The sequence below is a fragment of the Diadema antillarum genome, unplaced genomic scaffold (genome assembly GCF_040938485.1).
Source record: "Diadema antillarum isolate AM-2024a unplaced genomic scaffold, OU_Dant_1.0 seq00000961_RagTag, whole genome shotgun sequence".
Taxonomy (NCBI): domain Eukaryota; kingdom Metazoa; phylum Echinodermata; class Echinoidea; order Diadematoida; family Diadematidae; genus Diadema; species Diadema antillarum.
This window is the reverse complement of record NW_027271808.1, coordinates 349,253-421,341: the sequence shown is the minus strand read 5'-3', so window position 1 is coordinate 421,341 and position 72,089 is coordinate 349,253. Positions and strand designations below refer to the sequence as shown.

The 72,089-nt window shown below is 39.1% G+C and overlaps 3 protein-coding genes across 4 annotated transcripts in view; 1 reads left to right on the top strand and 2 right to left on the bottom strand.

The window, feature by feature from the left end:
• The window catches only part of LOC139741893 (cullin-1-like), a 22,233-nt gene extending 11,284 nt beyond the window's left edge, over positions 1-10,949 (top strand). The window contains exons 8-20 of the mRNA XM_071652467.1: positions 1-51; positions 1,880-2,010; positions 2,369-2,476; positions 3,319-3,474; positions 4,024-4,155; positions 4,545-4,739; positions 5,402-5,533; positions 6,516-6,608; positions 7,124-7,177; positions 7,724-7,791; positions 8,324-8,429; positions 10,233-10,346; positions 10,797-10,949. The exon at positions 1-51 is cut by the window's left edge and continues 112 nt beyond it. Of these exons, the coding sequence (XP_071508568.1) occupies positions 1-51; positions 1,880-2,010; positions 2,369-2,476; positions 3,319-3,474; positions 4,024-4,155; positions 4,545-4,739; positions 5,402-5,533; positions 6,516-6,608; positions 7,124-7,177; positions 7,724-7,791; positions 8,324-8,429; positions 10,233-10,346; positions 10,797-10,877 (1,421 nt within the window). The 3' untranslated portion in view covers positions 10,878-10,949. The remainder of the gene's footprint in view (positions 52-1,879; positions 2,011-2,368; positions 2,477-3,318; positions 3,475-4,023; positions 4,156-4,544; positions 4,740-5,401; positions 5,534-6,515; positions 6,609-7,123; positions 7,178-7,723; positions 7,792-8,323; positions 8,430-10,232; positions 10,347-10,796) is intronic.
• A 7,062-nt stretch (positions 10,950-18,011) lies between these two features.
• LOC139741886 (crossover junction endonuclease MUS81-like) lies at positions 18,012-42,935 on the bottom strand. Its single transcript, XM_071652461.1, has 18 exons — positions 42,766-42,935; positions 39,113-39,242; positions 37,927-38,084; positions 36,352-36,450; positions 35,826-35,906; positions 33,049-33,137; positions 32,732-32,866; positions 29,937-30,028; positions 28,631-28,795; positions 27,979-28,144; positions 25,555-25,713; positions 24,573-24,813; positions 24,128-24,244; positions 23,408-23,503; positions 22,618-22,743; positions 21,632-21,735; positions 19,874-19,957; positions 18,012-18,078 (listed from the first exon to the last, which is right to left on the bottom strand). Exons 1-18 carry the CDS (start codon positions 42,901-42,903, stop codon positions 18,012-18,014), a joined length of 2,247 nt encoding a protein of 748 aa, XP_071508562.1. The 5' UTR covers positions 42,904-42,935.
• A 14,087-nt stretch (positions 42,936-57,022) lies between these two features.
• On the bottom strand, positions 57,023-68,362 carry LOC139741879 (heterogeneous nuclear ribonucleoprotein A/B-like). Of its 2 annotated transcripts, XM_071652453.1 has the most exons (11): positions 68,237-68,362; positions 65,242-65,366; positions 64,703-64,847; positions 63,913-64,114; positions 63,140-63,271; positions 62,476-62,529; positions 62,147-62,194; positions 61,173-61,268; positions 60,615-60,731; positions 59,595-59,711; positions 57,023-58,413 (listed from the first exon to the last, which is right to left on the bottom strand). In XM_071652453.1, exons 1-10 carry the CDS (start codon positions 68,255-68,257, stop codon positions 59,599-59,601), a joined length of 1,053 nt encoding a protein of 350 aa, XP_071508554.1. In that variant the 5' UTR covers positions 68,258-68,362; the 3' UTR covers positions 57,023-58,413; positions 59,595-59,598. The 2 variants fall into 2 exon arrangements, with proteins under 2 accessions (XP_071508554.1, XP_071508555.1); XM_071652454.1 differs by lacking the exon at positions 62,476-62,529.
• Between the last annotated feature and the right edge of the window lie 3,727 nt (positions 68,363-72,089).

Here is a 72,089-nt window from a genome sequence, read left to right as displayed (position 1 = left end):
ACATCTTCTACTCGGAATTTCAGAATCTCCTTGATGCCGACAAGAATGATGGTATGGACGGATCTTCAAGCAGAGCAAGCGGTGTTTTAGTGTCTTTCTTTATTTCCTGTGGCTCTAGTGCCATTGTACTGGCACTATGAATGTGTTTTTCATCATTTATTTACAATCTATCTGTATTCCTTTTTTAACTATCCATCAAGCTACTTCTCTTTTTTGTTCTATGAAAACTCAGAATCCATCCCATGATACTCAGTTCCATGATACTCAATTTTGAATATAACAGGCACGTTAACTGATTAGATGTTGGGAATTTTTTATACCCACGCCAAACGAAGTTTGAAGGGGGTATATAGGAATCAGCGGACGGTCGGGCGGGCGGTTGGTCGGGCGGTCGGGCAGTCGGTCCGTTGCAAATCTTGCGTCGCGAACTACTTCCTCAGTTTTCAACCGATTCCCATAAAACTTGGCACAGATGTGTGCCTTGGGTTGTAGATGTGCAAGACATATTTTTTGACAGTACCCCAAAGTACGTTGCCATGGTAACGGCATATTATGGGCAAAAATGGGTACAAATCTTGCGTCGCGAACTCCTCCCACAGTTTTTGATCAATTTTTATGAAATTAGGTACAGATGTTCATCTGATTATGTTAATGTGCAAGACACATATTTCCGCAGTGGCAAAAAGTGCGTTGCCATGGTAACGGCATGTTATTGGTAAAATATAGGGCAAAATGCTTCATGGCAAAACTGCTTCATCAGTGTTCTTCCAATTCTCATGGAATTCATATTGAATGTTTGTCTTAGGATATAGGTCAGCATGACACATTTCTTGACAGTGACAAAAAGTATGTTGCCATGGTAACAGCTCACATATTATGAGCCAAAATGATGGAAAATTTTGTGTTGCAAACTACTTTCTCAGTTTTTGCCCAATTTCCATGAAACTTGGTACAGATGTGTGCCTTTGGTTGTAGATGTGCAAGACGCATTTTTTGACAGTACCCGAAAGTACGTTGCCATGGTAACGGCATATTAATAGCAGAAGATCAAGGAAAGATCTTGCGGATTTAACTACTTCCTCAGTTTTTTGACCAAAGCTTATGAAATGTGGCACACACCTTGATCTTGGTGGGAAGATGTGGAAGACATATTTTTCGGACGTGTCGGAAGCTGCGTTGCCATGGTAACGGCATATTAATGGCGGAAGATCAAGGAAAGATCTTGTGGATTGAACTACTTCCTCAGTTTTTGACAAAAGCTTATGAAATGTGGCACACACAATAGTCTTGGTGGGAAGATGTGCAAGACATATTTTTCGGACGTGTTGGAAGCTGCGTTGCCATGGTAACGGCATTTAAATGGCAGAAGATCAAGGAAAGATCATTCCTTGGGTAAGACTGTCGTCACGGGGCGGAGGTATTAATCACCTTCAGTGATATTTCTAGTTTTGTCTGTTCTGTTCAGCATAAGAAATTCCCAAACTTTGCTCTTGGCGCAGTAGCTCAAATAGTGCCAGATGGATCTTGGAAATGTGAAGGAGAACATATAATGATAGACCCAAGAAGTGCTGAAAAAACTTATGGCAAAGTCTCTTTGTGGTCAAGAGTCATAGGTTGTGGTTGTGTTCTTTAAATTTCCTGATCTCTTTTCTTTGTAATTAGGAAGTATATTCATATCTTTGAAACCCTGAGCAACAAGATTTCCCCTGCCTTGCTGTGATGTTTTCACATTATGTAAGTTGACGAAAGTTCAGCGATATGCCTGTGTAGCAGTGCTCTTGAAGTTCAGCGATACGCCTGCTTAGCAGTGCTGTTGAGTGCATGACACTGGCACGCCCTTTGCTCACATACCGCTGCTGATGTGTGCTTCCTTCCACAGACCTGGCCAGGATGTACAAACTTGTGTCCCGGATACCTGATGGCCTGGGTCAGCTGATGACCCTACTGGAGACCCACATCTGTAGCCAAGGCCATGCTGCCATCGAGAAGTGTGGAGAAGCCGCTGTCAATGTGAGATGATCAGTCATTCCTAGAAGAGAAACATTGTACAGTAGAATCCTTGTCATCACAGTTTGAAGCTACTGTTTGATGTTATAATTACTCAGTTCCAGAAATTGATCAACTTTGTTGATTGAGGTGTATAAGTGATGTTCGAATGCATGAAAATGTAATCCAGCATGCAAAAATTGTGAGAATTATACTTTCACTGTCGAAAAGATCTATGACAAAGTATCACCATGCTAATTAACAAATTATTTTGTAAGGGTTTATTCTAGCACTTCTGTCTGTATGAAATATCGAGTGTTGTAAATCTGGTCACTCACTGAATTTTAACCGTGATTTTAAATGTGTGTATTTGCCTTTGCAGGACCCCAAGTTGTATGTGCAGACCATCTTACATGTTCACAAGAAGTACAATGCCTTGGTTCTCTTGGCTTTCAACAATGACTCGGGCTTCGTTGCATCATTAGACAAGGCAAGTGTCCCTGTTTGTGTTGTTTGGTGGTTTGACTTACCAAGGGCAGTTCACATTTTAGACGTGGTTCCCACATTTGTTACAGAGATGACATAGCTAGACCTCTTGACAGGCTTTAAACCTGACTGGGCAAGTCCAACCTGCTTGAACAAATTCACTGATCTCAGAAATGTTCATGCACAGCCATTGTATGTTAAGGTCTGACTGTGGATGTGGACAGCCGTGACTTGGTGTAAACTCCTAGATATTGACCAGTTTGTGGCACCTAATGAGGTCCCGCTGTGTATAATGTAGAAACTGCTTATATGCTTTGAGAACCTGTGATTTGAGTGGATACATTTTTTTTTTTTTTTTTTTTTTGGGGGGGGGGGGGGGGAGGTGTCATCTGTACAGTTATTGTTAGCAGCGATGTCTCTATATGATACTGTTTACCCTCCATAAGTCTCTGAAGGATATGTTCGCATTATTGTACTAGGACTAAGAAACTGTCATTGATAGGGTTGATTATCTCAGTAATGGGATCTTTTCTATGCATCACATATAGCAAATTGCAACAAATTATGGCAATATTCTTGTGTTTCATATGAGATAATTGAATTGGGCACTTAGCATATCATGACACAGTAACCCCCCCCCCCCTTTTTTTAATTTTTCAAAGAAGCTAAACTTCCCCTTGGATAACTTTTTCAGTTAGAACAAGAAAGGCTCATTGCTGATCTGTGGTTTATTCACTTCTGAATTTGCATCAATATGCCTCGTGGTCCATCCCCAACCTAACTTAGTTCTCTTGTTTGACAATCACAATGGCAGAATAATGAGTGCTCGTTGTCCTTTCTTCACAGGCCTGTGGGCGATTCATCAATAGCAATGCCGTGACCAAGACTGCCAACTCTTCCAGCAAGTCGCCGGAGCTGCTAGCCAAGTACTGCGACTCCCTGCTGAAGAAGAGCTCCAAGAACCCCGAGGAAGCAGAGCTGGAGGACACGCTCAACCAAGTGGTAAATGGGTCCTCGCCTTCCACGCGCCAGTACATCCCTGAGGCAGATATACATACGGATCCCCTCATGTCGTTTTCCCCCAATCCACAATCCAATCTTGTGCCCGACATTCACCATTCTGTGTTTGATTTCGACCGTGCATGCAGCTATACGTTTGTTTCCAGAAATTTAGTATCAATTCAACATGACAGATAATCACATGCCAATCTGTTGACTGTGTATTCATACTCACAAGCTGCAGATGATCCCTTCATTTTGTGGGCTCTGCCTCACACTGAATAAAAAGTTTGATTGCAAAATGAGATAACTCCATTTGTGTTGATTTGAAATATTTGCAGTTAAAGCTGCAAAAAAAAAAAAATTATAATAATAAAATGTAGAATTTTATAATCATAACTTAAAGAGTATTCCATGTTATGTAACAAGTAAGGTATCACTGGAAAGGTTTTATTTTGTCCTATTTGATGATGGACCTACTTCAGAATTTATGAAAATGGCACTTACCCTGTCTTGTGCTCAAACTCTTCAAATGTATTGCCCTCGTTTCAGATGGTTGTTTTCAAGTATATCGATGACAAGGACGTTTTTCAAAAGTTCTACTCCAAGATGCTGGCTAAGAGGTTGGTGCACCACAACTCTGCCAGTGACGACGCCGAAGCCAGCATGATATCGAAGCTGAAGGTGAGAGAGTTCATCTCTCATTCCAAACACTTCATTGTGGTATTTATTTCACTGTTTATAACAGATGCTTCTGTAGATGCTAAACAGAACTAAAGAACACATCTTGTGCCCAGGAGGTTATCATATTTACAGTTCACTTCATTGCTAAATGAGGGCATTTTGTTGAGGAAGTCCACATATTGACACAAGACACAGCGTTTTGCCAATGGGGAAACTTCCGTTTGTTTGTGGCAGTTAGTCAGTCAGTCAGTGGTATAACTGTTTTGAACATTTTTCTTGGTGCTATGTGATCATCATCAATGTGTATGCTAGTTTTTGCTCTGCAATCTTAATGTCAAAACTTCCGTAACTTCTCCTCCCCCCCCCCCCCCCCACCTCCAATATTGCAGCAAGCATGTGGGTTCGAGTACACATCTAAACTGCAGCGGATGTTCCAGGATATTGGGCTGAGCAAGGACCTGAATGAGCAGTTCAAGAACCACCTGGCCAGCAGCGAGTCGCTCGACATTGACTTCAGCATCCAGGTCCTGTGCTCGGGCTCTTGGCCGTTCCAGCAGGGATGCACCTTCAACCTCCCCAGCGAGGTATGCTGCTTTCCTTGAGAACAACAACGATGATATGTCCACAACTTGTGTCATTGTATCACCATTGTAATTCATTCATAATATGGTGCTATAGTAGGCGACAAGTGGTATTTTGAGTTGGCATAGCAAGCAGGTACAATTAGCTGTCTACACAAAGACATTGAAATGGTTCCATACCATTCATAAAGTAATATTTTACTGTGGATAATCGTGATGTCTGTAAGCAGGTTTTCCACCCTGGTGTTGCAAGTGACAAACATTTGATTTTAAAGACTTTAACTTCTGCTGAATTTTCTTCTTTTTGCAGAGAGCTACATAAGTTATGAATCATTAATACTGATGCAATACAATGTGTTGTCAGTATATAATGCTGGGCATATACTTTAGTAGCAAATTGAAAACTTCCAAAACTTTTCACAATCTTTTCTTCAATTTGGCAAATATCTTTGCATGAGATAAAAACGATATTAAAGATTGATTTGACCAGCATGTTAAGGAAACTTATCAAACATGAACTAACATGAATGCATAAATCAGGTCACATTTTTAGCTATTGAAGAGAAGACACTGAACTATATTTCAAAAGAAAAGAAAATGTGTATGCTAGTTGCAGTCTCCGAAATGCACACCACTGATAATGCCATTGGGGATTTTGATTGCAGTTGGAGCGCAGCTTCCAGCGCTTCACCACTTTCTACGGCAGCCAGCACAGTGGCCGTAAGCTGATGTGGATCTTTCAGATGTCCAAGGGGGAGCTAGTCACAAGCTGCTTCAAGAATAGATACACATTACAGGTGAGAGAGAACTTAGAGCGGCATACTATGACAAGTTTGTTGTCCTCTCTCTCAACATTCTAACCCTGTCCTCTAACTTCTTTTACTTTTTACTTCTTTTACTTTTTGTCCTTTTACTTTTACTGTAAAACCAGAAACATTCGTGGCATAAAATTTTTGTTAATTGGAGCTGATGGCCGTTTTCACGGCATGAAACTTTTGGGAAATGCTGTCTGCGAGAGAATTACAGATGTACTACATGTATTAGTAATGCAGGATTTGTTGACCTTATGCATGCATTTTACTTCCACAAATCTTGGCTCCTCGAGAAATTCACAAAAGTTTCATGCACATGGAAATTTATGGTATGCAGTAACTAGAATATTGCGAGTGATAATCTTGCAAGTGATAATGTGAATACATATAATGCCAAGTTGTATGGGTCTAGAACCAGATCTTTAAAAGTAAGAACAGCCAAAAACCTGTTCCAGATATAACGGGCATGTTTTGCACTCATCTGAAACAAAACCAGGACATGGATTGGAACTGGTTCTATTCAGATTTCAATGCAACAGCTATATCTCAATCCATTGAGTAGTGATCATGCTTTGTGAGAATGGCTGATGATTACTGTAATACCAGAAATTTTCGCTTGCATTTTAATTTTTGCGAGAGCCAAGATTTGCGAAGTTAAAATGCACGCGAAAGTTCTTGTTTATACTGTATGCATTGAATGCCAGTTGCAATTTGCGAAAATTTCATGCTGCGGAAAAGGCCGTCTACAGCTCTAATTTGCAAAAATTTCATGCTATGAAAATATCTTGCTTTACAGATTTTAAACCATGGGAAATTTGACACATAAAATAAAAGAAGTGGGTATGTTTATATATGTGCTCTGCTGTTTTGTTCTCTAATATGGCAAGTTCTTTAGATTTTTGTATTTTTGTATTTACTATGAAGTGTTTGTGCTCGAGTATTTCATTATTTTTTATTTTGTCTCCAGGCATCAACATTTCAAATGGCGGTGCTTCTGCAGTTCAATGTGTCGGACTCGTACACGATACAGCAACTTCAAGAGAACACCCAAATCAAGATGGTAAATTCCCCCATCTCCAGCTATGCCATTCTTACCGTTCAATTTTAAACTTTCCTCATAGCATCTTTTCCTTTCTCTTGAGCAAAAAAGTCTGCATGCAGACACTACTGCGAAACCTTATATGGAAGATGTTTATGAGTGAAAGATATTTGTGCAAAAAAGGTGTGTAACCTTGCACATAAGGCTGTTGAGTATTTATCTCCAAAATTGTGTGAGTCATACAGTAAGTTATATGTTGTTTGTGGGAATATTGATGTTATCTGGGGCTTTACCTTTCCAGAGTAGTTTTATCCAGTCAGCAGTGCATCTCTCATTTTGATAGATTTTCAGTATGTGCACAGGCTTTGAACGTTTTGTACATGGTGTATCTATTACATGACGGTTTGAGCATCGTCCTCGGTTTATGGCATTTTATCATGCGATCAGAAATATATATTTTTCATGAGAGAAGGCTGTGAAGATGTATTGCATCCATGAATTTTTTGTCAATTATTTTTTTTATTTCTTTTCGACAGGACATCCTGACACAAGTCATTCAAATTCTTCTGAAGTGCAGGCTGTTAGTTGGGGTAAGTTGATTCGGATAAGAGAACATACATTGGTACTGATTGGTATTTTGAACATGCCTTTGTTATATTGGGCATATTGTTTGTATTTTGTTTGTCTGTTTGCATATATGGTGTGAATGAGTGTTGGATTATGAAGGTAAGCTTTCTCCTCATTTCAAACTTTAACTGCAAGTACTCATATGAGATGTGTTGATGCATTTTATGGGAAGTCCTACCCACAAGTTAAGAGAGAAAACAGTTATGTGTAAGGCTTCTGGGTTAATGAATGCTTGCAACTGTGGAGGGTATTGTCCTTAGAATAACATTGTGGTACAGGGGAACCTCATAACAAGCTGTCTGGGACCACTGAATTTTCTTGATGTATCAGATATCTTGATATATTGGGTATCTTGTTATAGTTGGATAAAAACCAAAAAGGGATGAGACCTAACAAAATAACCATGTTATATCAGTTATTTTACTGTAGTAGACCTTGTTATAATAAGGTTCCACTGTATTACCAGCTGTAGTCCTAATGTGTCATTTCTGATTGCCCTCTTTTGCCAGGAGGGGGATGATGCCGATGATGAGCTCAAACCCACGACAGAAGTCAAACTGTTCCTCGGATACAAGAAGTAAGTCTGACATGGTAGCGATGTTTCCCCAGCTCCCACAGACCTCACTCAAATGCAATCATGAGTAATTTCACGCCAAAAATAATCTAAATGACCATTCTCACCCACCCCTCTTTTTGACTGCATTGTGGAGTATCAACATTTTCTTTTGCTAATGATTGTATTGTGCCAACAGTTGCCATCCCTTGACAGTCATGATGTGAATGTTTGTACCTTGAATGTTTGAAGAGCAAATATAAAGGAAGTAGGCAGCCAGATCTCAGAGTTTCTTAGCAGAGCACCATTAGATATTCAGTATTTCAGAAGAATTTGACCATGTCTTGGTTCGTGCATTAATGCTCTAAACAGAGCCAAATTTAATTGACCCATTTAGAAATCATTGCTAGCAAAGTTCTTCTCCCACCAAAACAGTTGTTTAGTCATACTATGTGGACAAAGGTCAGGTCGGTCTGTGAGTCGGGAATGGTAATTCTTTGAGGTCCCATTTGAGTGATGTCTCTGCCTTCCTGTGTATCTCTCCCTGCCTCTGTAGCAAAAAGCTGCGGGTCAACATCAACGTCCCGATGAAGACAGAGCAGAAGCAGGAACAGGAGACGACTCACAAACACATTGAGGAGGACAGGAAGCTCCTCATACAGGTGAAAACCCTTCCTCACCAAGCTCCCCGTAAATCTTCCTTAACCTCCACCAGTACCAGTGTCTCTTTGAGCTGTCTTTTGGGTGAACTCGTACTCTCTCGTAAACTGATATATAATCTTGGAGTGGCGTTTTGTGGTGTTTCCTCCATAGTAATCATTATCATTGTGAATGAAACGAACACAGATATAACGTCAGGATTTTTGTCCCCGCCGAACGAGTTCGAGCAGGGGACTATGAAACGGGCTCCGTACGTGTGTGTGTCCGTCCGTCCGTCCGTGCGTGTGTCCGTCCGTGTGTCCGTACGTGTGTCCGTGTGTGCATCCGTGTGTGATCAAAATCTTCAATTTGCTACTTCTCTGTCATTTATGAGCCAATTTTGATTCTGTTTGCTTTATATGATAGCACTACATGGGAGCTTTGAAATTTCTACACAGAATTTCAGTCGTGACCTTTGACCTTGACCTTTGACCTATATTGTACATTTTGCTACAAAATGCTACTCCTTCACCATTTCTAACCCGATTTCGATTCCGTTTGCTTTATATGATGGCACTAGGTGAGGGCTTCAAAACTTCTACACAGACTTTTGACCTTTGACTTCTTTGACCTTTGACCTTGATTTTTGACCTATATTGTACATTTTGCTACAAAATGCTACTCCTTCGCCATTTCTAACCCGATTTCGATTCCGTTTGCTTTATGTGATGGCACTAGGTGAGGGCTTCGAAACTTGTAAACAGAATTTTGACCTTTGCCCTCTTTGACCTTTGACCTTGATTTTTGACCTATATTGTACATTTTGCTACAAAATGCTACTCCTTCGCCATTTCTAACCCGATTTCGATTCCGTTTGCTTTATGTGATGGCACTAGGTGAGGGCTTCAAAACTTCTACACAGAATTTTGACGTTTGCCTTCTTTGACCTTTGACCTTGATTTTTGACCTATATTGTACATTTTGCTACAAAATGCTACTCCTTCGCCATTTCTAACCCGATTTCGATTCCGTTTGCTTTATGTGATGGCACTAGGTGAGGGCTTCAAAACTTCTAAACAGAATGTTGACCTTTGCCTTCTTTGACCTTTGACCTTGATTTTTGACCTGTATTGTACATTGGCTACAAAATGCTACTCCTTCGCCATTTCTAACCCGATTTCGATTCCGTTTGCTTTATGTGATGGCACTAGGTGAGGGCTTCAAAACTTTACACAGAATTTTGACCTTTGCCCTCTTTGACCTTTGACCTTGATTTTTGACCTGTATTGTACATTGGCTATAAAATGCTACTCCTTCGCCATTTCTAACCCGATTTCGATTCCGTTTGCTTTATGTGATGGCACTAGGTGAGGGCTTCAAAACTTTTACACAGAATTTTGACCTTTGACTTCTTTGACCTTTGACCTTGATTTTTTACCTATATTGCACATTTTGCTACAAAATGCTACTTCCGGCGGGGACATATATTACGCACCGCGTAATTTCTACTTTTCCTTGTTTTAATTGATATCATGTGGATGTTAACTGTTTTGTTACCACATGAAGAAAACAACCTCTTGCCCTGTTCTAGATATTTGATACTTTGATTGTAGCTTAAATTTTTGTTATGTAGATGATGTAGTGAGAGGCAGTTTTAAAGTTTGTTGATGGAATTGTCGAAAGAGAGAACTTTTTAATGTTTATTACCAACTGGGGGAACAGGTGAGCATGGTTTACCCTATGTGTTTGAAAAGGCAGTATTGAGCTTCATATATCCCTGCTTTATTGTTTAATAATTAAGTGTGCTTCTGTTTTTTTGTTGGCAGGCTGCAATTGTCCGTATCATGAAGATGCGCAAGGCGTTGAGGCACCAGCAGCTTCTGAGCGAGGTGCTGACGCAGCTGTCCAGCCGCTTCAAGCCCAGGGTGCCGGTTATCAAGGTGAGTGCACTAGTGAAAGTGAAATGAAAAAACCGGCTGACCTCTGAAATGTGACAGGCTGTGTCTTTGTGCTGTGTTGCTCATGAACAATGAGGGAGGGGGGGGGGGGCATTAAAATTGGAAAAAGGAAAGTCGGGGGAAAAAACCAGACTAACACTCACTTATGGAGTGCACTTGAACAACTCAGTGATTTTAGTATAACCAGCATTGTGTGGCTATCAATCGCAAAGCAAGAATTTATTCATTCTGCTATTTCTTTCAATTTTTTTTTTCTCTGTGAAGACAGCATGCTCTGATTTCATTCACACAATGTGGTTTCTGTGTTCCTTCATTTGTTTGTTTGTTTGTTTTCTTAGAGGAGGGCCGGGGTTAATAGAAAATCAAATATCTTTTTTGGATGGATATGCGTATGGTTGACCAACCTTGTCTTCTTCTATTCTTCTCTCTCAGAAATGCATTGACATCCTGATTGAGAAGGAGTACCTCGAGCGCGTTGACGGAGAGAAGGATATGTACAGCTACCTGGCGTAGTCGTGGTTTCCTCACCGCGGACTCCACCCCTGGACTAGAGAGAGAGATGGAGGGAGGGAGAGAGATAGAGATAGAGAGACTACGGCATGCCGCCCGTCGTAGACCGATGTGATTGGACTTCATCATATCAAAACGCTCTGCTCCTATGCAGTGGGGCGGTATAATAAGCTGCCTTGAATAGTGCGAATCTGAATGCAGTTTGTGCTGCCAGACTGCATTACATTTTTTTTTTCCAGTTGAAGTTCTTCGAACTGAATTCCTTCTGACATTCTTCAGATGCTAAGTGAACATTTTCATTATTCTGTTCACAACTTTTGGCACTGGGAGAAAAGGATTGGGAATTTGTTTATCTCTTTATTTATTATTTATTTATTTTTATTTATTTATTTTTATGCCTCCGCAACGAAGTGGCCGGAGGCATTATGTTTTCGGGTCGTCCGTCCGTCCGTACGTCCGTACGTCCGTACGTCCGTCCGTACGTCCGTCCGTACGTCCGTCCGTCCCGTTTTGTTTTTGTCGATATCTCAAGAACCGTGTGGTGGTTTTACATCAAACTTGGTATGAGGGTATATCCTTGGCGGATAATACTTTGTGTGGATTTTAGGGTCACAGGGTCAAAGGTCAAAGGTCACAGGTTATTTTGTGAAAAAAAAATTGAAATTTCATGTTTTTCTCCATATCTCGCAAATGGTTCAAGGTATCTTCATGGAACTTAGTATATATGCTTGTACCGATGGGCAGTGATTATCTAGGGAAGTTTGGGGTCATGGGTCAAAGGTCAGAGGGTCAAAGGTCAAGGTCAACTCCTCAAAATATCACTACTTTCCTTAAAATGCAATATGCCTGAAGGGTTTTTTTTTCTTTAAACTTGATGTATGGCATGTATTACCCAATATATATTTTTGGGGAAGTTTCTTGCCAAAAGGTCAAAGGTCAAAAGGTAAAAGGTCAAGTGAAAGTGCTAAATTGCACTTTTTCCTCCATATCTCGAAAGTAACTCAAGGTATCATCATGAAACTTACATATTTATGCATGTTCAACCTAACAGTGACTCTCTTTGGAACTGTGAGTTCAAAGGTCAAAGGCCAGATTTAGATAATGCTATTTTCCCATTTGATACTGGAATTATACTTTTTCTCAATACCTTGAAAATTACTCTATGCATAAACTTATAAAAGGGTCAAAAGTCAAGTAAAAATGATCAGTTCCCCCAAATACCTGCACTCTGACATTTTAATCATTCATCCAATTGAACCTAGTTCTAGGAAAGTGAACATTCAGCACATTTGTGTCAAACCTGTCATTTTAATATTTTGCCAATTGTGTGAAACTGTCATCACACATTGTCAAGACATTGTACTATAGACCTATAAGGAGAACCATGCATTATGGCGGAGGCATATCAGTAGCCGTAGCGATATATCTAGTTTATTTTATTTATTTATTTATTTTATTTTTTTTTTTTGGGGGGGGGGGCGTCAAATTTGTGATGAGAAATTGATGTGGGTATAGCGTTGAGGGCTCTTCATTGAGTTTTGAGTATATTTCAGTAAGGGTGTTGGTGGCGCAACCAGCCTTGGAAATGTGTGAAAAATCTACAATTTAGAAGTGTTTTGTTCTCAGTGTGACACTATAAGTAGCAAGATGTCACGGTGCGGAAACCTTTGCACAAGGCACAGTACAGACTTTCACATTCATGCTTGATAATGAGTGCGTTCATCTTGTGGCATCAAACTTGAAAGGATGTTCCAGAGCAAGTAAATGCAAGCGAAGTTTGTAAGGACACATAGTTTCTGTCTTCATCTGACCAAAGAATTCATACAATTTCACTATGTAAAGAGAGGAATACATCGTACAAAAATAGAAAAGTGCACTCTTTTTTCTTTCTTTTTTTGTCTCCAAGGGTGCCAGAGGCATGAAGTTTTCAAGCTGTCCATCTGTCTGTCCATCTGTTTGTGTCTGATCTTGTTATCACGGTGTAAGACTGAAAATGTGGTGGATTTACCTGGTACATAGCCCAGGCATGCTACACGAGTTGTGGAAGGGACGATCAGAGTTTTTGTCAAAAAAACCCTCAAGTTAAAGGTCAGAGGTGACTGAACTTTGGCAAAAATAACATTTTCATCTGTACATCCATCTAGGAATGGCCAATTGTTGTATAATTGATAGAAGTGATAGAAATTAATAGACAAGTGTGTGAACATAAAAGTAGTTTGAGGTCAAAGGTCAAGGTCAAAAGCCACTGCATTTCCGTTAAAGCTGTGATAACTTTTGTCAGGGATGTCCTGTGGTAATATTATCAGGAAAAGCTAGATGTAACATAAACAATTACCATAGTTTAACAAAGTCACCCAAATTTTGCTAAAATCATTTTCTGGCAATATTTTACTAGGTAACTCAAATAATTGTGTAATTTATCCTAATGGACATGACTACATTGAGAATTTTCTATGTGTGGAGAGGGTTCAAGGTCAGTCATGGAGCAGTGGTGAAGATCAATGTTATGTATGGCTGATACAATGACATGGGAGAATGCTGGAAATCTGATGGTAAAAAGAAGGTGAGAGATACTAGTAGTAAACAAGCAAATGTTATGTTTGTTAGAAAAAGAAAAATCAGTGGTGTATTGTGCTTGTTCCTTCATAGAGCAAGGCCAGCGTATATTGCCGTGAATGACTGAATTTGGATGTGTAAAAGTGTAAGGTGTTTCTGATGATTTAGCCTTGAAAACTTGTCATTGTGCATTCCCTGGTGGCCACCAGTTCCACAGTGAAAATGCAAGGTCACCCTGCGGTGTTGCCTTGTGTACTTTCCGTACCATCTCGAAAAGCCGTGCCATAAAAGTTGTGGGGGGTTTGTTTTTACCATTTCCATCTTTGTCAAGCCTGCAGTCACTCAAGACTATCTGTGCTCTGTGTGGTCGAGGAAAATAAATGCTAAAATGTTACACTTTCGCACAGATGAGGAAAATCACTGCTGTACTTGTGTACCCTTTGCATTAATCTCTATCCGTTGGGAGAAGGCAAAGATCTTTACCTGATATGCACTGGAGCGGGGGGGGGGGGGGGGGGGGGGGGGGGGGGGGGGGGGGGAGATGGGGACTTAAGGGGGAATGGTTCAGAGCGGCACAGCATAACTCGTCTGTTATGAATATTTCTTCAGTGGAGACTTGAAACAAGAAAAGTGCACCTATGCAAGTATACATTCTTTTTTTTTTTTCCTGGCAACACAGATTTTCTGTGCTTCCGTTGCCCCGTTTCCATCATTTTGCTTCGCACGAGAGTACAAGCTGGGTTCAGTATGTAGTTGGTATGTGCGTCACTTCACAAATACAGACTCGCCGATCTTCAAGTCCTTTGTTCGTTTCTCTGCTTTTGGTGAATTTCTCCAAATCAAGTGGCAAAAAGGTGCATTTGTTGTGCAGCCCCAGACACCCGTGCATGTAGTGTTGGTGTTATTGTATCTCGCAGGTGCAGATGTTTTCTAGGCATTTCAAAACATTAAATAGCTGTGAAATACTCGGCGTAGGTAGTCCAGTTGAGCCTAGCATTTAACAAAAAAAACAAGTTAAGCAAAAGTGAGGTGTGGGGGTTGTACAGGTTATCGCAGAACATACCACGCTGCAAGAGACTCTACACAGGTATGATGGAAAATCTGTCATGTTGGAATTGGTGTTCTAACCCGTGCAAAGAAAATTGTGTTTAATCGCTGTGGTGTAACTGGCAAATAAGTATTAGGGTCCTTGGCAGTCTGGCTTTTTGTTTTCAGAGATATCGAACACGGCAAATTTGGGGATGATGATTTTGAGATCAACCTCAACATGTCAATTATGTTTAACTTTTTTTTTTTAATTTTTTAATCCTTTGAGATGTGTTGTATTTATTGAAATTGATTCATGAGAGGCAGAAGCATAGTTAGCGGACATGAAAGAAACTGAATTTCAGAGTGTCTGCAATCTATACTTGTCCCATGTGACATAGCATATCACAGTGCATACAATTATTCAGTGATGGTACAAGAGACAGAAGAACTTATTGTATTTTCTTCTCTTGCTGAGAGAAGGACAGAAAATATGGTGTAATACTGTGTGTTGATTGAACAAGAAACTGGAGTAAATATATATATACCTATATCACTTCGATGGTCACCAGTGTTTCTCATTAGCTTCTTGAAAAAGATGAATAAAAAATGACGCATGGTACATTGATGTTGTGAAGAAACGACCGACATGCTCGTATTTCAGAACATGTGAAACAATCACTGATAAGGTCTTGATATGTTTATATGATGACAATTTATATTGACTAGTAGAGTATAAGCAGTAATATGTTGTCCGTAATCATATGCATTTCACAGCTACACAAAGCATTGTCAAATTTTAAGTTATTTTCTCCTTCACAGTATACATAATAAGCTGGTTAAGCCCGGATTTTTGTCCATGTTGTGCGTGACAAGCTTTCTTTCTGTTTATTCATATAATTTTAACACAGCAGAGAGAATAAAATATTTAAATATCTCTTTCTACTCCTACTCGTCAAAGAGAATAACAGGAAAAAAAGGTATGAAACACACAAGAGAAAGTACTTGTATGTTCGTATTACTTTTTTCCTTTTTTTTTTCTGCTCATGCAGCCCTCCCTGTAACTTTGTATGGATATGCTTGCTTTGTAAGATGTAGAAATGTAATGTACTCTGGACAACACACACACACACACATTGTAATATTTTGAAAATTGTTATGAAGATGTATTACGAAAAAATGGAAACAATTTCTGTGTGTATTTGTGTGTTTTCTTTGCTGTCTGGTGTGTCTTCAGTCTTGAGTTGTTGATGTAGTATAGTGGAAATCAGAAGCAGAACATTCAATTATTTGTTTACAATTTTTTGTTTGATTTTTTCCTTGAAAAGTTAAGAGGCAGAGGGAGGTACACGTGTTCTATTCAAGTTTCTTTTTTTTTTAAGCAGTACATTAGATGAAAAGTACAAGACAATTTAGGATTACTTCACACTATAAAAGCAATTTGTTTTGTTTTGTTTTGTTTTCAATAATGGGAAACAAGTGAAATGGTTTTGATCACTCTCCAGTTGCAGACCTCCCAACCATCATGAATTTGGAGGAAAGAATCTGAATTTTGACCATTCCCAGCTCTTGTTTCAGTAGGAATTTCCTATCTTTCTTGATAATTCTACCACACACTCCTATGGGAACTGCTCTTTCTTTCCTACTTTTGAGCCACACCATCCCTATTTTTCAGTCAGAAAGGTTGGGAAGTCTGCAGCTGATTCAGGTCACTGAAAAGAGAGAGAGAAAAATGAGAAGTACACCATGTGTTTTAAATAACCATATTGATACTTTAATGCTTTGTATCTTCCTACACATATGATGCAACAACAAAAAACAATGATTTTTACTCTATGTTTGAATTCTACTACTGCTGATGTACATCAGACAATGAACCCTGTCACAACAATTTTTCTAACTGCAGGGACCATGTAATTTGGCAGTAACTGATAAGGTATTGGTGCTTATAGTGGAAATGTAAGGCCAAGATGATGGAGTTTAGCGGCATGCAAATACTGCATTACTTAGAGAAATGGTATAGTATTGGTGAAATGAGGATTGGGCTTTTAACTTTTTGCAAGATACATTGTACCAAGAAACAACTTATGAAATAGTACAGAGCAAGCCATTGTAAGAGGAATTCAAAGTTTATATGATGAAAATCGGTTTTGGAATGGCTGAGACATTAAAAAAAAAAAAAAAAAAAAAAAAAAAAAAGCACCAAATCAAAACAAAGCGATCCTAACAAAAGGTGGGTTCCAACTTTTATTAGAATGGCTCTGTTTTGGATATCTGTCATTTCAAAACCAATTTTCATCATCACATTTCATAAGAGGTTTCTCATTATCTCACCAAAAAAAAAAAAAAAATGCTTGAAACCTGAAGTTAGGTCTCAACCAGAACTATACCATCCATTTAAAGACACTTGGATTCGTGACCTTAATTCTGCTTCCTGTTTCTGTCCCACTCCTGACACATACAGGTACACGAACAAATAAGCCAGTTTGGGCACAGTGGTACGAATGACCTTTCTTTTTTCTCAGTCGGTTAGGAGTCGGTTAGGGGCACTTCACTCATTTTCAGACAGACATAAGCTTTATGCAACAATTTATGGGATTCATCAGTCCTGTTCAAACAAAGAATGAACTCGCGCAGACCAGATGACCAAGAATGATCCGTCAATTAACACTTGGGAAAGCATCCATTTCGCTACTTTGCAATGAATGTATTAATGATCTCTTTCTATTAGTACTGCCAAATACCACTTCTGCTATCAGGTGGAGGTGCTGGTCATTAGCATTTATAAGATTACATGAATAATCATTTCATCAAAGACGCTTAGCCCAGTCGATTTAAAAAACCAACAAGCTCGCGTTGGTTCAAATGACCTTTTTTCTGCTCATGCGCAAAGTGGAACTCCGAACTGGCTTAGTCGCACTTGCAATTCCATCTCAAGCCCAACGTAGGCACAACCCCCAGTGCTTTTCAGTCCCCTCCCCCCCCCCCCCCCCCCCCATATAAAGGTAGTGACACACTTCTGCTTAGAAGTAGAATGACACCACTGAATCTGGGCTGAGGTAGAAGCAATGTACAACTAGTATGACTTCCACATCGCCTAGGTAAGCCCCGTTTACTGATAGATATGCAAGCACAACAAGTGACATACACGTTCATAAGGCAAGATAATGACATTACTGATGGCCAACACTATCTGTTTGGCATCATGGCTGATGGTCTAGAAAAGTGTTTGAAATTCTCTTCGTCTTCATCTTGAGCTCTTCGGTAGTAGACGATGGACGAATGTAATGATGACTTCCATTTCGGCAAATCACAAGAAGAGAATTTGTCCGCAACATTTACCCGTGGTTTCCTTCTTGGTTCGAGGATTCAAGACATAAACGTAAGGAGAACCATCTCCACAACTTGTTATGTTGTAGGTGCAATCTCTTACGGTCATATCACAATGGAACAGCTGCTGCCAATCAGCATCCCGCTCAATTCTTTAGCACAGGGAGTCCAGTGCGGTTACCACAGATGTGCCCAATGATGCGTATATGGATGATGTGCATGGCGCTAGGTCAGAGCAGTGGGTGTGCAGTAGTGCTGGTAGATCACTCTGCTCAACATGGGACCAATATTCCTGAGGTATGGGAGAAAGTCATGTGAGAAAGAATTGGGTTTAGTATCCATGTCATCAAACATGAATGAAAACATGTAAAACCCAGCGATAAAGCACCTGTAATGGTGTGTATACAACAAGCACGGTACCGGCAACAGGCCAGTTTTTGCTATGGTATGCCAAAAGGAACCTTTTCTGGTTCTGTTAAAAAAAGAATCAGTAATTTGGTACAAAATCACCCAAAATGTTATTACAGTTCGACCTTGATTATCCGGCCTCCTTTTATCTGGAAATCTCTATTATCTGGACGCGTTCACGCATTGAAGGACTTTTTTTTTTCATCCAAAAATTGAGAAAAAACAGTGACTTTTATGGATCTATTTCACTACTTTCATAAGATGTGCATGGTAGGTTTCTCAATATCTAATGAGGTAAACATGTATGATTTTCAGATAAAGATATACTTTATTTTTGTGAAGAAGGGACTACAATTTTGCGCAGGCTAGCATAGATTACACCACCATTGCGGGGTAAGCTACCTGCCTAGCTGCCAGTGCACTGGGACGGCAGCTTGGACGGCAGCTATACACTAGTACATTGACATTGTGTCTCCCATATCCGGCCAATTCGCTCATCCGGATGAGCGCCGGTCCCGACATGGCCGGATAATCGAGGTCGAACTGTATATCAAAATCAAGAGCAACAAAATCAACAATAGCAGATTAATTTTCAAACAAAATTATTAGCGGGGAAGTAATACTGTAACAGAATCAGACATGGTTCCTTTTGGCGCACCATAGCAATAACCCTGTTCCGTGACCAGTGCCGGATTTGGTGTAAACGTAGCTTCAGATTTATTCTTGTCATGCGCACTAATGCCATGAACTGTTTTCTTAAAGGAAATCATTGGTTCTTGCTTACTCTATGCTAGTCTCAACATTCACTGCCCATGTGAACTAGGTGGGTTTTGTGTAAATTCTATAGGGATTTCAGAATGTCATTTGAAACAGCATGAAACTTGAGCTGTGGTAGCATTACGAAAGGTGTAATTTCACTCCGAAAGAGATATGTGACCCCCTACGACAAAAGGATCCTGAAGTCGGGGAGGACAATTTTCTGAAAATTGCATGACATTATTCCCTTACTCTTATACTTTAATTTCATATACAGCACAACTCCTAAAAGCACTCGGTTGCGGAGATATCGATGATTTTATTAGCGCATGTCAAGTGGTTGAGGAAATCAGAGTTTCGAGAAAAATGCCTTCAGAGTTATCATAATCAAGGGGAGGAGAGACAGTTTTAACCGCTTGACAATAGAAGGTATGCTCCTAGCAACCTCCGCGATGTTCATTCAAGCTTAGCACCAGTGGTCTACCCACAACCAATCAGTAATCAGGATGCTACGCACTGATCAATAAGATCACTCCCTCCTTGCTAGGGGCGGAGACTATATAGCTGCGACGCTAAATCCAAATCTTCGGACACATTTCTATTACGTTGAAAGTTGGAAAATCATGGCCCACAAGATTTCTTGCCTTTTCTTTGATAATTTAGCTGCGAAATTTCGGCAGATGATAGAAAAAATATTAGAGTACAGAACTATGCCAAAAACAGAAATTCGATTGTTTTGACCAATTTTGATGATGTGACTTCAAACTCAATTTTCTCGGCTCACCCATCAGCGACTTTAGGACCCTTCTGTTGTAGCGGTCACATATATTCATCAAGAGTGAACAGGGCATATTACACAGTTTGTACATAGTGACATAAAAGGTTAAAGATTCAACCATGGTGGCTTGAGCCAGGGAACTCACCTCTGTGATGCCCCATACTTGACTTTAGCCAGCATCTTCTCCTGGTCAGAGGGCAGGTGGCATGTCCTGTAGGCCTCCAGGAGGCTGGGGTGGGGGGGGGGGGGGGAGGGGAGAGATTGAGCAGATGGTGTGAGTACATGGAATCAAACTAGAAATAGTATATTGGAGCTTAAAGGAAATGATCATTCCTATTTGTAAAGCATCACGAGGTTTCCCAAAAAATACAATAAAATGGTTCCCTTTAACTCACTGAGGATGGGCTGATTTTGCTACAACACGCATTTCCCACAGACACTTGAACGAGTATACTCAGGACTCTCCCTAAACTGCTTAAATTTGACTATCCTGACCATGTAGTTAGGACAGCAAAATAGCATCTTAGATTTTAAAGGCTAAGAATGGCATGTCACTTTCCAGCTCTTGCCAAGCTCCTGAGCATAACATGGAACACACACTCACGGCTGTAATAACTAAAGCCCGCCGCACACTACACGATTTTGCCCCGATTCACCGGTCTTAAGACCTTAAGACTAGAAGTGTGACGTCACAGTCTTGCCATTTTCTAGTCGTACGACTGGGTCTTAGCGCCAGTCGTAGAGATTTGACATGTTGAATTTCTACCGACTGGTCGTGGGCTTTCAGCCATTCACAATGCACTAAAATGCAAGCGCACGCATGTGCGCACTGCGCGCGCTTTACAGTCGGGTCGTATAGTGTGCGGTGTCCGGTCGTACGACTAGTCTTAAGACACAGCTTGGCTTAAGACTTGAAGACCAGTCTGATCGTGTAGTGTGCGGTGGCCTTAACATTCGCCTAATTCTGAACTTACTCTTGATTGTAATGAAAGCAAGCCCTTCACGTATTATTGCAAGTGTCTTGAGTATCCACACTTTTTTTTTCTCAATACACCAGCGAGATATTGGGGGTGTAGTCGTTACACGGGTGTGGTTAATACACCGATAAGCATGGTGATAATCTCTTCTTCCTTGTCTCTCACTGACCGTGACTGAGAAGATTGGGGAGAGTTAGGTAGATCTGGAGAAGGCAGGGCTCTGGCACTGTTATATGTACTAGTACAGATGTATTTTGCTAAAGCACAGTGCTGTAGGAGGAATGTCCCAAAAGACTATCAACAAAATCTACAATATATATTGTACAGTTTTCAAACCTAATGCTACTATGACTGAAAATTTTGGGCACTCAGGCCTCAAATGAAAAAGTCAAGCTGGATGGAAAAAACATCAACAAACCAAATGATTTTTCAAAAATAACAAAAAGGTGTAACATCAGAAAGCTGAAACCAAGCAAATAAGCTATACCTTGAATTGCGCAGAATACTTTACACACAGTATATTTTGCTGTGCTTTTACTTTCACAGATTTAAGGAGTTGATCAATATTGGCAAAATGAACAACTTGCCCCCAAAATTGCTTCCTAAAAGTGTGTTGTATATCACCCTAAGGTGGGAAATCTTCAACTTTTTCCCTAAAAAAGGAAAAATACTTCTTTCTCATTTCATCAATGTGGTTCACGATCAAGAACTCAGCCACTTGCGAAACTGTCTTCGGAGTCCTAATTTGCAAAATATCATGCTCACAAAATATATGGACCACAAAGTAGATGTAACAGCTAATGCAAGCTTTAAATGTCGACCGAGTTAATCCAGCAGTCATGGATGTTGGTGTAATATGACCAATGCGGATTAAACTGTCTTTCTCAGCAACACTTCTGGTCAGTCTTACGTGCGAGTTGACTTACTCAGCAGGTGTCTGGTACATCTCGGTCAGCGCCAATGCCTTCTCCGCCGTCAGACCACTCAGCTGAAGGAGTTGCTTGGCAAACGTCTCTGTCACCGTCATTTCCTGGGATGGTCAATATGATTGACAAGGATTACATAACCGGGGTAAGTAAGTCTTGACAACATATGGGCCATTGTTGTGGGTCCCCTGGTTGATAATAATTGTGTTTCACATTGGTTCCTATGACCTTGGCATGACATGTTGACCTCACCCCATTAACTGGTAAACACAGCAGGCAATGTATGTCGTACACTTCATTAATTATTTTACTCTCCATTTAATTTCCTTAGGACTGACAACAGACACCAACTTTAGAAATCAGATATTCGATATATTCAATATGTCTCTGACTAAAAGAATCACAACATATGCAGGGTTCCCAGCATTTCAAAAAAACAAAATTCCCTGATTTTTCCCTGATTTTTCCCAGATGAAGTCTCAAAATTCAATGACAATTATTTCAACTCATTTCCAGTTTCATATTTTCTACATTGTTGCAGTGAACTATTTGCAGTATAAAACACTGTAATATAAAACTAATTAGTACTTTTACACAGGCAAGAAATGGCCTCCCTTCTCCTCTCACAGGCATCGATCCTTTCCTCCAAATATACAGAAGTCTGACTGACTACTTTCAATTTTTGGGCCAATCAAAATGCCCTGACTTTTCCCTGATTTGAGCCATTTTTATCAAATTCCCTGACTTTTCCCTGCTTTCCCTGATGGGCTGGGAACCCTGCTATGGAGCTTGAAGTGAGACAGGACTGCAAGTATGAAGTAAAAACTTAACTGCAACATGGAGGACCATTGCACATTTTGGGCAGAAATTTAAGAATTCAATAATAGACTGTAGATCAGAAAAGAAAAAGAAGAAGAAGAAAAAAAAAGCCATATTATGTGATCTGCAATCATAATCAGTGAAGATGATGACATGACTTGCCCTACCCTGTTCTTTATGGAAGAATCGCTGAACTCCTCAAAAGTGATGAAGTGCTGTTCCGGAAGAGACAGGTCATGGCTGTCCTTAAACCAGTCGATGTCATCCTTGCGGTAAGCCTTCAAAGTCTTGCCCTAAAGGAGTTACAAGAACAATTATGATAACACTGCGCATACTGTATTTTCGCGTACAGGTATTTTTCGTGAATGACAAGCTCACAGACATTTTCGCGAGATGTTATTTTCGCGAATTGACACCAATGCTATCATACTTGTAGCGCATTGCGATGGCACTGAGAGTGAACCTGCTGTCTTCCATTTACATCTAGTTAAACTTACAAAAAATATAAAATTGATGATGTGAGTATATCTTTGATCTTCTTGACAGAGTGCTGGAAAGTTTTGTTTCATTTACTTCTGTGCAGTTACACAAATTCTGAAAGAACTTTGTAATAGATAAATCTTAAAATACCAGTATGTTATTCTCTAAAAAGATTACTGCAACTCGCAACTTTCCATTTACTTCTATGCAGTTACACTTATTCTGAATGTAATACGTGTAGATGAATCTCAAAATACTAGCATGTTTCTCTCCAAAAATGTACTGCTACTCAAACTTTTCTGCTTTTGTGTCTGCGTATGCACAGCACAATCTGCATCTTGCTAGGGAGTTCACCAGAATTTTCATAATGACCTGTAATGGGGTGGAGAATTGCTAGCATGAGTAATATCCAAAAGTTATAAACATATATTGTCAATATATGCCATCTTGGGTGCCTGTGGAGCTTAGAAGACTTACTGAGTACAGACTTTGCAGGTATCTCGACATGATGGTCAGATAAGCTGCCGACTCCTTACTGTCATGCGTGTACTTCACAAAGAAGCCATCTATGATCTGCAAATCAAATAACAGCAAACAGACAAAGTGTACAACAAACATAAAAAAGATGAAATACCAGTAGTCAAGGTTGGATGTAGTGTATAGCAATCACTGCTGTTTGTAAATGAAAGAAATAGTGCACATTGTTCAGAAGTTGTTTCTCTTTTTCTTTTTTGACTGAATCTGGACATAAGCATGGTTTGACAAAGAAAACCTATCGAGCATATATATAATTTTTAATTATGCATAATGATTGAGACTCATGAGGTGCCTCTGACTTTTCAAAGGAGCAAACTTTTTTTTTCTGTTTGCGACACTGGTGTTTGATTTTCCATGCTGTTCGAAATTTTAAAATCATATAAGCATTTATAGGAGTCTAAGCTGCTCTCTCTCCTCCATGAGTCCCCTGGATCACTCTTGGTATATTAGTTATCTATTCCAAGACAGTTCCCAGCATCCTGAACTCAGATCACCTCAATTGCCCTCCCTCACAGTCTCCCACTCACACTGATCAATATCTAGTCAATGTTCCTATTTGTTGCTATCTCTTCCAAGACAGTTCAGAATACCACAGATGCCCTCACTTCGGTCTACCACTGGTCAATATCTAGTCAATGTTGCCCCTTCCCCCTTCCCTACCTGCGTGTTGACCACAGACTGGAAGAGGGTAGATGCTGGAAGAGACAGGTGGTCAGCTGAGCCAAACTCCTCCACCAGGTAGACGGGATGACGAAGACCACACTGCTTCAGGCGAAACTGGGAGAGGTCAGTGAGAAATTTGATGATGTAATTCTCCAACTTCACAAAAATTCCATGGCACTATCATTTCCTCTTTCTCTTTTTTTTTTGTGTGTGTTCCTTTGGAGAATAAGTTGAAAAACAACAGCAACCAGCAAATTCAACAACACTTTCCATAGGGTGGTGCTGGGTGCAATTACTGGCAAAAATCTTCTCCTGCCTGTTGGGGGTTTCAGAATCAATTTTGAATGCTTATCCTGCCATGTAACCATGACTTCTTTGAAACAGGAACAGGTGAAATAATAATCAGCATACACACACTCTCTCTCTCTCTCTTCAAGATTACCTTCTGTTCTTTGAAGCGGCCATCTTGAATGCTGCTGCACAGGTCGTCCATCCTCTTCCGCTCCACCACGTGGTCGAGGACAATCTCCTTTCTGTGAGGCATCTGAAGGACACCTGGCATGGCCACGCCCTTCTCCCTGGCCACCCAGAGAAAGTCGCCCACCTGCAGCTTGCGCACGTCCAGATTGACTCCGTTCTTCTGCAACTCCTTGAGGAGGACGTTCTTCCTGCCTTTGTCATTCCTAGGGCGGACCAGAAGAATGGATCAGAAAGGATTAGGATCACGGGGTAAGAGGATTAGGATTAGACAGAAGATGGAGCTAGTGGGTCAAGGCTTTGATGCGGTTAAAATCTTTGATGTGAATGCCTCTTGATGGAAAGATGGTTAGTAGCGTGAAAGTGAGATGAACTGAGTGGATATGCACTGGAGGAAAAATAAATTTGAAAAATCATGCAATTAGCAGTGGGAAAATCACATGATTAAGCAATGAAGTCATTGTGAGATTTGCAGTGTACATGTAGGCCTACCTACCGTATCAGGTTACATAGTTAAGAACAAAAGTTGACATTTCAGCCAAAGATGTGGCATGCAGAGGCCTTCAATTGAATATCTATGAATTTATGCACAGTCCTGGCACTTTAATTTCGAGGAGAATTCTTTTTTCTTCAATTACATGCAAGAATCATTATTGGCCAAAATGGGGAGGGGGGGGGGGGGTCAAAAGAACATAGCCCACCCACAGTAACTGAATGACTGGAGAACTTACTACAATACTTAAAATACATACACTAGTGTTAACTTGAAAATTCACAATGTATGAAAATAGAACACATATTTTTGTATTTACGGTAGTGTACAACTTTTATGCAAAATAAGTGAAACTGAAATGCAACTAAAATTGTATTGTTCAATTCTTAATGATAACTGAAGTAATGACGGGTATCTTCCCCTACAGCAGTAAACTAGCCTGCCTTGTGCATACCTCCCTCCGATGCCCGTTGTCTCACAGTTGTCCACACAGAGAATGATGTCGAACTGGCCTGGCAAGAGGCTGAACAGAGGTTTAGGTCTTTCTCGTTTCTGTTCGATTCCATCCTGTCTACCATTTTTGTAGGCTGTCGTAGACAGTCCGGTACTTTTTCTTTCAGATGTAGAATGAGAGTCTCTGAATTAAGAAAGTATGAAATACTGGGTATGCGACTACTGTGCAACAATTATCTCTATCTTTCTGAGTAATCAAGAAGATATGTATCTATTGAGATAACATTCTTAAATGAATTTGCAGAAATGGGAAATTATCTATATGTATGCAAAAACTGCCAATATTTCATGGAAAAGCCACTAGGGAAGAGCAAAGCACATGGTGAATATGTCTACAAACCTGACACAGGATCTCATCCAGGTCTGAAGGTAAATGTGCTACTATAGTAATAGGGGTCATACAGGCAATGCCTCAATGTTCAAAATGTCTGACACACACTGGATCTTCGGAAACTTGTATGCTTTGAGAATAATCACCAAGTGCTCCATTCTGTCGCATGGTCAGAATCTTTCATAATTTTTGATGAACATCGGATATTTCATCAGCACAGCAAACTGAACAAGAGACCCGCGGGTCTAGCGCTCACCTGAGTATCGCAAGTTCACCTTTCACGCAGTCACTAATCTAAATTATTCACAGCTCTACCAAAATTTGACCAGGCACTCTCAAGTAGAAGATGAAAATGTACAATACGGTCCCATTTTTTTAAAGATTCCTTAATTTGGGGGGATTGGGGCCCCCTGGGGCCCTCTGGGTGGGGCATGGTGCTCATTTTGATAAATTGTGATCCTGATCCCCTAGGGATGCTACTTGCCAAGTTTGACGAAAATCCATCATGAGGTTTTCAGGAAGAAGATGAAAATGTACAATTTAGGCCCCCATTTGGACCTTCCCAACCACCCCCCCCCCCCTCCCCGAGGGGCACCCCTGGATCTCCTATGAACAAACTTGAAACTACAGTCATTAATGTACTCACTCATAGTATTATCTTAGCTCTATAACTTCTGATACTAGAGAAGATTTTAAAAGATTCCTTCATTTTGGGGGTGTGGGCCCCCCGGGGGCCCCCTGGGTGGGGCATGGTGCCCATTTTAACAAATTGAGATCCTAACCCCTTAGGGATGCTACCTGCCAAGTTTGGTGAAAATGGGTCATGGGGTTCTCAAGAAGATAAAAATGTACAATTTAGGCCCCATTAGGATCCCTCCTCACCCCCCCTCCCCTGGGTCCCAAGGGGGGCACCCCTGATTCTGCCATGAACAAACTTGAAACTACAGTCATTAATGTACAAACTCATAGTATTAACTTAGCTCTATCACTTATGGTTCTAGAGAAGAAGATTTTTACAGATTCCTTAATTTTGGGGGGTTTGGGCCCCCTGGGGCCCCCTGGGTGGGGCATGGTGCCCATTTTAACAAATTGGGTTCCTAACCCCCTAGGGATGCTAGCTGCCAAGTTTGGTGAAAATGGGTCATGGGATTCTTAAGAAGAAGATGAAAATGTACAATTTAGGCCCCATTAGAACCCCTCCCCACCCCCCTCCCCTGGGTCCCAAGGGGGGCACCCCTGATTCTGCCATGAACAAACTTGAAACTACAGTCATCAATGTACTAACTCATAGTATTAACTTAGCTCTATCACTTCTGGTTCTAGAGAAGAAGATTTTTACAGATTCCTTAATTTTGGGGGGTTTGGGCCCCCCTGGGGGCCCCCTGGGTGGGGCATGGTGCCCATTTTAACAAATTGAGTTCCTAACCCCCTAGGGATGCTACCTGCCAAGTTTGATGAAAATCGGTCTTGGGGTTTTCAAGAAGAAGATGAAAATGTAAAAAGTTTACGCACGACGCACGACGGACGACGCACGACGGACGACGGACGACGCACGACGCACGACGCACGACGCACGACGCACGACGCACGACGGACGCCGGACGAAGGGCGATCGCAATAGCTCACTTGAGCCTTTGGCTCAGGTGAGCTAACAAGAGGTAGAAAATCTTGCTTCATACCATCCAATATTTCTATACATTGAAACAAACAAACAAAATCCTCCTGCACAAAATTTCCATTCTTGAGCCAGAAGATGCTAGATAGTCTTCGCATTTAGTCATCTCCAAAAGCAAATTAACAGACTAAACAGAGTCAGTCACCTATTTTGGTTACTTCAGGTATGGAAACCATAAGGGATGAATCCCAACAATTCATGTGGCTAATAAACCTACTTACTCTGGTAGGGGGACTTCAACCATGATACTTGAGAATGTTCTTAGATACTAATTTTACTTTGGTAAGTGACAGTGTGGACCTACGGTGACTACACTGTCCAGCAGTAATACAATTTTACAAAGAGCTCATTGGACTCACTGCTGTAAATGCGATGGTGGCTGGACGCGACGGGTCCCAGGCTCTAAAGACGATGTGGTGGCAAACGACGATGAGGAGAGATGAGAGGTGGTAGTGGTTGCTAGGTGTGGCTCCATTCTGTGACTGTTCACACTGGAGTGAGTTTGTCTCAGGGTAGAATTTCCTCCTATATGCAATGCAAGATGAAGGGAACACACAGCTTCAGAACAGATCCCCAATCCTGGAAAGCGCGAGTGTTTATCAATCTTGACTTTACAGTGAACAAATGTCACATATGTATACACTGTCAATGCTATGTTACGGTGGGGGTTCCATGAGCATTAAAGAGAACTGATGAGTATGAAACAGTCACTTTAGTTACTCACTGATGATGCATGCCACAGTGTATCCAAGAGCATTTCTGCTGTGAAGGATTGTGTAACATCACTTTGACAGAAAATCTAATTTTCAAAGAATTTCTTGACCATTATGTCTAAGAGAACATCCACTTCCTGATGAGCTAGTGTACACTGTATTTGCATGCTGTTTTCTGTAGTTGAGAAGATGTGAATGTGAGGGAATTCATTTGTAACATACAAATCTGCCTCTACGTCACATATGGCCACAATGTAAGACATTCATGGAATGGATGCACACAAAGCAGATGGCATACTTGGCCCTGCAGCGGCTGGACATATCTCCATGGCGTCGTCGTTATGGAGATAAGCAAACGAGAGTCCCTGTGTGTCTGGCCAATCGGGGGCAGGTTTGTATCGCAGGGAGGAGTAACGTAGATCGGCCTTGGGACATCTGATCAGAAACCCAACTTCTCCATCGTCTGGAATACAGAGGAGAAAACCACTTTGGATTGTGAATATTTTCCATCTTGGCAAGACCACCAGAGACACTTTTGTTGCAATCATATGTGTATCTTGTAAACAACAGCCACTGTCTTGGGAAGCAAGAGCACAACTTGATTATAAAATTGGCTAAGATCTACCTGTTCACACAATCTTTAATTTAAGTGATGGCTGGTACAACAAACTTCTTTGGACTATTGTTAACAATAACAATGACGATAATATTAATATAGTGCACTCCCGTTTTAGTGAACACGGTTATAACGAAATTCCGGTTACAACGAAGTAAAAATTCAGCCTGCAACATTACCTGCTCTTTGGTTTTTTTTATTGTTACTAGTACTTTGTTCGGTTATAACAAATTTCGACATAACGAAAGAAAACTGCCAGTCCCGAGGACTTTGTTATAATGGGAGTCCACTGTAATAGCATCAATGATCATGATGGTCGTCATCATCTTCATAACAACATCAATTATCACCATCATCATTATCATCCTGATAATAGCATGGTCTTATTTACAGGAGGTAGACTTTTCAGTGTCTGCAATGCTCTCCCAGCGGGCTATGCCATTATCATTACCTCAGCATTGCTATCCCCATTTTTACAACTGGGTCGAGAAGGATATGACTGGTAAAAATGTCTTGTCAAAGAATGTACTGTAAATGCCAATATTTTAGCATAATTAATTTTTCGTGCTGAGTGGCTCAAAAACATATTCGCGTGTTCCTGAATTCGCGCTAAGCAATTGTCAACCCACTCAAAATGTGCAGAGAAAATTGCGAAGATATTTTCGGGGGTTTTAGAATTCTTGCTGACCAGAAGTATCACGAAATACACAAAAATTAATGTACTGTAAAAATTTCGGCATTTACAGTAAGCACTTTGCAGGATTTGAACTCAGAAACTCTGTTTGAAAATCTAGTGGTCCTATCCACTTTAACACTATGCATCCAAATTATGAAATTGGTTGCACAATGGTTGCAAAAAATAATACATGAATAACAACCATTAACAACAACAATAAAAAAGGCTTCATTGAACTTCAGAAAATTTGAATAAACTGTAATGGGCAAATGACGATCTGTGAGTCTTCTAAGTCAAGATAGGGAGCCATACCATCAATGCTGACGGCAGCTTTGTCCTTGGCATCCACTCTCCTTCCTTCTGTATCAATGTACCAGTATTGTGGCACCTCAGGTTCTGATGATCTAGACACAAGCCAAACAGAAAAGAAAGAAAATGACAACCCAAGTTATTACATGACAAAAACAACAACTAAAACTGTATATAAATCATCAAAATGACAATGCAAAATTTAAGACTACTAAAAGTGTACAAAGAAGTCTAATTATTGAATAATTTGTCCAATCAAGGTCAAGTAAGGTGCAAATACCTTTTGTGCCGATTTTATTAAGAGCTTGGTATACAAGATGTTTGGGCATCCACAGTTTCACTTTAGGATTTGTAAAATATTCATCAATTTCCCTGTATTCTCTTCTCAGCTCACATAAGAATAAGCAAATCTGTTGTGAAACTACACAGGTAAGTCCCTATGAAAGAGAAATTACGTTACCACATATTCACAAATCCATGCTAACCTGATATTCCCTTTTTTATTTATTTTTTTGGTTTTCCTTCAAGAGACTACTACTGCATTTTGCTGCTGCTGCTGCTGCTGCAGGTGCTACTACTACTTCTACTACTACTACTACTACTACTACTACTACTACTACTACTACTACTACTACTACTACTACTACTACTAAACTACTACTAAATTGCTGTAGTTGTGTGTGTGGGTGTGTGTTTGAGTAGGGGAGGGGTGGTAGGGAGAGTACTGGTTATTGATAATATTATATGACCTATATAGATACCAATGTGTGATTGCTCAAAATATTGTCACGTGACCATGGTCATGACGTAAATTATGTACAACCATGGAATATAATAGCGACTACATTAAACAAATGGCGTTATGTCTGGAGGGGTGACGTAATAAAAAAACAATTGTAGTGATGCACGCAACATACACATGCAGAGATGCTTTGCACACACGAATGCAATCGTGACCATTTCCCACAGTAGTAGCGTAGCAGTACAGCGCACAAGCGGTATGAGCGTCACATGCACAGCACTACATGTGCTACATACAAGCGAGAATTGCGAAATTGCAACAGATTTGTTTTTGTCAAACTGTTGCAACTGGTATGGCAGCTTTGATGAGCAGCTGCACTTGGCTTGAGAGAGAAAGAAATGGAGACTGTGCTGGAAGTTATAGTTTATAGAGCCTACTACTCCAGTTAATGTTAGACAGTCGTGACAGGGCCGGAAGCCAAAGGATTTCCCATTACATTACCAGCGCCTACATTGAGTACATGTAAGTTTCTTAGATAATAATAGTTCTATGATACTAGCGCAGGACCTGGACCAGGGCCAGGTCCGTAGTCTACAGCTCTTGTACCAGTGACCGCAGACTGAAGAGATTAGGCCCTACATTGTCAGAAAGTTCACATTCTCATACATCACCACAAACAAATGTTATCTCAACAAGCTTGCTTCAGACCAAAAGCGGAAGTTGTAGACCCCCTAACATTAGTCATCTACAAATTTTAAAACTGTCATTACAAAATCTAGCTCCATCGCTACAAAACTAGGCCCTATACAGACGATTGAATAGCGACTGTTCTAGGAATGATGACGTGGTAGCTGTCGTGCTCCTGCACGGCCACAGAAGAACGAATTACTGGACAGTACGCGAAAGCCATCGTAGTTAGATCTATGTATGGCTGGATTGAATACTACTAGCATGCTGTTGTCATGCGCGTTCATGAATTCGACTGTGGGTTTGAAAAAGAAGTCGTGTTGCTTTATACAGCAGTTTATTTCTTGTACTGTAGGTCATATAATATAACAGATATTGACTTTTTTCCTTCGGTAGGAATATAACATTTCATTTCCCTTGGGAAGTTATATTTTTGTCTTGGAATACTATATTTTTCCTCAGCGCTATGTGCTTCGGAAAAATATGCTAATCCTCGACAAAAATGTAACTTCCCGCGAGGATCTCAAATGCTATATTCCACCTCTGATAAGTCAATATCTGTATTATATTAAACGCGTTGCTGAATATAACATAAATCATATGACTATGCGAAGCAGGAATACCAGTCTTAACCAGTCAATTGGCACATGCATTACTTGTGGCGTAATCTATCACACTATAAAAAAAGAAATGGAAATGTTCATTGTATCAATTAATTATGCTAATATATGCATAAAATCAATTATTTTGCTCTAAATCAGAAAGCAAAGCTCCTAGAATCCTAATTTTTGGTGGTAACATTCTTTGTAGCATTCCTAACAATGAACTTGAAAAAAAAATCTGGTATCAAACTTAATTTTGTATGTATTTTATTGTTTTATGAATTTCTTATGTATTTCTTTATTTTTCGACTTTTTGTTTTATCATTTATTTTCGCAAAATTTATGACAGAACCTTCTTAAAGCGTAATTATGCTAAAAGTAATGGATTTCAGCCTATGAAAGTGAAATTAATCATATCTTTATGAATAAGGTGAGAAAACTCCATTTGCACAGACTTTATACACAAAATCACATTTTTGAGCCATTCTTCGTCTCACGGGCATGTATAAAAGATCGTGCAGCGTCGTAACGGTATGCGCGATTTTCGTAAAAATGGTGTCAAAAGATGTGTGAGACTTGAAAGTAAAAAGTCAGCGAATGGCACGGTCAAAACATTTCGTGCGGCGGAATGGTCGCGAAAAATGTCGAGGGGGGTTGATTCAACCCCCCGCGGCCTTTCTAGAGTTAATGGACAGAGCATGAACTGTACAGAAGAGAAAGAGAAGAAGAGAAAGAAAGAGAGAGAGAGAAAAAAAAAACAAACATACTTCATTCGCTTTGGCTGAAATGCTTCAGGTGACATGCTTGCATTAGGATCTGCTGATGGGGGCGGGGCCCTCTCCTGCTGCCCAACCTCTTCCAGTCTCTGAGCCAACCTGCATCCAGCTTCGGTGATAACATACCTACATTCATACAAGATAATGAGGTAAAAAGAGAAACAAATACTGTCAATGAAAAACAAACAGACAAACAAATACAGTAATCCAATCTGGTATATTTCAAGCCATTGGCTAAGCCATCTTCAAGAAGAGTATTTGAAATGATAACGACGCCTAGTGCAGTGGTGTTACTGGTGAGAGATTACCTTGCGGGGTTCCCTTCCTTGTACACAAATCCCTTCTTGGTGAGTGTGCTCATGGATGACCAACCAGTGTAGTGACTCCCTGGGTCTGGCTGAAATCACAAATTCAACAACAAAATATTGTTGGCGCTCAACATTGTTGTGTAACACAGTGAATCACAGTAACGCGTAATTAAATGGGTTCGACTGGACTTTTTGTGGAAAGTCCAGTCAAACAGATTTAATTACCCATTATAAGCCAGTTCAGGGTTAGCTCATGGGCACATGGTTCAAATGACCTTTCTTCTTTCTTAGTTGATAAGGCACTCCACTAGTTTCGAGCGGCAGAAGACATACGCTTGCACAAAGTAACAATTTATGGAATTCATCAGGGTCATGTTCAAACAAAGGATGAACTCGCGTAGACCAGGTGACCAGAATGATCCTTCCATTGGCATTTTGGAAAGCAACCCATTTCATTATTTTGCATTGAATGTATTAACAATCTCTTTCTATTGATATAGGGTGTGTTTATCAACTCCTTTTCTCGGCAGAAACAGGTTATCCAAACAGCTTTCAAGGAATTTTTATGAGTTGATAAACGCAAAGCTGTTTTGAAAGCTCTTTAGGAAAGCCTATACGAAAGGGTGCGTTTATCAACTCTCCTTTCTCGGCAGAAACAGGTTATCCAAACAGCTCTCAAGGAATTTTTATGAGCTGATAAACGCAAAGCTGTTTTTAAGGCCCTTTAGGAAAGCCTTTTCGAAAGCTCCAAATCTGTGGCTATCCAAACAGGTTTTCAGAAACCTGTTTGTAAAAGCCTTTTGGAAGTTGATAAACGCAAAGCTGTTTTGAAACAGCTTTGTAGTATTGTACTTCAGTTACGAACAATGCACGCCTTATATGACCTCTTCTCCTCGGGTCGAATTGCGCAATGCAGCTGTGCAGTGACAGGCCAGTTAAAAAATTGTGTTCGCGAAGAGAGTTGATAAACGCAACTATTTTGAAAGCCGTTTCTAAAGGGCTTTGGAAGGGCTATCGAAAGTCATTTAAACAGGGGAAAGTTGATAAATGCAGCCAAAGTCTCATGCCACCACTCAGAAATATTTGAAGTATGTGCTAAACTGGAGCTGCCTCACAGATAAGAAGACAATTGATTCATGTGGCATTGCACCATGACTCGTCACTCTCAAAGGAAGATATGTCTTTATGATGGTAATTGCTTTTCGCCGTCCCTTCTTAGAAAACAAGCGGCACATTAATAGTACAGGAAGTCAGGGCATTGGAAAGGGCTCTCGAAAGGGCTATGGAAAAGGCTTTCGAAAGGGCTATCGAAAGGGCTATCAAAAGCCGTTTAAACAGGGGAAAGTTGATAAACGCAGCCATAGTCAGATACCGCTTTTGCTGTCAGGTGGATGTGCTGGCAACAAAGAGATTTTCCCCAGTGACTGCTAGAGTGCGGAGTCTTCATACGCCCTGTACTATTGTTTTGTGAGCGCAAGGGGAGCACTGGATGACGAGGCGGTAGACTCACCCCTCGTGCTAACACGTTAGCAAACAAGCAACCGAGGAGCAGCCAAAATCAAGTGCGTACTCGCGTAAAAGTTCAGAAGTTCGCGTAATACACGCTGTAGAAATGTATTCTTGTGGTCGGCTACACGTCACTTCCGGTTGACTGGAGTGAAAACAAACAGCTTGCAAGCGCAGGTGTGCTAGCCTGCATAATGCGCATACTGCTGTGCATGTGCGACGCGTATAATTTATGTGCAACTCTACGCAGACGACATGCACATGGGGACTGTTTTTCATTATTCATTTTGTCATTTGTGCCATTCATGAGATATATGTATCATGTCTTGCCAGCAATATTCTAAAAATCTGTATCGATCCTGTCGATTGGTCCCGGTATTTTGCCAAGTTGAGGTGTAAGGCAGCCGGACTGGACCTGTGCCTGTATGAAATTGCGGTAGGAATCTGGATCAACGACCTGACAAAATGGCCAGATGTGCAGTAGGCCCTACCCCGATATCTACGCTTACCTCATCGAAACTCCAGGTAGGTCTATAGGCCTAACGTTAGTACTGTAGTACTTAGGGTAGGGCCTAATCTAGGGTAGGCCTAGGGCCTAATCCTGCCGCCCGCACAGCTACAGTAGTACAGCACTATGCTCGCGGGGCGCCCCGGCAGAAAACACCTACAGCGTTACCACTCCAGGCTTACGCGACTATAAGACTATGGTTTGTTTTCACTCCAACCGCTATCCATGACCCCGTGACACGCAAAATACCCGGATGTCTGACCATGAGAATACTTAGTACGCAAAGTCCGCCATTACTAAGTGAGTACAATGGCGGCCCCCATGAAATCACTGACACCATTAGAGTCCGCCCTCTAGTGGTGGGGAGGAGAAAAATCTCTTTGGCTGGCAAGCACCACTTATAAGGATCACTTGAATAATCATTACATCACAGATGCTTAACTTAGTGAATTTAAAAACCAACATGCTCTGTTGGTACAGATGACTTTTTCTGCTCATGCTCAAAGTGGAACCTTGAACTGGCTTATTATCATATTACCTGGATCAATCAAAATTTACATCGAAACAATGAATTACAGTTGCGCAAGTGCTGCATGGAAGAATGGGAGCACATCGTTTTGGAAGTGAGAATCAAATGAAGGAAAGTGTTGATACCTGTGTAAAATTCACTTGTTTTTGTCAATCAAATACAGAGAAGAAAGGAAAAGAAAAACAAATTTGTCTGAAAATGGTGAAGGGCTGTTGCATATTGCAGCTCTCTTACCAGGGTGAGAGATTTTTCACATAAAGGTTGGGCTTGCTCCAAGAGTTCTGCCTTTTTGAGGAAGCCTTTGCTGCCTGGTCTCTGCAAACAACAAACAAACAAGAAAGGAGACACACTTGTCAACAAACAAACAAATAAAAACAGGTCAGATGGCCATGGCAATGCCACCCTGCCTCATTGCACCTTTATCACAACTTATTACAGCTGCAATGTTTCTCATTGCATACACATGCTATTACATCAGTTATCAAATAGATTATGTTCTCTCTTTTGTGTGTGTGTGTGTGTGTGTGTGTGTGTGTGTGTGTGTGTGTGTGTGTGTGTGTGTGTGTGAGTGTGAGTGATAGTTTTAAAGTATGCATCATTACAGATTAGAAAGAAACAATAGAACTTACAATTTCAATTTCACCAAAATGCTCTGAAAGAAGAACAAGGCCACCTCTGAATACTAGGCACTGAACATACAATCCAAAGAGTATAGTGACCTATATTACCTTTGGCAATGATAGAAATCATGTTAACTTACTAGGTGGTTTCTGTAGAGGGTCAAGATGAGACCATATGGCCCAGACCTGTAGAGAGGGACATATTCTCTGGTCCGCTTGATAGTGGTCCTGTGAGTGGTCTGTCGAACCAAGTAAAAGTTTATGTCAAGGGCTAAGAAAATGACTAATAGGAAAAGCATGAATTCATTAAGCATCTTTCATTTGTAATGAATTATCATACATACCAGATCAATTTATAATAATAAATTTTAGAATGCAAATCAATGTAAATATTACACACAGTACACACCCAAACATAATTTGAATTAGCACACACAGATACATGAATTTGAGTTTACACACACATTCCTCATGCCTCCTTAATTTTGGACATATTTGATAACTAGATACAGAAATAGGGTTGGTGAGCTCGGGTCTAATAATTCACCTGTGTATCCTCTATGATAACACATTGTATATTCATACACATAAATCAATGCATTCTGCAAGGTGCTATAATTCTTAACATCTACAATATAATCTGTGATGATGAAAAATGAGCAAAGCAACTAATATTCAATTAATTAATAACACAATACAAAATGTGAAAAAGCTGCATTCTAATTTTGAAAAAGGAATTGTATGTGCAAAAAAAAAAAAAGCCAACTCTACTATTAGTCTAGTACAAATGTCTGACACACTTTACCCCAATGCATGCCAAAGTTTGATGACATTTGAACCCCTTTAATGTAAAGGCTGATCCAGAAATGTCATAACCACTGAGTTTTGACCATGTTTGATAGAACAGATACATCACAACCAAGTAAAAACAAATTCATCATATACATGTCTGTAGAGTTCTGCAAAATGAAGGATTTTCAACATGTGCTGCTGACCAGGGGCTTGTGCTGAATTTTTAAAAACTTATTCTTACTCAAATTTGCCATCTTTATGAACAATGTGTATCCTTAACTTTACATTAATACCTAGTGGGGAGATATTGCACTCAATTTAACAGACTACTAGTTCACATCTTTCCACAGAAGTGGGAGCTTCTCAATGACGGTAGACATAGTATATCAATTGTATTAGACCAACAAAAATGAATAACACATTTCGCAAACTTGTTCCTTACTGCTAGGCAGCTACTAACCAAAAGAGTTGCATAAGCCAGTTTGGGGTTCCACTTTGCACAGAAAAGGGTAATTTATAGAAATGAAGCATGCTGGTTTTTAAATTCACTGAGATAAGCATCTGTGACGCCATGAATATTCATGTAATCTTCATAAATGGTGCTTAACTGCCAACACATCCACCTGCAGAAGTGGTATTTATATATCAATTGAAACAGACTGTTCATACAGTCAATGCAAAATGATAAAATAGCTGCTTTCCTAACTGTTGATTGATGGACCATTCTCATCACCAGGTCTACTCAAGTTACCTTTTGTTTGAGCATGACTGATGGATTCCATAAATTGTTACGTTGCAAAAGCCTATGCATCATGTGGCTTTGTAAATGAGTGAAATACCTAACCAACCGAGAAAAAACAAACATCATTTGTACCCATGTGCTCAAAAGTTGTTCTCTGAATTGCCTTATTCTCTTCACTAACCGGACTATGATGTCCACTGTCAGTCTGTTGAGAAGGGCATTGTCTGTCACAGGCATACATGGGGCACTCCTCAGAGACTCTCCTCCCAGAGGCACTACTGACTGTGGAATGTCTGTCGTGGACTTGTGCCGCCTCCAGTGGCAAAGCAGAGATCTCTCCTGCAGATAGAGAGAAATTGTAAAGATAGAAAAGTGAACATGGGCAAAATTTCTGGTCAAACGTGTCGTAATCTCTGTGGAGGCAGTAGCTGCACAATAAAACAAAAGGTTAAACAACAAACAAGTATCTTAAAGCATACTTAGATTCTGCACATAAATCATACATTATGACTTGCTGAGGCTGAACACAATCAGAGAATAAACAAAAAGCAACATTTAATCAGAGAAGTGTGAGAGAGATTCTCCCTCGCCTCCCTGATTTGATATAGTTTCATCTGTAATGTAATATTTAGACAAATTTCCTAACATTCTCATATCACATTTTACTAGTCCATGCATCAAAGACACAATCACAGCACGCTACAGGAAGAAGTACGGTATTTTGAGTAGCATAATCACTTGGCAAAGAGGAAGTGAAACTGCAATTAGCTCCAGTACTGAAGAGGTTCTTCAGTACTACCACTGTATAATTTTACATCAACCTCAAACTCCTTGAATTCATGCCGCTTTCCCCCCTATATCAATGCCATATAATAAAATAATATCAAATGGACCTCCTTCTAATTCAAACTTTGATCTTTGACTCTGTACTTTCCCAAGTTTCCCTCACTTGATGTTCAATTAGTGAATCTATAGAACTTTCACCATGTACTTGATCTGACAAAAACAAAACAAAACAAAACAAAACACATATCGTATGACATATATAAATGCAGCAAGTAAAAGTGAACCCATTTTTTCAACATGCACTTCCAAGACCTCACACCTCTTATTTTTGCTCTGAAATCTGAATATCTAAAAGCTGAATAATGCTCATATTGCACTCCCCCCTCCCCCTCTCTCGGTTACAGTTTTTGTTTCCATTTTCAGGTTTCATTATTAACCTTGTGGTTAAGTACATTAATGAGAAAATTCAGAGAGACAGTTTATAGATAACTTTGAACATGATTCCTTGGGTGTGCTTTGAGTCTTTGGACTCAGTACTACACTACAGCATATACCCTTCAAGCTTCACATTGTATGATTACCTTGGTTTGCTGCATGTTCTTGTAATTTTTTATCCAGCATAGCACATATTTTGTCTCCAAAGCTGTCCAGTATCTTCGCAGCTTTGCCAGAAGGCAGCGGCAGTGGATATTTTTTCAGTGCACTCAGGGCCTTGAGAGTAAAGACAATGTGATGGAAACAGTACATTGTAGAATGCAAACTGTAAGGGTCAGGACATTACAGATACTGTGATTAGTAGCCAGACAAAATCATTATCTTTTATGTTTTCTTAGAATAAACTGGTGATTATTATTCTCTTTCATCTGTACACGTAATACATCATATTTCAAATAACATCATACTTTTTTCAAATACAATACAATATAATATACATCAAGAAAAGAGGTGTCTAAAGAGACACCATTTTTTCTGAAACACTTGCAACTTATGATTATTTCTTGCAATAAATTTCTCTTTATCATAATATTCCCTTATACTATATTTACATAAATCAAAACGAGGTGTTATTTTTCTTATTTTACAAACATAAATTTCATATCTCACAAGCATGGTAATACAATTCAATGCCACATTGTTAATAATAATAATAATAACAAGGTCTTATTTACCCAGGGTAGCCTCTTCAGTGTTGACACTGCTCTACCAGAGGGCCCTGCTATTATTATTACCCTAGCGTTGCCAGGTACCCATTCATACATCTGGGTCGAGAGGGACATAGTGGGTAAAACATCTTGTCCAAGGACGTAAGCACTGGGTGGGAATCGAACTTGAGTCCTCCGATCGGGAGTCCGGAGTCTTATCCACTATGCCACAGCTAACACCACAGTTAATACCCCCAAAACCAAATAATTTATTTTCCGTCGTAAATGTTATTTCTAACCCCGTGTTGACATTAATCCATTCTCTTACTTCAACCCACAATCTATCAACATGTTGACACTCACTCAAATGTTGACAAACATGTTTACAAACATGTTGACAAACCCATATCATGATTCAAATCTATATAACCTGGAATATTTTGTGTGAAAACACATGGTACATGTAGGCTAATGGGAGTTTAAAAGCTCTTGATTTACGGATCCATGCATTTCAACTCCTTTTATTACAAGCTGCCAATTTCCAATACATTTTACAAATGGGCATCACGTTTAAAATGGACAACTTTCATTGTCAACAAATAAACATTGCTATTTCTCAATTCATTAGCACACGAGACCAAGTGGCTAAACAGACGCAGAAGTACATGTACAGTAAATTGTCTCCTGTTCAACAATAAGGCAAATGAGACATTTAAAACGAAGGTACACACACCCATCATCAAACACACCCCCAAACACAATCAAGTCTTGAATTAACCACACTGGTTACTCGTTCACTGGTTACAGCGCCCCGCGCCAGGGTTAGTCTTAATTTTACCTCATTTGTATTATGGAATAACTGTTTGGGGCAATGCTCACGAATGTAATATATTCAAAGACTTTTAGTGCTTCAAAAACGTGCAATACGAATCATTTCCCATGCTGCTTTTCTTGCCCATACCCCACCACTTTTTTTATCCCTGAAGATATTACAGTTGAATGATATGTACAAATATCAAGTTGAAATTTTTATGTATTTGTGTACAAATCATTTATTACCAAAGACTCTTTTAGATTTGTTCACTTTTAATAAACAAATTCATAATTATAGCACGCGATCCGCGAATGATTTTTACCTACCTCTATCTCGTACTTCTTTTTATCAACGATCTATCATTTACAGTGGTCCTACCCTGTGGAATTCTCTCCCCTGTGCAATTTGTAATGCTAACTCTTTGAATACGTTTACATCTGGTTACAAAAAAGTTCTCCTCTATAATCACAGCCAAACTCATTGAGGTCAAGAGTATAATATTTTATCCCTTTAATGTTTCGAGACATCCTGTATTTTGTTATTTGTCATTGTGTGTTTTGTTTTGTCCTTGTCTTGTCCTGTTCTTACGTTTTACTTCCATTTGAACACATTATAGATAATTGAAATTGAATGAGAATAATTTTAGGTCAGCTACGTACCATGTAGCATAACTGTTAACCTATGTATGTATAATTGTCAATCATTTTTTGCATTTTTTTTTCCTTTTCACTGTCTTACTGATATGTTTGTAATTGTATCTGAATATTGATGTATATGTTTTTAATATGTTCCTTGCCTTGGTGAAATAAAGAAACCTGAACTTGAACTTGAAGTGGTACCCAGTAACCTCGGCACAGTACGTGTTGGGGTCGCTGGTGCGGTATAGTGTTGTGTAGCGGTGTTTCGCTACTTGGGATCGTTAATATTTATGAGAGGTACACATCACAGTAAAAATGAGTGGCGACACAGTTCATTTGAGTTTCCATGTGCACTTTATTTGAGAGGCGTTTTGGAGGCGATCCTCTCTCTTCGAGCGTCAGAATCTAAGTCTTGTTCTCTGCATCTTATACAACTTGTCAATCTCTTCATACATTCAATCATGAGTATTACACTGTTGGTTACTGGTTACACTGTTGTGACACACTATGAATGGGTGAATGGGGGTGGAGTCTTCATGTTAAAGAGGGGTTTTAATTGGGCAAAACTTTGGTTGTTATAGGAACAAAGGCGGGACTAGTTTTATTAAGGAGGTAGTATTCTTGGATTTGGAATGAACAACAATTCTATTTAAAGTAATCAATGGGGGAACGGCAGGATGTTTAGGTTTGGCTTAGCCTGGTCGTAAATTAGATGGGGCTAGAAGTACTCAAGGGATGATGAAGGTCGATGACTCACTGGATGAGGTGGAGAGTATTGGTAGGGGTCATTGACTGGTGGAGGTGAACTGGTGGTGTATATCCAGTCATCAATAGAATGGGAGGGGGTAGTGATAACTTTGTGTATCATTACACAACAATAGTCTTGAAGCAGCTGCAACAAACAGCTATAGACACTCAGCTCAAGATCAGGAAGGGTTCGTGCACTGGAATACAACAAAATGTACATGTTCCTAGCCCCTGGTCTGGAGCGGATGTAACCCCGTCGTGGGGCACTGTACGGTACGTATTTGTCTGTATGGGGTCGCTGCTGCGGTTAGAGCGGATGCAACTTATGTAGAAATCAAATTATGTGAAGGGCCAACTGTGTCAGTGTGTGTTGTTGTTGCAGCCGTGCCCTTAACCCCGTCGCGGGGCGCTGTAACACCCTTTACGGTACGTATTTGTCCGTATGGGGTCGCTGCTGCGGTTACCGTGCCCTTTGCTTTAACTGTTAGAAGTATAAATTTGGTCAATAGTTGTCACACTAGTTCAGTTACTTTACTGCTAGTGCTACTTAGAAACTTAGTTTTCTGTAGGCGGTTATCCCCTGCATTTTATGGGATAGTAATTTAGTACACTAAATTCATGTCATCATTATCATACTCAAAACATAGATCGACAACATGTCAAGACTGTCTTCATTAACAATACCCATCTTTGAAACTTGATGCTACTTTCTAACAAATTTACAAATCTACTGTTTCCTCTTATAAAATTATATTCTCTACAGTACTGCAAGAATCTTCAGTCTATTGAAGAAGGCAGACTTAATCAGAAGAAGAAGAAGTACGAAAATACGACTGATGCTAGAAAACACCACACAAAATTTCGAGTATATGGGACTGTGTACTGTAATTTACCTTTCCATACGCATACTGTGTTTTCATCCCCCTTTCCGCGGCCTCATCACGCCATTCCGTAAGCCACTTGATGAAGAGAGGGTTTGGGCATGAATCCACCTTCTTCTTGCGTTTTAATTTGGCAGATGTTCCACTCATTTTGAATTTGTTTCATGTCATGTTTCAGTAGAAAGATCGCCGACTGTGACTGTTTCGGATTTACCGCCACGGCCGCTCCTGATCATTCGCTTGTTGTACACACACATTTATAAGCGAGTGTACAATACAAGCGACTGACTAGCTAGCTAGCGAGTTCTTTCGGAGGTAACCACTGGAGGTAACCCCGGGGCACGGGCGCGCTCCGTCGCGTTCAGGGCAGCTGGTACTGTGGTCGCAGTTATAGTTCGGAGGTACCAGGGAGGTGAGTCACCTCCCTGGAGGTACTGAGTAGCTCATTCACAATCACATGGGTAAAGGGTACAAATGACCTTTCTTTTTTTCCTCAGATGGTTGAATAGGCACATCACTCGTTTTCCAAGCGACAAAATCCATCTACATCACCTTTTTCAATGTAACAATTTATGGAATTTATCAGTCATGTTCAAACAAAGGATCTTAGATGAACTTGATGTGTAGACCAAGCTAGGACCAGAATATGGTCCATCAAACTTGGGAAAGCATCCATTTCATTATTTTGCACTTAATGTATCAACATATATATATATATTTTTTTTCAATGGTATTGTCACATATCACTTTTTCGTGGTCAGGTGGATGAGCTGGCAAACGCCATTCTCAGAGACTCCAACCCCAAGTACCTCCTGATCTGGAGATTCTCCCGCCCAAAACCCCTAGCAAACGGGAGACTCCAAGTTGATGTGTGCGAAACGCGAAGTTCCTAGGGTTCTAGATGTTCTCTGGTGCTATCTAAGGCTTATTTTTTCAACATACGATAGCAATAAGTAAGAAATCCTTTTCCACCGGGAGACACAGAGCCAGGGCGGGAGAAATCAAATCTCAAACGGGAGAACGGGAGATTTTGCAAAAATGGGCTTTCGGCGGGAGATCTCCCGTCGAAAACGGGAGAGTTGGAGTCTCTGCATTCTTGAGGATTACTTGAATAATGCTTATCTCAGTGAACTTAAAAACTAACATGCCCTGTTGGTACAAATGACCTTTATCTCCTCATGCACTAAGTTGAACCCTGAACTGGCTTTTTCTGCTATCTCTGTCGTGAGCTGGTGTGTCAGAGGTGGAAACAGTCCATGTTAAGAAATTATTATATTCACAGTTCTCTTTGTTACTTTTTTTTCTTTTTCTTAACAAATACATGTACTGGTCAGACACATTAAACATGATCAGAAAATGTAATGTGAATTTTGTTTTGGAGGTGTTTTTTCTACCCTTACGAGTTGTAAGTTGTTAGGAAATATTGTGGACAGACCATGTCATCTTTCTGGTTTCTGACCAAGTAGTGATGAGCATGTGTCAGTATACTGTATACAGTTGAAGATCACTTAATGAAATAAATCCTGCATGAATATCAGAATTGCGCAGATGCCCAATACATATATCTGTTGAAAAACAACCAAACAAACATATTTGGTCGATTATCTAGCAAGTACAAGAAATACCTTGACACTACTGGGTCATTGCTGTGATGTTATATAAGTTATAAATAATTTGATGTCAAAGGTAGTACACTGTATTTCTTTGCAATTTCAAAAGGAACTTTGTTGAAGACTTGTGCAAGTCGATAAAATATTGCAAGATGATGAAATCTCCTGATGTCGTTTGTTAGAGACTAACTCTAGAAAACATACTGGTACTGTACATCTTTACAATTATGTCTCTGTGTGATTTTGGAGAATTTTTTTTGCTGTTGATCGATGCTTTCATTTTACTCTTTTACCACGGTCAACTTTGAACATAACATGGGGTGCAAGAGTGTATCTTGCACAGTGGAAAAAAAAAAATCTTCACCAAATTATGAACTAAAATGGATAATGTATGCTCATATTATATACATGTACATGTAGAAGAGTTTTTTAATGGTCTAATTTCTGAAGTATTTCCCAAGGACACAGATGCATACTCACAACCACACACACAAACACACACACACACACACCTCAGTAATAATGATGGTTATATCAATCGAGAATGAGTTCTTGGTCTTCACTCCATTTGAGCGCGTGTTCATCTTGAAGACAGGAAGCCCAGTGGACTGCGTATCTTTCAACGGAGTTGCACAAAATCCTACTGAGAATGTCATCCATGTTCAAATTACATGTACAGTCAACTATGAATAAGTCAATCTTGAGGGGACTGAAGAAAATAGATCCAACTCGGTGATACAGACTTGTACTTGACTTCCATATGTACAGAGGAATAGCAGACATGCTTTGAATGTAAATTGGGACTTTTTATTTTTGTTGACTTTGCCTATTTCTTACATGTGCTCTGTCAGCTTACAAGGAGTTGACTCCTTTAGAAAAATATGAAGTTTTGTGTGTGTGTGTGTGTGTGTATGTGTGTGTGTTTTTAGTCAAGAAATATGGTATACATGTATGTATATTGACTTGACAAGAAATCATCCTCACAAACACCATGAACAACAAAGCTTTTTTATATGCTTGATGGATTGCATTGTTCCAACAGCTTACAGGAATTTTGTGTCTGTTCATCCTCTAATGCACTTGTTAGTTGTGATTTTACTGATGTACAATACACATACCCGGTACATGTACATGTACTTTGTGTATATGTATATCAGTGCAACATAACTACGGGTATGTCTTTGATTGGTACGTCTTTGATATTGTCATTCATGACAGCAAATGTTAAAATAAATGGGGAATCCGATCACATAGTGCATGTACTTCACACATTCCACAACACATCTCATTAGTCACACACTCATCTAGGGACGACAGGCAGGGCAGGCCGAGGGCATACAGTGATGCCCAACAATCACTGGCTCAGATTGGGCAGGGCGTGGTGTATTTTATGTTATCTTTCACTGACTTGCAGGCATCACGCTCTTTCTTGGGGGAGTGCACTTAATGAAGATTGTCACATCTCACTCATCAATCACTACAAACACAGCCTAATCTTGATATAAAAGACATGTAGACTTACTCACTGTGACTTATACAGTGCAAACTCAGTATAACAAGATCCTTGGGACAAAGACAATTTGTTCTTTACATCAGACTTTCTTTTTTTTTTAATATCAGTAGTCAATGAATAATACTTGTACAAAACAAAGGAAATAAATTAATTGGGACTGGAGAAATTTACTTGTTATATCAGGAACTTTATTTCAGATCTTTTTATTTTGAGTTTCCACTGCACTGTACTAGACTTGACAAGCCAAAGGGCAACCGTTAAACCATCTAAACCTTCTTGGAGAGAAAGACAATGAAAGGTAAAGTTGTATTTCCTTTTTGCTATGAGGATTTATTGTACACAAAGTTCATGATTTTATTTTTTTTCAAAGTGTCTACTGACACTGTGACAGCACAATTATGTATCACACAGACACTGTAGAATGGACTGCTTGTACAGTAGTTTCACCACTAACACAGGATGCGACCTACGACAAGAACTATAGTATGCACAGAAAATCCCCATAAAAAGTTTGAAATCTCACTAAATTTCTCCTAGAACTATAAGCCTTTAGAATCATATTAGCAAGATGAATGTAGTGTAGGGAAATGAATGTACACTCCATATTCTTTACTGCTGGGGTGACAAGACCTAGTATCTCAAATTTTGGTGAAAATGACTTAAAAAAAAAATTAATGGTCAGATTATCAGTTGAGTGATGTCCCGTCCAAATCCTAGCTGTCTTACCCCCCAAAATGAAGCCACCATGGCATGTCAAAGGAAAGGCCATTCCATTTGATGCAGTGCTTTGATAATACACTGTGGCCCTGTTTTATGAATTGATTATATAGTTGATTTCTATAAGTCTATGGCAGCCTGTGGGTTAAGGTAATTTACAATCGATTTTATCTTTTGATAAAACGGGGCCTGTACCTGATAATACCTGATGATGGGGGAAAATCTAATCTGATTCCCCTACATCTATGAAACACTGCAACAATTACATTCTTATCCTCTGAAAGTGATATGGACTTGGGGCGTTTGCAGTGGAACAAAGTAGAGATGCCATGTCTTCATTCACCGGAGGAACTACATGTGACCTCAGAAGCACCTATGTAAATGTGCAAAAAGAGAAGGGAGCTCATTCTGAGCAGGCAAGCATTCAAGCAGGTCTATTCTAAGATTACTGATGCATGCATCTAGTGTTCTGCTCCTTGCTCTCAACACCCAACCCTGCAAATCTGGGAATAGTCCTGTGTTGTGGTGTGACGCTTTTGCATGATGACACCTCCCACATTTTCTTGATGGCTTCGCATTCAAGGAACCTGCAAAAGATACACAGAACATTTCAAGCGTTCAATACAGAATTTTCTCTTTCCTCTTCAAACTTAGTTTTCTATTTTTATAAGCAAAACTTAGTGTGGAATACACTTTCCTTTCTTTTATCAATACAAATGGAATTGTGTATTCATGTCAGCCTCTATCCTTTCTGCAGCAGACTTCACAATGTTCTCCTTACAGTCTGTGACATTTAAGATACACAATCATTGTACATGTATTACACTTTGATACCATCGTTACTCATTCATGCATGTAACAGTTCAAAGCACTTTCAGAGACTGCTGTCTGTACCCAAAATCATCACATATGGCAATTGGACAGATGATTTCATTACCTTAACCCTATATCTGTCACATACGCCGTAGCCAGACTGCTCAGACATTTTGCAGTGCACAGACACGAGATTGTTGATGGCTATTTCTGATTATTATTATTGACATTAATGTGTCATGTTATACATCATTTGAAAGCTTATGGTCTAAACTTTCATTTTCCATAATAATCTGAGTGAGGGCGCACTTCAATTTTAAGTAGGACGCCCTCTTATGTCACATAATTATCAATGCAGACTTATTTCTACATGTTACCACCTCATTTTTCCACACAACATGAGCTTGCATCACAAAAAGGTCTCGTAGATGTTGTAGAGAATTTATTCAGCTTTCAGATGGTATGATTTTTTCATCAATAGCATCAGTACTTTTCATTTTATGAACAAAAGTCTGTGGCAATTACAACCTAGATTTCACACATTTTGTGTAATTTCTGATTTTGTGAGTGATGTTGGCCTGAAAGTAGACAAAGCGTGTTTGTATCTTGTCAAGCTGAAAATATAAATTGAATTGTGCTTTTTTCTTTACAATTTATATTAATCTTGTCCTATCATAATGCCATAATGATAAGATAATCTAAGGATAAAAAATGTTATTGAAAATATTCAGACGTTGGAGTGTCCATGCATTCCAGTTGATCATCATATGCTAGTCTACGACTTTCTGCACTTTCCTTATTGAAACAGAATTAACTATCACAGCAGTCATTTTCTTTATGATAAACTTGCATTGAACTGCAGTTTCGCATAGTGACGGTTTCATCATGTAATAATAATAAACAGTCAAACATACCCCAACATCAAGAGTGTACAGCTTCAGGCCGCCTGCAGGAAGCTACTGTAACCCTATTGCTCCTTACATCTGCCCCGCTGGCCCCGGCTAACTAGAGACCCATTGCACTGCTGTTAGTGCTGCTTGCAACTGCTCCACCGAATGTGCAGTGTTCATCTATTCTTCAGATCATTTATGAGGCCGATATTACTGAAACTATACCCCTTCACAGAATTCAGAGATGTTGAAATCCCTAATCTGAATGTTTTCACTTCATGTTTTACTATTTTGACTTAGATAAAATAGATGAAAATTGACCCACGTGTACGATCTTTTCGTCGCTCGCGGCGATCTCTATTACAGTCCCACATATACAGATTCGTGTAAGTTCTCCACACATTGCAAAACTGTACACAATACATTGCAGTCTGAATGCAAATGAACATGGGCGGGGCCCACCACAATTTCTTGGACTTTGAGAAAGCTTTCCTGATTGGTTAAAGGTGGGGAAGCTTTTTTGAGGCTGGAAATCGTTTCCTTACACTGTCAGCCAATCACAAATGAGTTTATAGAGTGGTAGTGTCATAGCCTTTGAAGTAATCTGTCAATCAAAATAGGGCCGATAATATCGGCCGAAGCATTTCTATTGCAGTTTTTGGGCCGATTTAATCGGCCCGTGACAGAGATAGGGTTAAAAAGCCTACATCTTGCCAAATCATATTCATCCACAAACCCACTAAACCATTGTCTGTATTTCTAATATGGCACTGTCATGAAGAGATGCACTGTATAAAACATTGCACATGCTCCCACCACGTCACACCAACCCAAAATCCATTCAACTCTTTGCTTATGGGAACTGGACGAATCGTTAGTGACCCCATGGAGAATAAAAATATATTGGCAGCAAAGGGGTAATGCACAGTACGGACCTTCTCTTAGCAGATGGTCTTTACAGTCATGAACATTCATTTAACATAGACCTTGGAGTTTCTGAAGATAAAAGATATTATGCACTGTACCTACCAGAAAAAAATGCAAGCACTACATTTCACATTTATGGATGTCTAGGCAAGGGATTTGCTTGTCAAAGTGTCTACCTCTACGCTAACATAAACCACACCACTTCAATGTGCTCTGAACGATACAAATGTTATCCAACCCAAATACTTGCCCTTGATCCCTTGGTCGTAGACTTGAAATCTACCCCATTCTGGCTCCAGACAGGCACTCCATGTTTTGGAAGCGATTCTCCTGTAGGGTCTGCATCCGATCAGAATGAGGCTGTTATCCATTGGGCTGGGGAAAAAAACAAACAAACAAATATTCATCACATTTTTCCAAGGAAATCTTCACAGGCATGAACTGTAGTGGCATTGACATGATCAGTAACTCTGAGAAGTGTAATGCATCTTCAAACAAACATTCACTCATTCACAGATCTTTTGAGGAAGAAATTAATACATTAATGCATTTTTACCACACTGGAAAATTTAGTTCTGAATACCTCCCTCGCGACTAGTTTTCAGAGCTTACTTAACATCAGTTTGGTGAGGCAGAATTTCTCTGTAATTGTACCACATTCATTCAAAATATAACACATGAATGGATATTTGTGGACACCGTATATTGTAAAAGGAGGAATTTTCGCGTGCATTTTAATTTCGCGAATTTCGCGAGCACCAAAATTCGCGAAATTAAAATGCACGTGAAAGTTTTTGTCTACACTACATGCATTGAACGCCAGTGGCAATTCGCGAAAATTTCATGTCACGAAAAAGGCTGTCAGCTCCAATTCGCGAAAATTTCATGCCGCGAATATATCATGTTTTACAGTATACTATTGTACAGTGGTTGAGTGTTTGAGCAACATGGTATGCTTTGACATTAATGCCACTTTTTTTTCTCTCTTTCTGGTGAACTACTGAACGTTGTGAAATGACACACTTCACTTTCGCTGATTTTTTGCCCTGAACTGTTACACACAATACAAATTGTACTACTGAAGCAGGATTAGAAAACAAACATGATAAAAAAAGGAAGCACTTGTCTATTCTTGATGCACCTGCTCTAAAAAGAATGGTGTTAATAAATAATAAATGTATAAGGGCAATTCCGCAGTTAGAGGGACATGACCATAAAATTTCAATTTGGTTTTTTCCTTGATTTTTGTGTTTGACTTCAGAAAGAACACATTGATAATTCAGGAAAAACTATTTTTCAGGGTATCTTGATAGTTTTAGGTATTGAATTCACCAATTTTGAACAAGTAATCTTTCAGATTGAATTTCATCAGCAAAATCTCCATAATAGCAAAGAAGATAGTTAGTCAAGGTAAATGCCATTTTCTAGCCACAAATATTGAATTCATAGAGGCAATGCAGTGCTTTCATGGATAAATTAAGTAAAATCAACTTACATGTCTTCAAAATGCAAACGTGTGTGCATTTCCCCAACCATTGGACAGTCATGTAACGTTACTAACCAAAAAGTGAAATTATTTACCTCCAGAGAGTATAAAGTGTCTATGAATGATAATATTTCAATTTTTCCTGCTGTGTCCAATGACTAACTGAAATATAAAAATAAGTATTACTAATCCTTATAGAAGTTAGAAATAACAGCAGTCAAAATGTGTAACGTTACTAACCACAGCCTGTGTGTATTGTAACGTTACTAACCATGAAATAAGTGAATAAGACTCCAATGGACAGGTCCTGGTCTGTCAAAATTTTGCCTGATGATAGAGCCAGATGTCAACTACGAGATTATGTGGTCATACAGTAAAAAGATATTTGCTTCTTTTTTTTAGGAAATTAATTATGCAAATTTACGTATGAAATCATATTTTCACCTATAACTCTATAAAACAGACTGAAGGATTGCTAAATTTTGGTGTAAGAGTTCCTCAAGACACATCAAACAATTTTCTTGCAAAAAAATAGCAAAATCAAAATCAGTTTCTTTTGTTTTTTATTGTTTTGTTAATTTCTTATGTATTTTAATGTTTTTTTACCTTTTGTTTTCTATTGGTTTTTTTTTGGCCAAAATTTGTTGCAGGCGCTTTTTCAAGCTTATCTACATTACAATTGATTAATTTCGCTGGTCAAAGGTTGAAACAATCGAATTAATATCAAATTAACAAAAAAACACAATTTGCATTGGATTTGCACACGATATCATGAATTTGAGCTGTTTTCAGGTCGACATGCATTTATGCAAAACATTACATAACTGCAGAACGGTGTACCCGGACGTCGCAAATTTGGTCTCAAAATATGCGGGAGACTTCAATGAAAAAGTCATGAGACGATGCAGCAAAATCTTTGCGCGTTGCGGAATTGTGGCGGGAAATGTTGGGGGGGGGGGGGGGGGGGGGGTCTACAGCATTTGCATCACTACAGAAGGCTCACAAGGTGCACATTGAGCAATTTTTTTTTTTAACCAGTTCCCATGGGAAGGGGCAATTGATGGAATCTGTGGGCCAGCAGAGCATTTTGTGTAAAAAGTAGTGTTAAAAACAATTGAGGCCATCGCTTCAAATTTTCTGTCCCAATTTGAAATTATCATACAATGGTTTGTCGGGGTTAATTACGCTTCAGGTACAGCGAACAGACTTTTGTTTTCAGAACGGTGCAGAGATTAGACATTCAAACTGGTCTAAAAGAAAAAAAAAATACATGTCTCTAGACTTGAATAAACATGAATTCAACTAATACACTGTATTATTTGAGTTAATGTCATATGACTTAAACTACTTCAAATTTACAATAATAATATAAAACATTGCATTATGCTGGATTCCTATTGTGCAATGACTACGCACACCACAATTGGCCATACACTGTACATACTACATACCGGTACATTAGTTTTTGCTCTTTGATTTCTTTCCCCTTTATTAAAGGTACTCTTGATAAGGAACTCATTAACTGTTTTGCTGAATAAAACAGGCTGCTTTTGTGAATTACTGAGTCATGATAAACAGTGATTGGCAAAGTTCTGAAACTGTGGATATCACTTGACCTAGCCTTTAAAAGTGGCACTTTTTTTTAGTTTGCAATTTATGCAAACTTTTTTTCTAGTCTTTTTTAACATGTACAAGTACAATGGTACATGTGCTATACTGCACGAGTTTGATGATTGAAATAAGAGTTTCATGTCTTATCTGATGTTTCTTAGCTTTAACTTTGCATTCTCATGGGGAAACATGTAATGATTTGAGTTAACACACAATTCTGTTATCACTGGACAAACCGTAACGTTACTAACCGTAACGTTACTAACCATGATTTTTGTACTTAATTTTCAAACAAAGTTATAATGAGAAAGAATATTTGGGGTAGACATTGCCCTTAAAGCTAGAAATGAAAAATAAGTGTTGATATATTTCAAGCTATGCCAGTTTTAGCAAACTTTTTGTTCAAAGATGCTCATCAATTTTTTATGTCCTTTTTTTGTAACGTTACTAACCAGCATTAAAAGCAGACCTTTCTTCTAAAATAATTCATGAAATGATTTCATTCTTTGCTCTGTTCTAGGTCTACACTAGAATGATCTCTGGTGACATTAATGAGACTTCACATCCACAGATAGAGAAATGAGTCTAATCTAAATCATGAGAATGTCCTTAAAATGTAATGTTACTAACCGCGGAATTGCCCATAAACAATATTAAAGAATTACATCTCAGCAGGATCACAAGACATATTTCAGTCATACATACCCGATATGCCTGCTACAACAGGAATGTCACCAAATGACAACTGAACAGCCTTCATCAGTCTCCAGTAGCTGGAAAATCGGAAGAAAAATTGCAGTATACAGCATGGGATATACTCACATGAAAAACAAAAATGCAAATGATGAAAATAATTATGCTCCCTTTTGTTACTGTGATCAAAACTTCCCCTTGCAAAATTTTGTAAGTTCTTTTCCTTTTTTGTTAATCAGACTCACTTGATAGTTATGGCAGAGAGCTTTTTCTGTGGTACTTTGTTACACACTATGGCTCTATTTCACTTTTTTTTTTTTTCATAAGCTACACCTTACAATGAATTGTGAAACTCTACTGTATATAACCTGACCTAAACCCCTCAAAATCCGGTTGCTGGCTTTGTCTTTTGAGTATCAGTGAGCCATATTTGTTTTTTGTTTTTGTTTTAATCAAACAGTATCAAAAGGTAAGAGAAAATGTCTATATAAGTTATTACAGCCAGCCTATGTCTAGCCACCAGAATATGCAATACAAGCTGTGTCATTTCCTAAAATTTGAAGTGACTACACTTAATAGTGCAGCACATAACTGGGGTAAAAGTAATGCTACCTTTCATAATCATGAATCATTTGGGTGAAGAACTAAATATGATTCATCAAAGGTCCCCCCCCCCCCCCTTCAGAATGAAAATTTGATTTTATCTTTGAAGATATGTTTGTGTAAGACCATACTGTGAATAATGAAAACAAAAAAAAGATAATCTTGGCTTTGACTTCTAGCAAGTCAAATATATTCATCACTCTTTTCTCATGCATAAAGAACATGGTTCCATTCCTGTTTCAAAGATGCACAATAAAATAATTTCAAGTAAAATTGTAATGGTTATCAACCACCACTTGCATCAAAAAAGTCCAAATAATGGTCTTTGGTCCAAGAGAGCAAATTGTGCACTGAAGTGGTACACTGAAGTGTGTACATAAATCTATCTGTTTTCTATGAAGTTGATTTGCTTTGGTTTTGAAGAAAAAAGAAAAATGGGCTTTGAAAGTGTGGAACACTTTTCAGACTTCTCTAGAACATTGAACACAAGTTATGAACTGTCACAAAGAAATGTGATGTACAGAGATATACGTACACATATACTCTACCTATAGCATCTGTTTAGCTCTCCGCTGCCTGAGGGTCCTAAGGTTTCTGTCCTATCATCTTTCTCTTCACGATCTTTGCCGACACTTGCTAGCATACGCCTACCCTTCAGGACATTTGAGTCCTGTAGTCTGGCTATGTGATGTCATTCATTCAAGACGCATAAGATACAATCAAGAACATTCACACCTCGTCATCTAAACTCATCTCACAAAGACAAAGGAATCACAAGGAGAAAGTGAACCATTCAACAAACTCTGTTTGAGGCAGGCCAATACTAACACTCACTGGGCTAGGTTTCTTGTGTCTCGTGACAATTTGGGGTAGGTCACACGAGAAGTTCTCAGTCTTTGATCGGTTTCAAGAGCAATTGAAGCTTGAGCCAAGGTTTAGACCCTAACCTTTTCAGGACTCTGCAGATGTCTACTATGGTGAGAAATTCACCTCAAATTATCAATAAGGTGAAATTTTAAAAGCAAAATCAGACAGTTTTACCACTGGAGATATCAGCAAGTCATTAAATGTGGCATCTGGAGTATCTCTAATATACAATGCCACTGTCTTCTTCATATGACCGTGTCATAGCACGAACAGAGGTTTTCTATACCCAGTGTACAGTGCACTCCCGTTATAACAAAGAAGGTTATAACGAAATTCCGGTTACAACGAAGTAGAAATTGAGGCCGCAACACCATCCACTGTAAGTATTTTCATTGTTTATTTGTTCGGTTATAACGAAATTCCGATATAAAAAGGATACTGCCGATCCCGAGGACTTCGTTATCACGGGAGTCCACTGTACTTCCTCTTTGTCTTGGATGGTGAAAGCACGGAAAGAAATCTTCAGAAGAGTCCTACAGAAATTTCAGGTAACTATTGATTGTTAGTTGACAGAATCACTGGATGGTCATAACCATCCGCAAGATTGTCTGATTTTGCCAAGATCTTCACGCATCTTATGCATTCTTCCCACAGAAGCATTGGTCATGGGTAGCAATTTGAAGACGTGACTTCATCAGCTTGATCAGTTAAGATTAAAAGCCTTTGTGCTAAAAGAAATTGATGCTTGATACCAATCTTTAAAAATTGTGAATGAAGAAAAGTTTGAGAAAGATGCCTACAGGGTAATAGAAAAAACGTAACAAAAAACAAAGACCAAGTCAATGTGCATGCACGAAATGCTTTTGAGTACTATTAGGTATGAGTTGCCAAGGTGTAAAAGAATTTTTTCTTGAAATAAGCACTTCTGCCCACTGGTGGAGTCTGACCTCATTTGGCAATGACAAATATTCTTCTTTCAGAGCAGTTCTACACCATGTGCAAGTTGAATTCAGTGAATGGTATCAACAAGAATGCAAGAGCTTTCATCAAAATCAGACCTAATGGAAAATTATGGTGTTAGAATAATTATAGATAAGGAGTTTCACACAAGTTCAAAATACCAGGTAGTAATATTTGTTGCAACCATGTACCAGGTACATGTACGTGCAAATAAGTCCAGATGATAATAACTCACCACAAGTCCCACATTAGTTTGTGAAAAATAATATCAAGTGATTTCTTTGAATAATAGAAACAATGGGTTTTTAAATTTTTAGGTCCCACTGCGATGAAATCTCTACCATTCCGTTTTTACTTTATTTACTAAAAAAAACTTGGACATGATGTGGAATTGCATTTGTAAGCCCATTTGTGATACATGTCACACAATTCTACTGAAAACGAGTCTAAGACAAATATCAGACAGCTATTCAGTCATGCTACCCCCCAATGATTGTGAGATACAGGGAGTACTTTCTCTTCTCATCATCTCATTTACAACATACACGACCGGGAATGTTTCCTCCGTACAAAAGTACAACAATGTAATATATTATAAGAATGGCATTAACACAAAATCATTAAACCACGTTCAGTTCGGTTTGTCCCCTTCTAGATTGATATCTAGCTGAAACTGCAAAGGAAGAGTGTTTTTTTTTTTTTCCAAGTGTAAAATGCCACAGAAGTTTACAAAGCATAAAAGGCCATTCAAAACTTGGATTCATACACACAAAGAGCACAAATGTCACATCATAATCACAAAGGACCCTAACACCTATAAGAGAGATTTTCTGACCTTCCAGCCAGATATCATACAGCTGTATCTAGGTTTGCATGTGTTGCAACATGCAAATAAGTAGATGCCTATGATCATCTGCTTGATACTGTAAGCTGTGAGTGTTGCTTGTTGGGAGTATCTTATGAATATTTCAGTGTACTTAGCCTAAACCAAGTGTCTAACCACAGAGTATATAGGTCAAAATGTCACATCACCAGAATTTTATTCCATAAGAGATAATGTTAGACAATGCACCGGTCATACGTCCAGCCGTAACATCTTTTTTGGGGCCCTAAGCGTCCAGTCAGGAGTTCAATATTGTGCCTCACAGAAAATGGCACTCCTATCAACCCCCCCCCCCCCACCCAACATAATTTCAAGAAAAAAGAAGAAGACATCAATGACTTTGTATTACTGCTGGATCTGCTTTGAAAGAAGTGTTGGTGTGCGAGAAGCATTTCACAGAACAATCATGTTCTGTACCAAAAACAGCAGATGAAATTGTTCCTTTTCACAGGTTCACAGTCTATTCCATTGCGTTCCCTCTTCATGTACCCAAATATCAGCCGAGTCAACTGAAATTCATGCTTAAGAGTTTCTACTACTACAGGACAGGTATTCCATAAAAAATAAGTTTTCAACACATTCAACTAAGATCAATCAGAACTAACGAGAGACTATTTCACGAGAAACTCATTTAATTCACAATCTCTTCTGATAAAAGCACGTAAAACATCGAATTCAAACACGATCTACCAAGTAAGACAACTGTGATGGTGACTCAAATACTGTGGGGGTTAACTTTGTACAGAAAACAAAATCCCCTACACAAACCAGTACAAATTCACACAAGTTCAATTCTTTAAAATGCAATCACAAATGAGACTGTCATCGACATGAAGCTTTATATATAAATCACTAGCATGATTACTCCGGTTCATTTGCAAGTTAAAAAGATATGGTTTGGACAGAGGAAAGCACTTGTGTGCATGGAATAAATTAAGGATCTTACTAACTTATATCATACTTTAATAGCAAAACAGTTATCATACAGCACGGGTAAGTCAATATTAAGAGGCCAGAACTACAAGTGAGCCAGGAAAATTTTTAACGATGGAGTTTAAATGTTTGTGTGATTTGTTGGAACCATGATGTTATATCACAGTTTGTGAAGGCCCAAAATTTGCGAGGTAGAACACTGTTTTGAGTCCTTAAAGTAATCAGCATGCGTAATATTTTCAAGATACAATATCCAATTTAAGCTCAATTGATGATGTACTAAACAAGGTGCCTTAACCACAAATATGATTTTTGATCCACAGTTAATGAAAATACATATATGCTGACATACAAACCTGCCTTTCGTTTAAACACAAATGTATACAAAACAGGATCAAGTGACTTTTAAACCAGAATGATTGATCTAATTGCGATCTGTACATATTTACATTTCAGTAATCTAGGTAGCACTACCCCTTGAAGAATCCTGGCAGAGTAAAAACGTATCCCCCATTTCCAATCCATTATACCAGTGACCTATGCAAGATTTTAGAAAACAAGTGTTACACAGTTTTAGATATATCTTTTGATTATAAAAGGATGACCTATGTTTTTACAACCTAAAATGAACATACTTGTATACAAATCAGTTGTGACTTTTACAAAAATGGATTTACACCAGGAAAAAAATTATACAATATAATGGTAAGCATTACCTATACAGCAATGGTGGGAAATGAAAATAAGACATGGGGGACAGCCCTTTATTGAACACAGAAAGTTATATTTGTTCCACCTAAATTACAACATCTACTTTCCTGAATCTTTGTTGTGAAAGTTCAACACTCCAGCTGTTACACTACATAGGCGGCTATGAGTGCACCTAGCTCAGTTGTGGAGACTGCGAGGAAACCTGGCAGATATCCACACCACTCACTGTGGCGAGACACACCACACAAAATCCTGTCTTGTCTGCAATTCATCCTACATTCAGAGATTGGGTTCATGGATTGGTTCTATGTCTTCGCTAGCTTTTCCACAGAGGGTGAAGATTGCCACTAGACAAGAGGTGTGGCCTGGCCTATCACTGATTTCTGCTTGACTGTCATATGGGGGGTGTCACTGGAATCTCCTTGCTACCAAATATATCTCCTCTGTATGTGATAAATGGCAAATCATATACAACTAGCATAGAACATGTCAAGAAGCAAGGTATGAACACAATAAATCAGATTAGTAAGTCATTACAAGCTTATAACAAAAAAGGAAGAAAAAAAAGCTGGCTCTATACCATCCCGGCTATGTCCTCTTGGATTTTGTCATTGAGAGATTTTGATTGGGTATTCATTCTAGTGCTCCTAACATCAAGTTTGTCCAGACACGAGACATGAGCTTAAATGCCCCCTCCCCCTGCCTTTCACTAAATTCATCAATTAGCGGGGGAATAAGAAAAGTATGTAAAACAGGACTGTCCACACCTGGGTGTGTCATTCAAATGTGTCATGGATGTATGCCGTCATAATTCTAATCCATCAGCAAGCACTTCTGATTATGAAAGACCGGTGATCATGTTTGCGTGTGTGTGTGTGTGTGTGTGTGTGTGTGTGTGTTTGTCCAGGGAGCAATGCTGCTTTAGAGTGATTTTCTCAGGTGAAGCCAGTTGACTATCAATAGCTAGATATCAATCTGTTCTAAACGACATCAAAATAATCTCTTTGGAAGCCAGATGCAGATACATGATCTTATCTTAAAAATGTATATATTGCTCACAAAAGAAGAACAAAAAAAAAATCTCAAATGTCTGTATCTATGACCACATTTACATTTAAGCTAAATGTATATTCCTCCTCTTCTCCTGTTAAAATCAACTACGTGCTGCCCATGTTTTCAAGAACATACTGAAAATTGTGCAGAGAGAAAAAGAAGTTCCCATCCTGCTACATTTTTGTAGCTAACGTCCACCTTAAAACAAGAAGATGAATGAAAATCTGTTTTCTTACGGGCAGCTGACACCTCAGAAGTACCATTTCACCAAATGTACCGTCTCAAAGCTACTTCTTCTCAAGGAGGTGCAACGGAGATTAGACAGCCTGTTGGCTTTGCATTGCTTCCAGGGTGACGGAAAAGTCTGTATTGTTGAAGTTCTGGGCTAAATAGTGTATCTAACCCCATAGTGCCTGGATAGCTAATGACAACTTGTTTGTTTTTAATCATTATTACTTTTTTTACTACCCATATGCAATTCAAGAATATTGGCCTGATCAGATACAAAAATTCAAGAAGTCATGATAACAGGAAGAAAAAAAAAAATGATTCTTCAAAGCCTCTTACTTACCAGATTAGTAGTAGTTGCTACTTCTGCCACCGCCGCTGCTGCTGTAGTTTCCACCATATCCATAACTGCTGCTGCTGCCGCCGCCGCCGCCACCACCACCGGAGTTGCCGCCATATCCTGAAAGCACAGGCATAATGTGATTAGATGTTGTTGGATATAGTAGCCATTGAGTTCAGATTACACTTGTATGTACATGAAACAACTTCATAAATATTGTAATTTTTTCGAGGTATACCCCTTCCCCGCACATTAATTTACCTTTCATGTCTTGAACTCTTACGTACCGTTACCAAATTTGCAACAAAATGCACAAATTTGCTGCTTTACTTTCCACACTACAATCTGCTCACATAAGTGTACCATCCTCACTTTTCTGGTATCACCTAAGCTTTCCTCTCAAAAATCTTCATTTTTGCAATCCTTCTGCATTCATTTTCATTGCTAAAATTATTGCTTAGGATACAATAGTGCTGGAGAATTTAGAAAAGGTCATCAACAAGGTGCAATTAGAACAGATTCCTGCTCACATAATGCACGTCTGAGTTGACGATCTCTTTTATTGGCATGAACAGGGCGACTTTGTTATAACAAGCTGCTTGGAACCACTGAAATTTCCTTGTTATATCAGGGATTTAAAAAAAAAGATAGAAAATTAATCAGACGAACCATCTTGCTATATCCAACATTGCTATAATGAGGCTCCATTGTATGACCTCATCTGATACATACCTGCCAACATTGCAAGATGACATATCTTACTAGTGGATTGCAAAAAATCTCATTTTATATGCAAACTGACGTTAAAAATCTTACTTTCAGTCAAATCTTCAGAAAATACACATGAAAGGTATATCTAATTATTTTTTTAAATCTTATTGCTCTGACAGAAAATCTTATCTTGCTTTTTTTTAATGTAAAAAATCTCACTGAATCTGAAATAATCTTATTAGTTGGCAAGTATGCTGATACAGAGGACGGGTAGTTTTATCACAGCAGAGGCACAACCCTTGTACAACTTACCACCTCCAGAGTAGGGGTTGTTGCGATATCCACTGTTGCCACCCTTCATTGGACCGTATGAAGAGTTCTGACCTCCGTAGCCCGAGCCGAAGTCGTTGTAGCCGCCACCACCACCACCTGATGGAAATGAATGTGTGGGGAAAGTATCTGTTTAACTCCAGTTACTGGCTTTGGTCCATTGGTGCAATGACAATATACCTCATACACAGAGCAAATGTATTCTTTACCGTTGAGTGATGCCTAGGGGAAAACAGGCAAGAAGTTTTGCCATTTTCATATTGAGGAACCACATGACCCTCTGACCATTTGTGGTAACACAGACTGTTTCTTTGATCTGTTCTGAATATACCTCTGAACAGTGTCCATCTGGAGTATAATGGATTTGCTTGAACCTACAAATTAATTCATTTCTGAATATTCCACAAACTTGCAAATACCATCACTTCATTCTTTCAATTTCAATTGCTTGATCCACCAAAAATACAGGTAACATATATAACAACACCCACACACATATGCACAAAAAAGGGTTTCTCAATCCCTGTAACTGTCTCTCACCAGAGTTGTCATAGCCAGAACTATGGTATCCCGAGCCTCCATAGCTTCCACCTCCATAGCTGCTGCCGCCCTGTCCACCTCCGTAGCTTCCATACCCTACAAAATAAGTTTTGGCAAACACATACCTTTACTGTCAGTCAGGGAAGAAACACTGTTGAAGTATGCTTCAAACTGTGGTTACTGATGACTCGTGAGATTATTCATTATGGCCATATTCCAGGGCTGCACGCTAATCCATTTTTTTTTTCTATTGGCCGACCTGTCTGTTGGATCAGTAGGTACCAACTTTTTCCATTTTTACTGGTCCATGTGTGAAAAAGTTACTGGTCCGACAGTGAATGTTACTGGTCCTGGACCATCAGACCAATGCCAATGTGCAGTGTTGCATATTCTTTTAGTCAATATCTAGTTCCCCGCCACCAGAGAAAGGGATATAGATCTATTATTGTGTGAAAAACAAAGATTCATTGTGGTCTTAGAAATTTACTTCAAAAAGTTTCAGACGGCGAGGAAATAAGAATATCAAGAATTTAGAAATACACAGTCATCAGGCAGCTTCGGGACAATTTGATACACTGAATGGAACTCTCTGACTGGAATATATACCTTAATAAAGCAGGCCATTACATTCTTTAGTGGCTTAGAGAGCATTTGGGGCACTGCGAATACATGAAGGCCCTCAATTCTTGCACAGGCAAGAGACCATTCTTTTCATTTTCCACCAATGCCAAGTTTCGACTGGCCCGGGCAGCCAGGAATGTGCGTTTGTAACACCTACTCTATATACATGCATTTACTAAGAAGACAGTTCAACACACTTCTAAGCACTCAAACTAATTGTTTTTTTTTTATTTTTTCCCCCCCTCTTGTTTCCAGTCAACTGACTTTAAATAAGGAGCTGCACCCGTCAACATATTTTAAGTCCTTACGAAGTTACAAAGTATGATGACATGCTTCAAAAGCATACTCCATACCTGACTGCTGGTACCTTCCACCACCACCACCATAACTTCCTCCATAATCTGAATAAGAAAAAGATATCAATTCAAAGAGTAATGCATTTCTTTCAAACTTTTTCATAGAAGATAAAGGGGAAAAAGGTAAAACAGAACAAAAAGAAAGGATATCATACAAGCAAATGAAGTGATCTTTTGAATTGGAACTTTAAAAAAACAAGATACTACAAACACAAGCTCTACATCTGTATATAACATATGCTCTTGTCGTCAAAGGGCGAAAGGAGTGAACTAGCTTTACTATGCATGCATGCAGTAAAAAGGTTATGTCCGAACATTGGCCATACCTCCTCCTCCACTGCGGTATCCACCACGGTTGTTGCCATATCCACCTCTGAAATCTTGTTTAGACAAAAGAAGAGAATCTCGTCTCACAAACATTTTCTCTTTTGTTTTTTTCTCCCCCTCAGTGCGGGACTCAACTGAAGCAGGTCAAGTGTGACAATGGAAAGGCGGAAGTCTTGAAAGGCATAATTTATCATAACTCTATAGAGAAACAATAGAGCTCCATGGTCTAACAAGTTTGCCAACAGCTGATAAAGCCTAATGGATTGCTAAGGTTTCCCTTGAAGGTACAGTGAAACAAATTCTTGACTATGCCAATGTAGTTTAATTGAGATGGGATATAGTAAAGTCACACCAACATTTAAATCACGCCCTTGTACTTCTCCAAATTCTAATTTTCTATTGTCATGAACTGTTCTTCCCATGGCCTTTTATGTCAGACAGCATATTACATAATAAGCCCTAATTTCTCAACTAAATTTTTAAATGGAGAAGAGAGATCACCACAGATAAAGACTACAACTTCTCGAAGTAACACTTGTCACTTTCTCACTCTGACTGAAGTTCAATTTTCTCCTTGTGTAGAATCTATTCTAACCAGAATGTCTCTTCCTGACCATTGAGTGATGAAATACAAACTTGATGAAGTTGTAGAACACTACTTACCTCTGCCTCCTCGACCCCTGCCCCTGCCTCCACGGGGACCTCCAAATCTTCCGCCGTCCCTGTCTTTGGGCACTGCCTTCTTCACATCCAGTGTCCTATCATGGATAATGTGGGGATCATGGTGGCCCTTGACTGGTAAATAAAAGACAACAAACAAAACAAAACACACAATCAGTCTTTTTCCAGAATTGCTGTTTTCATTACATTGACCAGGCAAAACAAATTTGCCTTTTATGCTTAACCTACAAACTTTGAAAAAGTGAATGATTTCACGTGATATCTAATTCATGACTCCAACAGTAATTTGATGATTTGAATCACCACTACTCTTAGATATCAATACATAATCTCGTACAATATCAGCAAGTATGTAATTAGTCAAAGACTATGGCCAATCCTTTTAGCTAACAAGATACCATTGGTCAAAAGTCCCCTCCCCATAACACTGCATGTGGCAAACTATACTGCAAATTTTTTGACATACCAATAGACAGTCATTAATGATTTAAGATTCTTTTTTTTTTACTAGTTTTATGATTTTTTAATTCCTAATAACATGTCAAGAATGCCAACAGTCTGAAAATGAAAATTTTACAGGTGGTTACCTTAGCTCTTCCTATTGTTTATTACACATTACATTCCTCTGCCTGGATGATTATTCTTCTAGTTTGGCAGCCATGGAGCAAATACCTGTTGATTTAGCATGATATGTGTTGAGGTTAGGGATAAAAAGGTTTGCTCTTCAAAGAGCAACCTTATGCTTCTGCACTTACTGATGATACAGTCCACACTGTCAGAATCTTCAAATGAGACGAAGCCAAAACCTCGCTTCTTGTCTTCGTTGCTGCGTTTGGGGATGGTCACCTCAATCACATTTCCAAACTTTGAGAAATGCTCACGCAAATCCTCTTCTGTGGTTTCAGGAGCAAGACCACCGACAAATGCCTTGGTGACAGGTTCTTTAGGTCCTGCATCCTGTTAAAACAAAAAAGAATGCAATGCTTGAGAGCCAATTAGAACAATGGTTGTGACAGTTATGCAAAGTTACTTGTTCTTGCTGTCCTTATGAGTCCAATGCTTTGTCAATCTCTCCAAACATTGGCATGGAAACTACAATGATTAGTATGTAATGACAAAAGAAAAAGAAAAGAAAGAGAAGACACTTGTAAACCTCAATGCAGTACACAATGTTGTATGTAACAATGATTTATTCATTGTATTACAAAGACTTACTCATTGGCATAATGCATAGTCCCATACATGATTATGTGTGTTGCTTACAAAGAGGTAAAATTGGTTGGACAGACCACGATTTGGTTGTGCTGGTTTATATAGGCTGTACCCCAAAGTTTTTATTACTTTATTTATGTGAAAAATAGCGTGGCATTATCATCGGCAAATGAGATATAGAGGTATGTGAACATCAAACTTTTCTTCTCCATTACAAAATCTTCAAAAAGATACAGAGAAGGAGAGGGAAACTGGGATTCACAGACACCGTCTGCAGTAAAGCTACTACTATAATACCATACACCACATATTTTCCTTTGACTGAGCAATTACCTCTTTGGAGAGAGCTCGCTTCACATCAATGTCTCGACCATCCAATGCATGGGGAGCCTCTTTTTTTGCCCGCATCACCTTCTCCACAGATTCTGAATTTGAGAATGTGACAAATCCAAATCCACGTGGTTTCTTGGTGTCTTTGCTAAATGTGAGACAGAGAGGAGAAAAAAATGCACAATAAGCTCATTAAAATGTATTTCTATCATATCTATACATTTGTTTAAAAAATGGTATTTCAAAAAAAAAAAAAAAAAATAGTACTTTCAAATGCATTGCTACATGTAGTTTGAATCAGTTTCAGACCACGCTCTCACATGACACCAGGGCTTGAGCTAGCGCCAATCAATTGCATGCAGGAATCTGCAAAATCTTATTTCAACAGTTAGGCCATTACATTTTCCAGAAGACACATGTTACACAGTATCTCATTACAACATATTGTTTCTAAGATCCATATATGTTATTGAGAGTGTAGAAGTGACTGATATTTGTGGTGAACATTCAATGACACTGACATTTTCTGAACAATGACTTACTCGACAACAACACAGCAGTCCACGATTTCACCATACGACTTGAAATAGTCCCGAATTGATTCTTCATTTGTATCAAAGCTCAGACCTCCCAAGAACATCTTGCGCAGCTGTTCTGGCTCCTCATTCTGCGGGAGAAAACAGTTTACATATATACATAATGTTATTCACAAGTTATCAAGGTTCTGAAATTTGAAAACCAAGGTTATTCTAGTTGTTGCTCAATGTAAATGGGATTTCCATGTGAAACAATGGAAATATGATCTCATAAAACATTAATAAGAGACCCACAGGGTATAGCACTCTTTAGTCAGCTAACACCAGTTGACATTCTTGCAGATTATTATATAAACCTATGAAGAACATAGCAGCTTAGGAAACGCCCGGGGGGGGGGGGGGGGGGGGGGGGGCTGATTTCCATAATGTGTACATCTATTCCTCCCTAATATGTTAAAAAAATATCAAAATATCAATATCAAAATATCCCCAAATACCCCATTTGCGGCAGACTTTGTACAGGGTGCCTATTTGCAGCAAGGGCCATTTTATTCATTGATTCATCTTAATAGAACTTAATAGAACAAATGTTGGTTTATATTCTGTTTTGTATAGAGGACCTCTAATTTGGAATAACTTGCCACAGTCAATTAAAATGAGTCCATCTTTAAATGTTTTTAAACGAAGATTTAAATTATTCTTATTGGAAAAAGAAAAGTAATCTACACAATCGGGTATTACTCTGTGTTTGTTTGTTGTTTGTTTTTGTCTCTATGTGTCTATTGTTGAATATGTATTTTCAATCTCTTTGGTTTTGATATCTATGCAAATTTATTTGTATGATTTAATATGACTTTTATTATAAATGCTTTTGTTATGGTGGCAGCTGCTTATAAAACTTTGTTTTTCTTGCTGTCTCCACATTCTGTTACATTTTTATTGTCAATTTGAATTTATTTATATACTTTGTCTGAATGTTTTTTATCTGTTTGAATGAAATAAACGCGAACTGAAAGACTGAATTGAAATGAAAAGTCCCAATCAGATGTAACTTCCCATAACACTTGCAAGTAACTCCTGCTTGTGTTCTAAAGTGGGATTAAACACGCATGATGTTCATTAGCTGTTTTACTGAAGAATGAAAGTGCCCCTGCCAGAAATAGGCACCCTGCCGCCGCAAACTGGGTTGATTACTCTCCATCTATTCTAGACTCAAAACATTTCTGATTCTATAGCATATTTAATTTATTTCTTCTTTTTTTTTAATTCTTTTTTTTAAAGGAAGATTTGATCATTTTAGGTTTCAGGGCCAGGCCTGGCCTCTGGGGGCCCCCCAAAATGGGGTACAGTGTAATTTGTACAAATATTTTTCTATCACACTAGTGATAATACCTGCAAAATTTGGTGAAAATTAGCAAAGGCGGTCAAACCTTGTTGCAGGTGTTTTTTTACTTGTTGATCTACTTGAAGAGGTCTCTGTAAGTTTTGATGTCTGGCACTACAGATACCTAGACTGTCTAAGTACTTCATATTCACTCTTTGCAAAATTTCCCTTATTCTTTCTTCAGAAGGAATGGAGAATGCTAAGCAGATCACTCACGTTTGCTTTAACTTTTAGTAGTTAGACCTACTAAGTTAGATCCTAGATAGTAGTTCCTATTAGAAAATTATTAGCAATTGTAAACTACTGGTTTGCATTCTATGAAAAAAACAACAACCCTGAAGCAATATCCATGCAAAGGGAAATTCTTCCTTTATGAAACATTATGCTAACTAAATACTTAATACAACTTACTTACTTACAACTAACTTTATACTTAATACAACTACAGGCACGACTTATAATATCTTTTACGGTTGGGCCATGAAGATGCACATGATCTATGCAGAATGAAGTGAAGGAGTGTCTAGATCCATGCAGAATGCAGGTGAACCATTAGTGCGAGTTGGGCCTAGAATCTAGAGTAAAACCCCCAGTTTTCGGCCAGCCTCCAGAATCCGGACGCTTCACTACGCCAGCAAATCACGCATATCACTTTGTTTCACATATTGGCACTGCTGTTCACAACAGGACAGTGCTTTAGTCCCCTCCAAAAAACCATCTAGGATCTCAAATTTCGCCATCAAAAATGAGTGCGCGCCATACCTTGTTGGCGCAAGGTTGCATCGGGGACGTTGCAGCTACATTTATTCACTGCATAACAGTGCATTGGCACGTATGGAGATTTTGTTTTTCTTTTGTGCGTTTTTGAGGATACCATCACACTCTGAGCTTGCGATAAGCAAAATCTGACAGAACGGCGTAATTTTTCAATTTTTAGCGCTTTTTCGGCAACCCCGATTCTTTATACAGGACCCAATTTGCGCGCGCTTTGGAAAAGTTGCGGCGCTTCTGCATTTTTGACGGCAAAATTTGGGATTTTAGATGGATTTTTGGAGGTGACTCTGGCACTTTCCTGTGGTGAACGAGTGTGCCAGTTTCTATATGAAACAATGTGATATGCGTGTGTTCTGACAGTAGAATTTGCTGGCTTGTGATAAGTGATGTGTCCAGATTTTGGAAGCCAGCCGAAAATTTGGGGTTTTCATGATCTGCTAACGTTAGTCACAAACCTCAGCAGTTACGAGTTTCTTCAGCTTCACTGCACAGCAATTTGGCAACACCAACAGAATAATGAAGACATGAAATTGATCTATAGTTTTACCTAACAGTTACTTCGTCTGGATGCATCAGTTGTTAAATTTGATTCATTCATCAGCACGAAGTCACATGCTTCGATTGGCTTGCATTATATGCATGGCGTTTGTGCCAATGGAGAAACCGCGTGCTGAGTGCATGCACGCCATAGAAAATACACGCAGACAGCACGCCATTTAGAAGCATCGTGATCACACACACTGAAACTTGGAGCTACATCTTCAAAAAAATATACAGGAAATGCAAACCAATGGCAATAAAAAATGAACGTAATATTCCTTGAAGATTGTCTACAATTCTTACCCCTGATCCATTGTAATCCATGATGACGATTTGTTTGTTAAAAATTGAAATTTAGACGAGCAGCTTTCTTGGCAGACACGCGTTGTTGGAGCTACTGCAGGACAAAGAGGAAGATGGCGTTCTTTCGATCGTGATGTGCGCACGCACGCATGCGGTATGGATCTGGCGTGCATGCATGCATGCATGCACGCCGCCCGACGCCAAGGAAGGGAGCGCAGCGTCACCGGCGGCGGGCACAGAGTTGATTATTATGCAAATACGATCACGTGTCTTTCCGGATGCGCAGACAGTCGAAAAAAAGCAACGCCGTGAAAAGCAAATGGGCATTGAAGTAGCGTGACGGAGGCTTCCCAACCAAGGAGCTGTTCTCCCTAATTGGAAAAGGGAATCACATTTCAATAATGTTTTGGGACTCGGATCTGTCTTTGAATGTTTCTACAGATAAATGGCGCTATATTAATGCTGTTTCATCATCATCATATCTAAATGATTTTTTTTTTCAATCCTAGTCAAAGTGGCATATGTTCCTCGATACTCATATTATGGTACTGATGTAAGATATCCAGCATTTTAGTGGTTTTTTTTTTTGGGGGGGGGGGGCATGAAGTTAGAGAAAAATCAGACTATCCGTTCCAACCGCCGTCGCTAGATGAGAAAACTTAATTCGGTTTATATGTTACTGTTTGTGACATCACTGCAGGAAAAAAACATAAAGAAAATTCCACAAAAATAAATCAGTCTTTTGCGAAAAGCACACTCCCTTATATTGACTTCCATTTGACTTGTATATACGGGTAATATATTGTTCCTTCCGCTTTCTGAAAGAGGAAGTCACCGTATTGAGTGCTCTTTCATTTTGCTGGAGATATAGAAATATAATGAATTCTTTGCTTGTTATACAGTTGTCCTGAAGTGACGTCACAAACTGTTAGTCTTCTCATCCAGCGATGCGGCAACAGAAGGCTCAACTTACTTTATAACTTTTGATCTGATTGTCCGATTTTCCTCACGAACAAGTTCACTGATGTGTTATGGCAATACACGTGTACATATTGCTGCATTCACTCAATCCACACATAGGTCCTAGCCTAGGTTTAGTAGGTGAACCTGTCTTTTAAAGTCAAAATGAAAATCAATCACACTGCAAGTCAACAGTTCATGTCAAACACGTCGTATATAAGCTCCCACATCATATACAGAAATATTAGGTTTGAGGAAAATTCGACAATCTGTTCAGGAGCAAAAAGTTAGATCCGTGCACTGTGCCATCGTGCTGCATGAATATAGGCCTAAGTAATACTAGTAGCTGTAGAAAGCAACAATTTATGATGTAACAGTCAGGCCACAACCCTGTCAAGAAATCACATTTTCACTGTTTCTAGCATGCATAATCAAAGAGTCACTGACTGTGATGATGACACGGCCGGCCGTATCTTCCAGAAACAGGTGCCCCCTCGGAGGGGCCGGCCAGGTATGGTGCCCCAACAGTGTACTCCAAGCAGTATAGATTGATCTAGACCACCGGTTTTCGTTCGTTGTGTCGAAATTTCGTTATAACCAAACCTTATAGGCCTACGAGTGTATACAATATATAGATGATGATATTAGGACCTGAATTTTGATTTCGTTGTATCAAGAATTTCGTCACTTATGACCATACGGTATGCCCCCCCCCCAAAAAAAAAAAAGAAATGGTGGGCATTATGGCATCGAAATATGGAAGATAATATTATTATGTTTATTGTGGCCGTCACGAAAAGCGTTGCCATGGTAAACACAATTTTTAGTAATTAATTTCAAATTTGTTACGTATATAATCTGAGGTGTAGCTATGCAAGATATGTTTGTGTTTGTACCAGAGGAGGCGTTGCCATGGCAACTGCATAATTTTTAATTACCACCACAATTGTGAAGCAATTGTAATCAAATCTAGTGGACATGGCATTTGGGGTATAGATATAGAAGAGATAAAATGTACAAGTTTTTTTTTATTTGATATTGAATTATATTTTTATATTTTGGAAATTATTGACTGTATACCTATATGAAAGGGTTAAAGTTTCAGTGAAAACCATGAAATCCTGAAATATCTGGGGGTTTTTTAATGATAGAAAATAAAGTCATTAGTTCAATTAAACTTATAGTTCAAGGAAAATGAATATTTAGTATATTTGCGACGAGTATGTCATTTCGATATTTTGTCAACCTGATATGTGTGAAACTGGCGTCACACACTGACGTACTCTGGACTAAATAACAGAAGCGGCATGCATCATGGCGGAGGCATACCAGTCGCCATGTATAGTGACATTCCTATCCATAGTCTAGCTTGGTACACACACACACACACACACACACACACACACACACACACACACACACACACACATATATATATAGTTGTTTAATCATGACTTTATTCAAGTTCAAGAAAGTGTGAGAATAACAAGTATACAAAAGAACCAGGTCCACCGTATCATTCAAAACGAATGGCAGGTTTAGACACGTACATGGGGGTACAAAACAACAATTTTAGAGTTTACATTATTGCAACCCATATCACACATAAAATATCAAATATTACCGGTGATCAATCAATAAAAAAAATCAATACAATTTACTATTTCTGTGTTACAATTACAGCAGTGATGTAGTTTTCATCCACAGTATTAATACAATAATCCGCATTCAAATATGATATAATAAATCATACAAATACACATATAAACCTATATATATATATATGCATATATATACATATACACACACATACATATATATAAAAAAACCTACATAAACCTTATTATCATCATCATCTCATCAAATCTTCACCAACATTAATCTTTATTTGGCTCTGTGCCCCATACCCCCACCACATATTATAATTATCAAAACCCATCTTATTTACAACTATAAATCTTTTTCAACCTAAAACCAAAAATTATAAACAAACATTTCTACATTTTTTTTCAATTACCCATTCACCCATAATATTACAGTGCATAATACTAATCTCATCTCAACTTTCCAAACATATCATTTAACCTAAAATTCCTTTCCTTTCCCAACAAAAGACAAAACATCAACAACAAAAAAATATGCGAAATCCAAACCAGCCGCACCGGCAGAATAAACTTTCACCCGCTATCCCCATCTCATACCTGCGGCTACCCTCCTCTTATATATATACATTTACCTCAGCAGGTTGTTATGACGCCACTCGTATCTATCTAGAAAAACTGGGCAGTTTATGATGCAAAGTGCCTGTGGTGCCCGGGCAGAAGACACATTTATCACTGAGGCGTTTACCCCAGGTGTGTAAATTTGTATAGGAGGGCAGAGAAGCTATACACGCATTGATGATGAAACTGAGAACTCTTTTGGGGAGGTTATACATGATCGATTTCCATGTTAGATTCTCATTTTCCAGTAACATTAATGATGTGAATTTCCCCTGCACTAAGAGTGGCGCTACTCGATCAGTCCAGTATTTCACTGTATCCTCCTCTATTTAACCATTTTCTTTACTGCGTTCCATGAGCTTGTCTGCACATTAACTATAAGTTTTCCACTTTACCATGAGTTACGTTACAATGCACAACAGTGGACTGTTTACGTGCCCAATTTGACTCTCTTTCAATGGCGGAGTCAATCGCTTGGTTAACGACACTATCAGCTTTGACTCTCGATCTGGTGAAAGCTAGAGATTGAGACTGGCGGTAGATGTCAGATAGGCTGGGGTGTTGAGACCATGGGGTAAGTGAACAATGGCGATGTTAGCACCACGAGCGGGAATACCTAACCATTTTTTCAGATATTTGTGTAGAGATACGCGCGGGGAGGGCATCACCCA

What these genes read in the sequence shown, in the direction of transcription:
- LOC139741879 (XM_071652453.1), bottom strand. Translation starts at nt 68,257, where the DNA reads ATGGATTACAATGGATCAGGG. An exon ending in CAGGGGTCGAGGAGGCAGAG is followed by an intron (nt 62,530 to 63,139) that starts GTAAGTAGTGTT and finishes TGTCTAAACAAG; the next exon opens with ATTTCAGAGGTGGATATGGC. An exon ending in TGGAAGGTACCAGCAGTCAG is followed by an intron (nt 61,269 to 62,146) that starts GTATGGAGTATG and finishes CTTATTTTGTAG; the next exon opens with GGTATGGAAGCTACGGAGGT.
- LOC139741886 (XM_071652461.1), bottom strand. Translation starts at nt 42,903, where the DNA reads ATGAGTGGAACATCTGCCAAATTAAAACGCAAGAAGAAGGTGGATTCA. An exon ending in CACAGTATGCGTATGGAAAG is followed by an intron (nt 39,243 to 42,765) that starts GTAAATTACAGT and finishes TTTACTCTCAAG; the next exon opens with GCCCTGAGTGCACTGAAAAA. An exon ending in AGTCTGTGGTCAACACGCAG is followed by an intron (nt 23,504 to 24,127) that starts GTAGGGAAGGGG and finishes TTTGATTTGCAG; the next exon opens with ATCATAGATGGCTTCTTTGT.